General features: G+C 32.9%; 8 protein-coding genes across 8 annotated transcripts in view; 3 read left to right on the top strand and 5 right to left on the bottom strand.

Moving 5' to 3' along the window:
• TRIADDRAFT_57588 (uncharacterized protein) overlaps positions 1-2,721 on the top strand; it is a gene marked incomplete at both ends in the record, with an annotated part of 4,032 nt that extends 1,311 nt beyond the window's left edge. Inside the window, 2 exons of the mRNA XM_002113758.1 lie at positions 1,587-1,632; positions 2,701-2,721. Of these exons, the coding sequence (XP_002113794.1) occupies positions 1,587-1,632; positions 2,701-2,721 (67 nt within the window). The remainder of the gene's footprint in view (positions 1-1,586; positions 1,633-2,700) is intronic.
• A 4,777-nt stretch (positions 2,722-7,498) lies between these two features.
• Positions 7,499-8,629, top strand: TRIADDRAFT_57587 (uncharacterized protein; the record flags this gene model as incomplete). The annotated part of the gene is made up of 1 exon (XM_002113757.1): positions 7,499-8,629. The coding sequence occupies one exon, from the start codon at positions 7,499-7,501 to the stop codon at positions 8,627-8,629; it is 1,131 nt and encodes a 376-aa protein (XP_002113793.1).
• A 4,385-nt stretch (positions 8,630-13,014) lies between these two features.
• TRIADDRAFT_57586 (uncharacterized protein) lies at positions 13,015-13,992 on the top strand (the record flags this gene model as incomplete). The annotated part of the gene is made up of 1 exon (XM_002113756.1): positions 13,015-13,992. One exon carries the CDS (start codon positions 13,015-13,017, stop codon positions 13,990-13,992), a length of 978 nt encoding a protein of 325 aa, XP_002113792.1.
• A 1,094-nt stretch (positions 13,993-15,086) lies between these two features.
• TRIADDRAFT_26381 (uncharacterized protein) lies at positions 15,087-19,027 on the bottom strand (the record flags this gene model as incomplete). Its single annotated transcript, XM_002113395.1, has 7 exons — positions 15,087-15,446; positions 15,599-15,821; positions 15,967-16,091; positions 16,244-16,330; positions 16,509-16,628; positions 16,806-16,868; positions 18,356-19,027. 7 exons carry the CDS (start codon positions 19,025-19,027, stop codon positions 15,087-15,089), a joined length of 1,650 nt encoding a protein of 549 aa, XP_002113431.1.
• Positions 19,028-20,366: 1,339 nt separating this feature from the next.
• TRIADDRAFT_63323 (uncharacterized protein) lies at positions 20,367-34,069 on the bottom strand (the record flags this gene model as incomplete). The annotated part of the gene is made up of 9 exons (XM_002113394.1): positions 20,367-21,412; positions 21,553-21,775; positions 21,921-22,045; positions 22,135-22,221; positions 22,427-22,546; positions 22,663-22,725; positions 24,253-24,347; positions 24,742-24,745; positions 33,395-34,069. The coding sequence occupies 9 exons, from the start codon at positions 34,067-34,069 to the stop codon at positions 20,489-20,491; spliced, it is 2,316 nt and encodes a 771-aa protein (XP_002113430.1). The 3' UTR covers positions 20,367-20,488.
• Positions 34,070-37,980: 3,911 nt separating this feature from the next.
• On the bottom strand, positions 37,981-38,529 carry TRIADDRAFT_27257 (uncharacterized protein; the record flags this gene model as incomplete). Its single annotated transcript, XM_002113393.1, has 2 exons — positions 37,981-38,175; positions 38,263-38,529. 2 exons carry the CDS (start codon positions 38,527-38,529, stop codon positions 37,981-37,983), a joined length of 462 nt encoding a protein of 153 aa, XP_002113429.1.
• A 4,551-nt stretch (positions 38,530-43,080) lies between these two features.
• TRIADDRAFT_26114 (uncharacterized protein) lies at positions 43,081-45,718 on the bottom strand (the record flags this gene model as incomplete). The annotated part of the gene is made up of 3 exons (XM_002113392.1): positions 43,081-43,350; positions 43,439-43,586; positions 45,555-45,718. 3 exons carry the CDS (start codon positions 45,716-45,718, stop codon positions 43,081-43,083), a joined length of 582 nt encoding a protein of 193 aa, XP_002113428.1.
• A 1,804-nt stretch (positions 45,719-47,522) lies between these two features.
• TRIADDRAFT_64023 (uncharacterized protein) lies at positions 47,523-52,425 on the bottom strand (the record flags this gene model as incomplete). Its single annotated transcript, XM_002113391.1, has 7 exons — positions 47,523-47,803; positions 47,930-48,094; positions 48,186-48,481; positions 48,602-48,691; positions 49,146-49,179; positions 49,496-49,559; positions 52,350-52,425. 7 exons carry the CDS (start codon positions 52,423-52,425, stop codon positions 47,689-47,691), a joined length of 840 nt encoding a protein of 279 aa, XP_002113427.1. The 3' UTR covers positions 47,523-47,688.
• Between the last annotated feature and the right edge of the window lie 1,853 nt (positions 52,426-54,278).

The following is a 54,278-nucleotide window of genomic DNA, read 5'->3' as shown; positions in this document are numbered from 1 at the left end:
GAGAAATATTCTCTCATATTTCACTTGTATAAGTGTTGGAAATAATTTTACGATTACCTTTCGAAATTTCTAGTAATATAGTAACTGGATTCAATTTTAGTCGCTTTCTTAGTGCATATTTCATGTCCATAAGTATTGCGGAAACATTATTACCTTGTCGCAGAGCCCCACAAAACACATAGAATTTAATAACACTTATGTGCGAAATTTTAAACTTACGTTGGTAGTTGTGTCCTAAGTGTTTATTTTCCGCGTTCTAAGCTTCTATTTCATATGTAGAAATGTAATCCTATTTTGTTAACATAATATTTGTGAATGATGCTGTTATTTTCAACTTTGTTCAACATATTATCTAAATAAAGCTTTGAAATTTCCTAAACATTTTGGTCTATACTGCTTATTAATCGTCTCAAATTATTAAAATTACTCAGTTTTTAATATTATCTACTTGATCCAATTTATTTTATTCTCTTTTAAGTAACTTAAAAATATTAATATAAATTAGCAATTAATAAACTAATTATACAAGTAATTAATATTCTACTTGTAGCAAACATATTTTTATAAATTTACCCAATTAAATTTATAAATACCTTTTACTTTTAAATAGTATATAGTACAAATAGCAAGAGAGGACAAAATCGTCTAGAATTTAAAAGGTCTATATGTTATATATATACTGTTAGCAATGTGATGCTAATTTCTTTCATAGTCTCGTGTGGAAAAAGATTTTGTATGAAGAGAATCGTCCATCAATTAAATTTAAATCCTAATCTTTCAGATATTCGTATATATGTTATATACTATATAATTTATCCGTTATCACAGCGCATTAATGAAGGAATCTAATCTTAAAAACACGAGCTAATCAATCGATATAATCACATATTAATTAATTAAAAAAATACAATGTTTTTAACAACAATGCTGATACGACAGAACGCAATAATGATTAATCAATTAGCCAATCCTGTCAGATAATTTATGAGATAAAGTATTTTTTCTGTCTGCTATTATCTTATTTCGAGAAAATAACTATAACTGTATAGATACAACTGAATTTAATAAGTATAGCTTTCACATAATTTAGTGATCTGCAAGAAGTTGAAAAATGTGATCAATAATAATTTTGACAGGACATATTCGCACTATGTACTGTAATTTTCAGATTTATGGATATAAAACATGGATATATAGTAGTTAGTTCATAAATATTTCAAAATATCAAAATTATTGCAGCAGCACTTTTATTTAAAGCAATATAATGCTGTCCAATGTATATTGGATATTTTAAAGGCAATTAAGCGTCATACAACATTCATTTACCCTCAGCCTAATAATAACTGTTTAAAATAAATGCATACGCATATTGTGAGTTGTAATGTAACTTAGTATTGTGATTGTAGACTGTTAGCCATGTGTAGTATAATGTACAGTAGATATTTATCCTAAGAGATATTTGGTAGCTGTAACTATAGACTGTAGTGGTAGAGACTCTATGCTAGAGTACAGATGACTATATACAGTAAGCTGTTGAGTTACTAATATGGCTATAGGTAAAAATAGAACTATAAATCATATATTAGGATATGGTTAATTCATTGTACTTTGGCTGGTGTGAATAATGTCTACGTAAGTACTGTAGTCGTATCCATATTGGATTAATGATGGCCCGCAGTAGAATAGTCTTATTAAGAATAATTTAACTATGTGTAAAATAAGGTAAAAGGTTGCCATGCGGATTGTAGCTGCGAATGCTACGGAAAGTATAAAAGCATGCAACTTTAGATTATTCTGTTAGTTCGTTCTAGAAGTCTTTAGAAGTAGTATTCGGCTAGAGTAGAGCTGTGTAGTTAATCTTTGTATAAGATTCAATAAAGCCCTTATTTTTCTAAAATTTGGAATCTCGTGATTGGTATATATCACATGAGTCTAAATAGTAACTACTATTACTAATTGTATTAATACTCTGCAACTCACTTCCTCAAAGGAAGCGGGCAAATCCGTCATATTCAAACTACTACATATCAAAAACCTTCTGTAAATTTAGTCTAAAAACATTAAGTATTATAATACTCTAGCAGACAGTGTAATCCAAATGATTAAATAATAAAATATATTCAATGTTGATCACCATCTGTTAACGGGACAGCTACCCCAGTATATATTAGAAAAGGATTTTTAATCTTACTTTTGATCAAATGCATACAGACCCGTTAGTAAGAATTCGCAGCTTTATACCAAATGTGTGCACAAATTTAAGCGTATATTTCACTTCTTCATCTTCACCTGTGCATGATCGCTTATATATTACATTAACTTTTAACTAGGTAAGTGACACAATTTCAAAATTGATTAGATTAGGAAATACTGATAATTTACTATATGGTATAACCGTACAAGCTAGGAGCCCTGATACAACTATCTGCAAATTTCTATATTACCTTTCCTTTTATCACTAAATAATTCCTTACTGAAAATGATTCCAAAATAGTCCATGTTTAGATAATATAAAATATCACTTGAAAATCAAGCAGACACTTTCCATTTGGTGAACATGTTCATATTTCTAATCATCAATTAATAACGCTCATATAAAAATATGAGTACCCTTTGAATTGTGAATTCAGAAAATTATCCATTTCCTAATATTAATAACTGTCTATAATATAATTATTAATTTTATGCTATTATTAACAGATTGCTTCTAGCATTGAATAATGTTATATTTCATACATCCTGTTATGATCTGCAATAAAATTAACAGTAAATCTTATTAAAAAAGTGTAAATTTAAAATAGATAACTTGATGTTATTGCTAAAAGAATAGTTCAAGCATAATCTAAATTAGCCCGAAGACGGAAACAATATCGTGAGAAGTAAGGTCAAATGTCATCGCTAAGTATCCATTAATAGCCTAGATTCATAGTATGCCAAAGCTATAGGTAGATATTAGAAATTAAAATCTGATTTATCAGTACAATACTAGAATAGTAGTTTTTAATATAATGCAAATAAAATGGCAAATCATACTGTTCGACTATTCTATAAAAACGCTGAAGTAAATATGACTAAAATTATATGATATAATGTTTTATTACTTAATCTAATATTAGCCTGCGAGCGTAATTTTACAATAATTGCAATTAATTTAGTCATTTTGTAGTATAGTAAAACAAATTTTGCTATATTAATCTCAAGTACACCTGGTTTCCAAACAGATTTACGTATAACAGGGGCAAACTATTAAAATCATGCGCTTATGGTATTGATAAAATTATCACTGTAAATACGAATCGTTATCAGGAAATTTAATTTAAAAATAAGGCAGCCCTATCGATGATATCCTATGCAAATAGGAAATGAAATAAGGAGATAATATTGCCATGCACTCACAGTAAAAGAAAATTTGATATTACCAAACGCTACTAAAAACGTCATGATATTCATGCTGGGAATAACACATACATAAAATCAGATATTCAGCCATTGAATATTATATATCGATGTTCTATCGAGCTAGCACTAGCTAGCACACAGTTCTTTTGTAATCTTACAGGAATATTCCCCTGCGTAAACTACTTCATAATTAATGTCTTTGATCTACAAAATGTAAGGTATAAATTTTTGCATGAAATACAGAAAATACTTAGTTATTTTAGTTATTTCAGTAAATTACTCGTATAGTAGTACTCATGATTTGCAAGCGTGATATGAAATAAAATATGATATATCATAGTCGATTGTGCTTAATAAAGTACAGTAATGATAGGTTATGACTGATATGATGCATGGCATTTGTAATACTGCTATTAACTGTATAAAAGGCCGTAACATACGACAGTTATATAAAGTACTATTCTTGACTGTATGGCGATACTATTTCTAATTCTTGCTTAAGGCACTGCAAAATAGTATACGATTGATTGATTTTGTTTTGTATAAGTTATATGAAATTGATATTCCAGAGTTAAAGTCATTTATACGGTGTATCTTAGCCCCTTTCAACTGTGTTCTTATTTTGAGAGAAAGAAAATGGATTCTTTTCCTAAAGACTTAGCCGTTATGAACGTAACTTTCAAAGTTTATTGCAGTATTGATCAGTGTGTATTGCATTTGGAATTTGCTCTATTTTTTTATAGCTCAAATCTTAAATTGATAGATTGCTGAACTTATGGTTAAAATCCAGTGATTGCAGTTATTTATCACATTAAGAAACGAAGCTCGAAATTTCAATTGTATCAGACGAAAATACTGCACCCAATATGTACCCACCCAGTTACATTCCGCATCTGAAGCTCAATTCGCAGCATGAATTATTCAATCGCCCTGAGAATCAGTGCTATTAATAGAAGCATTAATGTATCGGCATCTTCATTTATTCAACCTATGATATACCAATATAGGATGGAAACCTTCTGAATTACTATCTTAATGATTATAGGATATAAAGCAGAAAATACTATCAGAAATAAATCATTTTTATCGGATATATTATAATAAAGTAGGAAAATTTAATCAGAGAACAATAAATAGAATGATTTTATTGAAATATGCTAAAAAATAATAAATTAAAATATATTCTTTATTCCAATTTAGTTACATTTGTGAAGTATTAATAATTTAATAACGTCAAAATATTTTGGTACCATAGAGATATTCTCAAGTTTAAAGTCGATTACAAAATTTGAGGAAAATAGCCGAACTGGTAAAGTTTGTAGAGATAAAAATAAAATTAAGGTATATATAGTATGGAATAGTTGATATATTAGAGCCTCTAGAAAATGCGAATACAAATATTCTAAAAATTTACCTGAAATTAGAATTTAAAGCGGATACCACAATTATAGCATAATACTTTTCACTATTTTTTGTATCAAAGCTACTGTTACATTTTATCAGCAGGAAATTGATCATTAGAAGTACAAACTATATATTCAAAAATTAATCCTACAATGCAAGAATAAGCACCATGAATGTAATAAGCAGTTTTAATATCGCAATGAGAAACAAATACACGATGATAACGAATCAAATCTCTCGATAGTGCTGCACATAAATACTAACTGATCATAAGCATATTAGCAAAAAATGCACTAGCTTGTTAAGAAATATTCCATGATCATGAATAAAACTTGAGAGTTTTATACTTTTAAGGGATTAGTTTTAAAGAAATTGATATAGAAGTAACGTATCTTATTCTACGTTATACAGCCAATAACCAACCTTAGTATAATAAGTGGCTAGAAATAATAATTACAGGTCTAGTAACTTATACATGGCGGCAAACAACTCCTACACTATTAAATCAAATCAATTTTACTCACAGATAACAGCAATCCCTACAAAATGATTATAAATTTATCTAAAATTAATTAATAGCAGGCATGAAATATCATCATTACCTCAGACTTTCATTGAAATCGTTTCACAATGTAGCTCAAAACAATAGGCTATTAAATCAATCTAAAATTTTATGAATTTTCAACATTTTATTCATAAGAATTACGCTATACGTTCTAAGTAATCTTACCTAAATGAAATAATTAATTTTTTTTGTAAGTTTGGTGTAAATCAGTTATTAACATATCATGCTATAAATTCGTAAAATAATCTGAATAGGCTAAACAATTGAAGAATAAGACAGACCTAGATATTATTAATAAACCACTAATAAAAATTCTTTAGCTCTAAATTAAAGTAACTTTAGACTGAAAGGAATAAAACTGTCTGCTTTTCAGCATCAATGTGTAGTTATTATTATCTAGTGTATTTTCATTATTAAAATTATTCGGGAATACTATCATTCTGACCGTAATTGCGATTAACAAGTAGCCTGATCTAACATCCAATAGCATGTCTTACATCAAAATAAAATATTGATCGTACCCTACTCTAGCTTAATTTATTATCAGTTACTTTTACTAGGGCAATCTTGTAAAATTGAATAGGAAAAGCACGCTAGTAACATGTATGCAAGACTGATTTTATGGTGATATGCTCACTATATTTCCCTTAATAAAAGAGCAGTGTGATTTACAACTTTATTAACGGTGATAAAGATGCATTGAGTACACGTATATAATATGCGATACTTAAGATTGAAAGCAAAATGAAAATACAGAACCTTAAATATAAATTTAGTCACCGTTATGTAATGGGAAAATCTTCTATATATAAATTATAAACGCCATATAAAATTATGAATAGACCAACCTGATTGATAATTGACATAAAATGAACTTTTGTATATCATCTAATTAATAATCACTCTTCAAAGTTATCGGATAGTTTTATTTGCACAAGTATAACATTAACAATGAAGATATTACAAACATTATCTTTGATTCCAACTAAATTGAAACTAAATCATCTCATTGAAATATCTATTATTATAATTATAGATCAATAATTCTTTTCATTCGTTATTACACCAATATCACAACTATCCGTAATGCTTGATTTCATTTCTTGTATAAAAATGCTTTTTGGTTACCACCACTATTTAACGACTAATTGACTAGACGAAAATAACTATCTAATTTTTACTACGACAATTGAGAAAATTCTCTGCTTTTTATTATCCTATGAAATTTCGTATTATGCTGAAGTAGAAACAGAAATAATTGAATTTTCTTATTTAAATCAATCCGTTATAAAGGAATGATTATAATCTATAGTGGTTACAATACGAGTAGTATCCAAGCCAGAACAATTTATAATGCTTAATTTGATTCCTTGAATAAAATCCCTTGCTTATCCTCAACTTTTAATGATTGACAGATTTGATAAGCATGCAGGAATATCATATTTATCGTTAAAGGTATATTTTTATTAATACTCGTATTATATTCTGTACGTTGAAATGGAAACATACCTCAATCGATGAAACCGGTAATAAATATCATTTCGATTAGCTCAAATCAAATGATTTACAGTAGTATGCTACACGGATTATAAAAGTTTAGATATTTTAATAAAAATACACTCTCTTACATCTTAGTATCCTTAATCATTACAGTCAAATTTATAACATATTTAGAGTATTGGCATGCATTATAAACTGCTAGAAGATTAAAATTACTTTGCACTAACTGTTATCATTTCATTTTTGGTTTTCTAATATTTTTAATATAGAATAACTTAAAACGAATGTTAGTATATAAAAAATAAGATTAAAACTTAAATGAGAACTGAATGATCTATTTGCTATTCTTGCATAACATTGACAATATTAATATAGTGCATTGACATTGGTTTTTCCTTGATCCAATCTCAGACGTTATTACGACTTATTCAACGTATTGATTAATAATTAAACAGTTGTTCATGAATTGCTCATAATGTATTAGTTCATCTTTAAACAATGGCCTGATGATATCTACAAAAGGAATTGATGGTACTATAAATCAATGCAGTTTACAGATTTTCTTTATACCGATCATTTAGGTAGATCAGATTATCGTTATTACTACCAAAAATTAAATTCCCCAAAAATATGGAAATACAAGCTGCAGCATCGGCATTAACAAATTCAACTAACCCCATACAATTACAACAAATTCAGCAATCTTATGGCCTATTTGCTATTATTACTATGATTTGTGGTATTATTGGAATTATATTTCAAACATGGACTATTGTTACTGTTTGGTATATTAAACGAATGCACGTAGCATCATTTATATTAATAGCTAACTTAGCTGTTGCTGATCTTTTATATAGCCTTTCGTTATTATTTTTCGGTATCTTACAATTTATTTACATTAAAATATCATTACCGATATTAGTTATGTCTGTTAACTGCCATATTTCCTTTTTCTTAATTGGTACAAATTATGGTACCTCCATAGTTACATTAACTTTTATAAGCTATGATCGCTACAAAAGAATTATAACTCCGTTGTCGAATGAAAGAAGTCATAATCGAAGAATTAAATATTACATTATTTTATCATGGCTTCTTGGTACAATTGTTGGAGTATTAATATCGGTGACAACTATCGTAGACCCTTATTTCCCATTTACTTGTGATTTATCATACAAACTAGGTTTAGTCAGTGTTCAAGTTATTTATACCATGATCATAATTATCTTTTATCTCTTACCAATCATTGTGATTTTAATTTTCTACTGCCAAGTCATCAGTAAATTAAAAAATATGACTCGACCTGGAGTAAGTACACAAGAACAACGGCGAGCTTATAAGGAAATGAGAAAATCAGCAATACGTTTAATAATTGGTATTACAGTCATTTTTATCTTAGCAACGTGGCCATATTGGGCTACAACATTAGGTCTCATCTATACTGGTGCCAATTTTATGTCATTAAGAGCAAGTGGTAAAATTTTTGAAGGAACTATTGCAGGATTTTCTACCGTGCCCATCATGTTAACTGCTTTTATCAATCCAATTGTTTATCTTATTTTTAATAAAAGTCTTCGTCAAGACATGATAGCGACATGCTGTCGTCGTCAACATCAAGATGCCATGCACCTATCAATGAGTAACTTGGAAAACAGCAACTTTATCCACACAAATCACATCAGCATCAATATTACTAAAGCAGTGAATGAAAAATCTTTTGATAAAGGGTATAATTACCTTACTTATAATAAACAACACTAAAGCGAATCGATTAGAACAACGAATAGCAGTACCATAACTATACGACTTCGTCCATGTAATCAGGATTAAATAATGTCTGATTTTCTGCGCATTTCGATTAAATTGATCAATACGATTAGATAGTAACCCAATTTATTATGGCAGTGGATGAGAAACCTTTCAATAACAAAGATGAGCAAAACCGCGATAGATTGGAAATTGTTAGGTATTCCTTTTGTATGCCCTACCTACAGTAATGGCTTACGATATGTTAGCGCCATAAATTAAGATACCGTTTAAGGTACAGTAACTGCATTGCTCATTCCTTTTCAATGATAGTTATAGCTACTTAATCCATTAAAAATATGAAAACATGTCACTTAAAGTAGAAAACACTGGCCCATTATGTAGTATAGTATATATGGTCGAATACACGTGCAATTTTTTAGGACAAATAAATAAATGATTGGCTGTCAGAAGACACATATGTAATCGTGACTTACGCCTATTCTATTACCTTTGCTACCTCACTAGTAAAATTTTACCTCGTAGCTTAGAGCGATCGCAAGATTATTCGCTTTACCCGATTAATTATACATTTAAGATTTAATATTGCCTCTTTATCTATCGTAAATAAGTAACCTTTTAACCATATTACGGCTGAAATCTTCAATTATGAATAATCATAATATTGAGATATATTTAGCAGATGTTATCTCTCCCTTTAATTCCATGCTATATTTCACGATTGTTTACTGTCCTGGTTAATTTTTAAAGTATTAGTAAATTCTTATTTTTGAGACTAGTTACCATGCATGCATCGATTTTGTGTCTTTAAAAGTAATCGTTACATCTTTCAATATAGTACAATCTCTCTAAAATATTTCCATCCCTGAATTTCTAGCCCTGGTTAGGTTTGAACACGTTCTAGTTCAACCGTAGCAGTAGCAGACTTATTTGCCCCTGATTATAGGTCTTCAAGGTAAAAATTTAAATTAATATCAAGTTTATAATTTAAGAACATTAAGCGATCTCTACCACTTACCACTTAGAGGATATCTCAGCATTATGAAGACATTATGATTATTTGCTGGTCACTTTTGATTTCTTTTACCATTCTATTTTAATTAAAATGGAAGATGTGCTAAACGAGTGTGATTTCTTAACAAATTATATTATAAAATCATCTGATATCAATTCATGATCTATCAAAATCAGCCTTAACTCATGATATGAATAAAACTATCGGTGTTAATAAAAAGAATAGTGCAAGATAGTGTTACAAAATAAACAAAATGAGATGATACAAGCTTATAATATGCGGTATGTATACGCTTATACGATAATACTAAAGTAGGTGAAAGGGACAATATTAAACAATATCTGGCAATTGATAATTGTGATAAGCACATATATTATTCAAATACAAAAAATTGTAACACATTATGACCTTAACTTATCCATTATGATATCAATGTGGTCATTGGCCATCTGTCACGAGCATCGTGACGGTAATAATGTTATATACGTAGATTGTTAGCATATCCAGAATTGTAAAACTAATTTTTTTTTTTTTTGGGGGGGGGGGGGGGGAAGGCCGAATGTACTAGTTAGATATCTAACGTATAAGAGAGTTCAAAGTCAGACCGTATTCTGATTATATATTTATAGTAAATGTCATGTTGTATGCGTACTCTAATGTAGTTTAAAGTAGACCTTAAATTTATACTAATTTCGACTTAAGAATAGCGATAGCTGACAGTTTTGATCAGTATTTACTTGTGAGTACTTACAGTACGAGTTTTACGAATTAGTTCTGAAACGTTTAAAAATTTTAATACCGTAATTTCATAACTACAATTTGTTATACTGTACGTACGCGAACGTTATATTACGATCAAGATTATTATCCGACATCTAATTGAAATTTTCATTCATCAGTAACGAAAATAAAGCAAGATTTATAATACAATGAATTAGCATAAACGATCAATTGGCCTTACTCCAACAATAAATACCAGTATGCTCGTACTGTATATTCATATACAGCATGAGCTCTACTCGCTAGATAGTTTTTCGATCATTGCTGTTGTTATATAGGTAATATAAGATAGCGACATTATACACCTTCACACGAGTGCAGTAGTATCTAAAGCAAGTAAATTAAATTATTGTGAGGCATAGCTGCTTCATTTAATATTTATTATGGTGTATATGTTTTTCTATACCAGAATATAAATAACTGATCGAGGCTAGTTTCCATTTTTTATTTATTATCAATAGAATTTCATTATTATATTGTGAGCTGATCTATTGTAGGCGTTTCGTATTTGACAAGTAGGACTAGCTATTATAATGCAGCCATTTATTTTTGATTAGTTCTAAGACAGCCTACTATCATTGAAGATTCTGAGATCTGCGTATCCGCCATCAAAGAACGTATGTACGTCTAGTTCGAGTAGCTTACAGTATGGCCGTTTTGTAGTACTCCATCGAGGCAAAAGTAAGAAAAATTATGAATGTCATTAATAGAAATTAGCAATTACTCAACATAATACCACATTTCACTCAGTACTGTACGGTACAGTGCTGCAGTGAACAGTAAGTGCAGGCGCCTATTCGGCAATATGCATCAGTTATTACCACGTGACCCTTACATTGGATAATTTCATTTACGGATCCTATTCTATAATACTGATGGCTTCTTTATATTATTGTAGACCTTCATACTCGTATCTAGAAAGATCCATAATGATCGTATTTTTCATGTTTTTTATTCATAATTTAATTTTTACTACTCAGTCTTGGACTACTAGAAGAATGCCGGGACACTCACTGGACACAGTGGACAGATCACAACCCTCAGACAGACGGACTTTCCTTTCCAAATGAGACGGACACGGAGTGCAGTATCGCACTGTACTGTCTAACTATACTGTACTGTCTACAGTGCAGTATATCTGTTATCGAAAAATGGCAACTTGCTGTGGTATGGATCTTCCATCTCTGTTTTCTAAATCACTAGTACTAATTTAAATAGCGTCTATGATCTTATATAGCTGTTTTTGAATCAATACGTTTTCAAGTAGAACTTTGTAACAGACAATAAGATTCAATCATGACTTAATTAAGTAAGTATCAATCAATTCGAAATCGACCGTTTACATACTAAAAAAGTACTGCAGAGCTATAGCGAGGTGGTTGGTACAATACTTTACAGTACTGACTGTATTTTGACGAGATGAAGGGGGAAATGTCTGTCCATCCCGTAGTGATCAGTCCCGTCCAGGGCTTCTTCTATGAAATTTAGGCATACTTTTGATTGTAGCTAGTTCAAAAAGTTAAGAAAAAAACAGTTTTTTTCTTAGACATGTTTTTTACTTAACTTTATGAGCTAGTTATAGTAGGGACTTCTCGAATTCGAGTAGTCCCTGGTTGTAGCCGCTTTTTACTGGCTTGTACTGTACAAGGCACAACTTAATGTACGATGTGCTTTATTTTTCATTTCAGACTGAGAAAAAGGGAAGAAATATTGGTTCAACTAACGTAAAAATTTTTAATACTTTATACCATTATGCAAGAACAGTCGAAGCACATAGTCATAATTAATTAATTACTATATACTTTGCCATGCAAAAGTTGGGAAACGAAAATCGCCAGAACAGAGATTTCGTATAATACAAACATGAAGGCGAAATGTCTCTTCTGGCGCATTTCTCCGTCAGCAGCTTCAGAACGAAGCTTCACTGAACAGTGTTCACTATTCAGTACAGTATACAGTACAGTACAGTACAGTAGTATACGTACAGTACTACAGTACAGTACAGTACTGTAGAATCATATCAATCAATACTTTATTCTACTGTACTGTACCGTACTGTACTACTGTACAGTATTTTTAGACATCGACAATGACGTTCTACAGTACAGACTAATGAACTGCAACTGGACAATGGAGTGTAACTGTACTGTACAGTACTGTACTGTAATTAGGATCAGTGGCAGAACTAGATCGAACTGTTAAGTCACGACAGTTCAACTGTATCCTACGGTTGAATGGACGAATGTCTAGTGAAGACCTGTCAATACGCCTTATGAATTTAGCTAGGCAAGTAATAGCAAGCTATTTTCTGCTAAGTTTGGACCCTTCTTAGCGACCTATTTGGAAATATTGTTAAGAACGGATTAGTGATGATATAATGTCAGACCATAGCTAACTTGAAATCCGAAATCGTCGGAGTGAAAGTTTGTATCGCGTATAGCCTGGACAAGATTGACATAATATTAAATTAAAGTGATAGACGATCTGTGGGCTATCCAATCCGTACCATTGAAGAGAAGGAGACACCAGTAACTTGATTGTCATACAATTACTCTAGAAACGTAATAACAACTGCTGAACAACCATGTCCAACTATTGTAATCCTTGCCAGATGCAACTCAAATCAGGAGCTTTCTTCCTCTATGTCAATGGACTTGGAAATAGTTTTGCTGATGCTCAAAACTCGGTTGCCAGGATTACTGATTTACTGGGAATGCATTCCAATTCATTCTCTGTTGACTTATTCCATAACAGAACCAATATAGTCAATTATGTTTTTAGCACATTTTTAGATCACCAAGAAGAAATCAATCGTCAAGCCGAATCGGCCAGTCGACTAGCTACGGTACTTCAGAATAAAATGCAAACTCTCTATTCGTCTTGTGATCCCCCAAATGTTATCTACGGTGTTATTTTAGCTCATAGTCATGGTGCAACCTTGACCGATCTTGCACTCAACTTGGTAGAACAACAAAACACTAAGCGTTTAGTAGTAATTTGTTATGGTGGAGCTAAACTCATCCCGAACACAAAATCGACCATGGTTGTAAATCATATCAAAGAGAAAGATCATGTATCTCTTGTTGCGGTCACGTTATCATCCCAAGATAAATCTTTGGCATATGTATTTCGTAGATACAACTCTCTACGTACTATGGGTAAAAACAAGCAAGAAGCGGCTAACATTATGGCTACAGAACGAGCTATTTCTGAAATAGTACTTCAAGTTTTGAAAGATGAAAAGAAACTCACGAATCAATATTCACTTCAAGAATGCCAAGACTACCTATTAGTATTGTTTGAGTCTTATAATGTCGTCGTCCATCCGATACTGAATGGGAATTGTAGTTCCGACAATAAAACACCGTCAGAAAAGGATCGAGATAAAAGTGATGGCACTTTTTGGGGCAATTTTAGAAAGAAAGCAGAAGCCATTGGTCGATCAATTGCTTATGAAGTCGAAACTGCAGTGCATGAACATTCATTTAAATCCTATCTTAGTCAAGTGTCCAATGATATCAATTTCATGATATCTGGTTCGTTCCCCTATCAAGATCATTAAGTAGCAACGCGGTAGATTTGGATCAACGTCGCATTAATCCATTGAATACCGTACAGCTACAGTATGACTACGAATGGAATATATTTATAAAATATTTATACGATGATCACAGCATTTCTTCGCCAGATGTGCAAGTGCAGTATATGTCTCATCAAATAATATTGTACGCTAACTTATGAGGCTTAAATGAAGACATATTTTATTTGCTATTTAAGTAATGTATGATGGACGACAAATATATTTCCTCAGTAATAATAACAATAATAGAGACAAGCGATATTGGAATAAACCGCTCTATTTTACCTAGGTTAGAATTAAGATATGCTTTAGCTATTACTAACTACTCTATTTTTTCTAGGTCGAATAAGATGGATAGGTTAAGATAGAATATAGCAATTACTCGCTTCGAATGAAATCGATACCAAGATATATTAGAAAATTATCCTCATTGTCAATAAATGAGACCTATACTCAATCTTTAAAATTAGTTTTCAGAGCATTAGTTCTTACAAAGTTCTATTCATATCAATAGCCTAATATACATAATAACTTTGATTATAATTAGCAGTATTGGTACATCAAGAATAAATTTTGAATAATATTCAATTTGATCGCGAATACGTGTGTTTTATATTTTCAGCAACGACTACAGGTGCTTGTGCATGCATAAAATTTAGCCACGGCAATAGGCTAATGAATGAATGCTGTCGAATGTTTTTTGCCACAGAATGGCCTCAACATAGTGATCAAATTTCTTTAGATATTCTTCTCTACCTTAAGCAGCAAGGGTATGATTACATACAACGGCTGGTTTTCAATATCACATCGTAGTCCATATGATAAAACTAAAAATAGCAAAGATTATGTACATCACAAGTCATTAACACTAGCAGAGGCTGGTAGTTATTTGGTGATCTTAAAATTAGCTTTTGCAAGCCTTTTCTGTGTATCACTATGTGCATTGATGTTATTGAGCGACTCAATATGGACTGCGAACTAACATCACTATCAATCATTCTATGCGTTGGTACAGAGTCGAACATAATTTTATTGCTATTATCAAACTGATATCATTCTTAAAGTAAAAAAAATATTTAGATCACTATTTCAGGCTCAATTTGATTCCGATTAGCACTATAATAAGCATTTACGGTGGAGGGAGTCATAGACCAACGATTTTTATTGAAAGGTTTACCAAGTTGGTCTAGATTAACTTTCATAGCATAAATCCTTCTGGCAATAACGTTAATGAAATAATAGCTTTCATTAACAGGAAAGTTAGAATAAAATTGTGCTAATTGGGCTTCATTAAGGATAAAATCTGGATAACCAATCTGGTCGTGGATCGCATTGGCCTTTTCAGCAGCGACTTTACGTGTTTGTGCATCCATCCAATTTAACGATGGCAAAGCTTTCAGAAATGCACTTCGAATTCCTTGTACCATAGAATGGGCCTATTATCCATTGATTTGAAAGAAACGCAGAGTTTTAATTTAAGTATGCTTAAAATAACGAGCGTAAAAGTAGCGCCATATCATCTCTGATTGATTTACTATAGTTAAGAGTTAACTAGATGCATTGCTTTGTCATATACACTATCACTTACCGTCGTTCGACTTTGTCCATTAAAAGAATGCCGTACGAACATCGCACCAGAAGCCATACCAAGAGCAGCATTGGCCCGATAAACACAGGTTCTCCATTGCGGAGAAGGAGTTGCTTTGCCATATAGAGCTTCACGATATTTCTGGTAAGCTCTCAACAGTTTCGAATCTGCTGCAGATGTAAAAGTCTTCACAAAATGCCAAATCAAATAGTTATTTAAAGTCCTAGTCAAAAAATAAATTGTATAAATAGACGTTGTAATAGTTTACTAGAACTAGGTAAATCTCTAACTTTAAGCTACTAGTCATTATTACAACACTGATACAATCGTATTTTATAACGTTTGAACATTATAGTTAAATGCCTTACTCTTTAGATGTATTAGAAATAATTGCGCTCATTCTCTTGAAGTAATTCATTGCATAATTAACGACAGGCTGAGTATTAGGAATTGTTCTACCAAACAGTAGGTTTACATATTGATTGAAATCAATCTAATGGGAAAATGATGTCAATAACGCACCGAAGGATAGAATTTCATCGAAATTCATTTAATTTAATCGGAAATTTGTAATTTTATGCGGCCAACACTAAGTGGTCGCCAAGACAAACCTAAGTAAGGACACGTATACTGCTAGAAACTTACCGCTGGACATGCAGCCTTAACTTGGCTAAGCATAACCTTGTTGTATCTGACTGCTTCATTCTCCAAATTCAAGTTGCTTATATATGCCTAAAAGCAATAAATTGACGTGAAATTAGTATCGATAATTTATGAAACAATTCCGTTTTCGATCAATGCCTACTATATGTGAGTTGCTATGATACACAACATCATTTCAAAAGATTTAAACATAAACTGAAATGATCTATAGCAAGGTAACGAAAACAGATACAATCAGGTACCATACCCTAGCCAGACGCTTTTCGAATCGGTAAACTTCGGTCATCTTTTCCATCGTTTTCGTTCTGTTAGTTGCACCAAGTAGCGTTGCTACTTCTGTCATATATTCAATCAGTGCAACTACAGCCTGATGCAGAAATGATCAGCAAATAAGTAAATAAGTTGCCATGATATTGATAAAACTTTTTGTATTGTGCGAATCCTATCGAAATGGCTAGTAAATAACTCTACAATACAAATTTACTGTAATCCAAATAGTTATCCATCTAAAATTCCCTTTCAAGGCAAAACATTATTCACTTACCGAATGAGTCTCGTTGTAAGTATAGAAACGAACACCTGGTAGAGTGATTCCACCTTGTGTCATCTATTGTAAAATGATGAAATAAAAGACACATTGAGACAAGGTTTTTCAGATCCCAACAACTAAAATTAAAGTCTTCATTCGTTTCCATAAAGCATTAAGTTATGAAATTCTTCTAATTATATTTCGACGTCTAACGTGATTTTCAGGCGAAGATCACGTTTAATCTTTAGTAGTTTGACATACGAGTATATGCCTATCATTGATAGATGCGTCACTTAGAATCTAGAATAGTTGTTAACTTATCAATCTCCATACAGCTCTTAGTTAATAAATTTGCTACATATTATGACCTATGCGATTTATAATCCCCGAGATCCGATCAAGCCTATGCAAATCATTCTCACAGATTTATTTTAGCAATTTTTTGGTTCAGTAATACATGCTATTCAGTACAATGACAGTCACTTGATAATAATGGCAACCCACAGATATCTTTCGTTTTTAATGTGTTACCGAGTCAACTAAATTGTTACATTATTTTACAAGCTCATATAATAATAGCTTAAGCTGATGCAAGCCTTAATAGAGTATTATAAATCAATCGATATTACAGTAAACATAAAAATTCTGATTATTTGTGAAATATTTTAATACTAGTACCAGTAGGGGCTCTTTTCAGTGATAGTGAACAAATACTTAGAATGTGAACTGACGATTAAATGGCAACTGTAACAAAAAAGCTTTGTGATAATTTTCTTTTAATTATCTTTCACTCTAAGCTATAGAACTAGAGACGGTCTTCCTAACTAATACGGAGCTTTTTATACCTTCCATTAATAAACAAAATGCAAAAATAAGCATCCCGTACTATACGACTCAATACGGCAAATTTCGAAATTATTAACGAAAGTATTCACCACCCCTTCCTTTTACATTGCATAATATACTGCATAATTTTCTAATTATTATTAATCAATGTTAGAATTGCAATATTTCCGATGCTGAACTATAAACTATAAGTATATATCCGAATCATGGAACCTTTTTCGATTCCGATAAGCTGTAAATTCGACAGATTGGTGTTCACATTTTAAATAAATAAAGTACATGGAAGATTATTTATATCATAAATTACTTTATTATTACAAGCCATCGGATCGAGGAAATTCTATATACGTATTTATAAAGCGATAGATATCGAGTCTAAAACGTTTACTAGCATGATAAATATACAATGCACGTACTACCGCTTCTATTAATATATCTGTACTATGTTTGTATAAGGGTGATGAAATGGGAAAATTTTCATTTCGTTTTCGTTAAATGGCAGATACTGAATTCAAACGCTTACCGACATGATTGAATTAAGCTGTCGCATTCTTAATTAAGCACGCATAAAATCCTTATATAAATCTATCACTCCATAATCTTTTTTTTTTATCTAAATTAGGGTATCATAAATCTCCAATACGTAAAATTTTAGATCGAAAAGTATTTTAGCAGATAAAAAATTAGAAATCAACTAGCCGACAGAAAATCAAATCTACCTCGATGATCGTTGTCTTGGCATCTTTTAAATCAGAAGAAACCCAAATGCTAAAAAAGGGATTAATGTCATACCCAGAAGCAATCTTAGCCAAGGTTTGGTTAAAATTCCAAGTGTTTAGATTAACAATCATAATACTTGGAACCGCACTCCATCCACCTAGCATTCCAATTCTTTTTATTAATTCGAGCCTGCTTGCCTTTTCAGTATAAATATCGTTGAAGCAAGACTGATAATATCCTACAACTTTTTGCTCGCCTACGCCACTCTGTGCTGAAACGTTAGTTGAGAGAAGCTTTCGTAGGATTTTTTCATTCCTTTCGGACACTACGGTAAATGTCATATACCTAGAACGATCATCTGGAATATCATGGTTAGCCATCCAAGTGCCACAAGCGTATTGGAAAAAGTCATCACAAGGATTAACAGAAGTATTGATGGTAGATAAAATCTCCGCTGATGTTGTATAACAATACGATTCAGTGCAGACACTGGAATTGCTTGCGGTGTTACCGCCGGTACTTTTATTTTGGCGCAGTACTACCACTGCTACTACAAGGCCAATCAGCAATAAGACAACTAACAAAGCTAAAACTCCAACTAGGTTGCGATCTTTGAGTCCCTTAATAACACGAACTTTGGAATATTCATATCCCTGAAGGTGTTCCTCCATTCCATCATCGGGGCGAGCCATAATGTCTACAGCAGAATCTGGAAAGCAATGTTAGCTTTTTAAGTAACTTCGATCTGGTTTACTGCCTGTCCAGTAAACTAGCAATGATCGGCAGTACTATAGTCAATTAATGATATCTTTAACCCAACCCAATCCCCATAAGTAAACGCTAATAATTTCCCTCTCCTATAAACTCGATAACAATAGCCACTAGTCCATCAATCTATTATTATACAGCATAACAATAGCAAAGAAGATGATTGGATAATGTTATCTAGTTCATTATAATTATCCAGCATTCAGCAACCTGGTACCGATGATCACTGTTTTAACAATTAAATTAGCTTGAAATCTTGGCTTGAGTTAATAATAAACATACCTAGCCATCATATAGGGTAAATTACAGTAAACTTTATTGACGATTTCTCTATGTTCTAAATTAAGTTAAAACCGATACCATTGGTCTTTATTATTAGTAAGAACTTATGCTGTGATTGCAATATAGTGCTTCAAAAAGCTACGCCCTTTTCTATCGATCATTCCTATTATTACAAGCTGTAGTAGTTTATGGTAGATTTCGACTATCCCGTTTGCATTAATTTATCCCACACTCGTATATCAAAATCTCATGACAGCATTAGCTAGCACTTAGAATCATATCATGTAGTGACTTGCAATACGCAACCTAAATTTGACAGCATAATAATAATCCGTAGTAAACTTTCTGCTTTTTTCAACTGTTCATCAATCCCTTCTGGGTAGAGATAGACATAGCAACTATATTTGCATCAAATACACTGCGTATACGAGTATACTGTGTACTGACTGTACTGATTACTGTTGGTTGTTGCAAGGTTCGACGATCAATTCATCAAATTCATCATTAATACAATAGGACTAAGCATATATTAATATAATAAACAGAATTACTTTCTTCTAAATTGACTATGCAAAAGGTAATCAACAATGCGATCATGCAATAGTCTCATGACCATAACATGAGATTCCGTTTACTTTCGTATTATGTACGTTGAAGGTAGAGTATCAGTACTCATATATTCGGCAACTGAGCCACTTAATCCCTGTAATGTAAACTTTTATTATATTAGCCTTTCGTAGCATCAAACTGGTATTAAACCTATATTTAGTCTAGAAGATGTGACGATTTCTAAAACTTTCCATAGTATAGTACGATGCCGATGCTATTCAAGAGAAGTTGGTATGATGTCGTTTACGATTTAGCAACATATGAAGGATTAGTTTGAACGATAATTATTATTCGAGGCAATTTTATAATAGCATACGTAGCACATGGAAACTTTTACAAATCTGCTAATTTATTTCTTAATTCTCAAAATTACATTTAGTTTATATTTACTAACATTATAACGCAAACAGAGCAAAGCGATGGATTAAAAGCCGATGCAATAGTTGCATGGGTGAATTAATGTAAAATTTAAATTACCAAACACTGCACTTTTGAGCAGGGTTCATAGGAGATCCTACTGGACAATTGAACGCTTTGGAGAAATCTGCGGAATTACGTAATGTTCCTATTACTCTGAATATTTTGGGAGAATGAGAATCTGTCAAAAGAAGACTAAGTCCATAGCGAAAGGTATCTTTTCCACACCAATTACGAGCGAATGAAACGAAAAACAATTGCTCATTGGTCAATGGAACACCAGGTAGACGTGGTTCCGGGCCATTATTTGCAACATAAGTTTGATATGCACGAAAAGCTTGACCCATTCCACCGTTATCGGCAATATTTTCTCCCAAAGTTTGATTGCCATTGACCGGCAAGCCAAAGTACCGAAATTTAGCATACTGATCAATAAAACATTTAGCTCTTGAATTGAAGTTAGCGATGGTACCATTATCCCACCATTGAACTAGTTCACCGTCTTTATTAAAACGACGGCCATTATTATCGAATCCATGAGTAATTTCATGCCCAATGACAGATCCGATTGCACCGTAGTTTAATGCTTTAGGATAATTTTTATTATAGAATGGGGACTGCAAAATACCGGCGGGAAACACAATTTGGTTTTTCGTTGAGCTATAAAATGCATTGACAATAGCAGGCGTAGTTGACCATAGCGATCTATCAAATGGCTTTCCTAACTGAGCTAAGTTAGTAGCTAATGAGTATTTCCTCCTGTTGATAACATTAATAAAGTAATAGCTCTCATTCACAGGAAAGTTAGAATAGAATTGAGCCAACTGAGCTTTATCAAGGATGAAATCTGGATAACCGATCAACTCTAAAATTGCCTTCGCTTTATCGGCAGCAACTTTGCGCGTCGCATCATTCATCCAAGCTATCGTAGGCAGACTTTTAATAAATTCAGAGCGAAGATCTTCAATCATCTTCTTAGCCTATCAATATGATATCACATAGATATTGAACCGTTGATAAACATAAAACAATTTAGGCGATTAGCTATCAATTTAAATCAAATATTAGGGGTAGAGAGGCCCTTCTTAACATAGCGTTATTCTATAAATGTCCTACTAACCGTTATACGACTTTCCCCGGCAAATGCTTGACGTACAAACATAGCTCCAACAGCCATACCAAGAGCAGAATTCGCTCTATAAGCGCATGTTCTCCATAAAGGAGCTGGTGCACTTGCCGTATAAAGAGCATTGCGATACCTTTGGTATGCTGCTTGCAACATGGAATCACCAGCAGATGCGAAAGTATGCACAAATTGCCAAATCAAATAATTGTTCATTGTTCTGAAATTAGTCAATGTAGCATATAGTTCAGTAAAATTTCTACCGTAACTCTGAAACTGATTCTATTTGTTAACACTATCTCCTAAAACACGAGGACTGCAATGCTTAAGACTCTGTCGACTACATAATTTAGTGAAACTCTTACTCGCTCGAGGTATTGGCCACAATTGCGCTCATTCTACCAAAATAAGGCATGGCGTAATTGACGATTGGTTCACTATTTTGAAATGTTTTATTAAAGAGTGTATTCATGTACAAGCTAAAATCAATCTGGCGTATCAAATATCAATGATTAGTTTTGTCCTTATATTTGTTCTTTCTACCTGAAATTATTTATCTACTTTAATAATAAAACTTACTGCAGGGCAAGCAGCTTTCATTCCGGAAATGCTTGATTTAAAATAATCCGCTCTTTCATTTCTCTTATTCAAATTATGAACGAAAGCCTAAATTCGAAAAGGCATATCAATCATGAGTCTCAACCGATAATTTTAACTTGGAAAGAAATATTACAGCACTAAATGGATATCTGATGTATCAAAAAGTATACTTTGATTTAATTAAAATATGATACAAGAAGATATGCATTTTATAGCATTTCATTCTTTGATTTGCTAAAATTGAAATCACCCTTTTTAAGCTTATACTTACTCTGGCGATTTTTTTCTCAAAGCGATAAACATCCACCATTTTAGCTCTGGTTGCAGTTCTATTTGTTGCTCCCATTATCATAGCAATATCAGTCATATACTCAATAAATGCAACGACGGCCTAAGTACATCAAATATTTATCTGTCATTGAACATTATTCGATAGTAGCTGACTTAGTGCAATTTACATTAGTATGGTATCACTACTCAGATGTAGTTGCAATTATTTCTTCTTACAAAATGTGTCTCATTGACTGTATAATATCGGACTCCTGGAAGAGTAAGGCCACCTTGTGTCGTCTATTAAATAAGTAGAATTTAATCAATAACTTCGATAGAGATGCTAACGTTATTTCACTCGAATGCTAGCCAACAAATATCACAGAAACAATTTTGAAAAACATGAAACTAGCTCAATGGCAATTGTTTAGCTTCAGTATTGGTTTTTAAAATTAACTTGAATAATCATGCAAGTTGCATAGGGAATAAATTAATACCTAGTATCGTATTAAAATTTAGAATTATTAGTCTACCTTAAAGACTATTTTTTTTCTTAGAATTAAATGTAATTATTGTTGAATGAATTTATGCCACTCAAATCGAATGCTTTCTGCTTAAAGCATTAAATCTAGAAAAATAGAACAATCTATGTACTGTACATGCAGCTACGTCGGGTTTATACTGGCTTGTATTTAATATACGACATAACTATCATAACCTCATTATCCATTCTGATAACAAGATCGGTTCCAATTTAAATTTTTTGTAGTACAGTAGGATAGTATTTTAAGTAATCTATATTCTAATAGGTATTCTGTATCATGCTTTTAATTTTAGTAATTATAGGAGCTTTAAACTATCCTTCTCGTCGTACTTCTTAACATTAATTCATGATAACGAAATTTTAGACCGTACAAAATTTTCTAGTATTTACAGAACCTAAATATCAAAATTGTAAATAAGAGTCATATTCCTATTAAATCAGCTAATTCTCTACAGAGATTTAATAATCGTTTTCCGCATTAATTTGTAAATAGCACGGGGCAGTATAATTGAGAATGGATTAATACAGTGCAGAAAGAACCCATCTCCTTCCACTATAACCTTTACTCATTCCAATCAATCCATTCTTTTATTATCAATTCTTGTTGTACGGTAGTATTTGTTTATTATCATTAATGTTGAAAATAAGTAAGAAATATCAAAAGTATTTAACATTTATAAGAGATCGAATACCGAAAGTATTACCAATAAATCACTGCTAACATCAATTTCTATAGCCCATTTTTATTCCCTTAAATAAAACATGTTAGCTGCTGACTACTTTGCAGTTTTACTATTGTTGATCTTGTTATCCCAAAGCATCGTAATGGCAAGGCCTAATCTACGGCTTGTGCAAATAAATATGCTAGAAACGCCTTAAACTTCGAACAAAGAGTACGGGCAATCAAAGCTAGCAGGACGAGGACTTTGAGTCACAAAATACCGAATGTAATTTGATATAGGCTATACTATTATCCAACCATTGCGAAGATGCGATACCGTACGTGAATGAAAGTACACTTTAGTAGCATAAAATACAAATATACGAGGAGCAGTTAATTTCAAACAGCCTAGCTAATTTGAATCTAAAAACTACGCAATTCTAATTTTTCCAGCCAAGATTCCCCCCCCCCCTAAGTAGTTAATATCTAATCTAATATTATTCACAAAGACACCACCAGGGATCTTTATTGAAATCACCAATTTAAAAAATCTGATTGCAAGACAGTATTAAAGGTAATATGTTTAACTTTTGAAAGTAATCATCATAAATATTACACTGACCGTAATAACAGTTTTCTTAGAATCTCTTAAGTCTGAACCAACCCAGACATTGAAAAGAGGATTGACATCATATTTGGCTGAGATTTTAGCTAAAACTGGATTATATTGCCAAGTATTTAAATTGACTGGCATGATGCTTGGTACAACACTCCATCCGCCTAGGTCTTTAATCATGTTCATTAAATCAATGCGGCTTCTATTCTCGGTATAAAGATCATTAAAACAGGAATGATAATATTTGATGGCTTTCTGTTCACCTACACCAGATTGATTTTTATAGTTAACATTAAAGACTCTTCTCATGACTTTCTCATTTTTCACCGAAACGGTAGTAAATGTGTTGTAGGTAGATCGATCGTCAGGAATGTCATTTTTAGAAAGCCAGCCACCACAAGCATATTCGTAAAAATTTTCACACGGATTAACGGATGTATTAAGGGTGCCTAAGATTTCAGATGACGTAGCATAACAACTGGAAGTAGTGCAGACATTGCTAGTAGTAGCAGTGTTATTGTAGACATAGATAGTCCTTGTATGACCTTTGATGACAACTATAGCCACAACAAGTCCAATAGCAAGCAATAATACCAAGACGAACAAGAAAATAACTAGTGTACGATCTTGAACACCTTTGACGACTCGAACTTTCGATTGTTGTACTCCTTCAAAATTTTCTCCTAATTCTCGTTTGGAAGACATATCTTTTTCAATAGCGTATTAATATCGCAACAATTAGTGCTAAATGCGAAAACTTCACGGCCCTGGCTACCACGCCGTCGTTAAGAATTAATACTGGAGAAGTGTTAAAAAATCTCGGCAATTCATATTCTACTACTATATAGAAGAAATATATGGTAATTTAAATTTAATCTGAATTTATAAATGATACAATAGAGTCTTAATGATTTAAAATAATTATGCTTACATAAACGCTGTTTACATTAGAGTCTTTCAAAGAAATTAAAGAAAATGATTGGGCTATACGTTTGCTTTTAATATACACGTGGTTAAATACGCCTGGTACGGGTAGCCTCATTTAAAGCAAATAGAAGTTTTCCATGAATTTTGTACTTTAATCGAATAAATTGCTACTTCGCTTTCTAAAACACGGTTCGATTTACGTCATAATTTTTAGTTTATGAATATATTATGGTATTTAACCCTCACTTCCTATTCTTTTGCAAAGTAAATTTAGCCAATATATATTAATAAACTTAATTAATACGTGTAAACATTGCTGCAGCCTTATGCATTTAAGCTTACAACTTCATTATCCTTTAATCAACGCGAAATTGTTTATAAAACCTCATATGCTTCATACCAACGCCTATTAATCTAACATCTAGAGTACTTAAGTTTGATTTTTCAGCATTTTTAGATCATTTATAAAAGAGACAGATGGAAAGATAGAGGAGAAAACTTTTCCTTGATGGTAAAGAATTATCGCGTAATATTTTAATATTGAAATATTCCATGCCATGCCTCCAGTTTCCCTATTATTATCTCTTGATAAGCCACTTTAAGTAATGCCATGGCTGAGTAGATGGAATATTATAAGTGTTTATCTCATGATATCATTGTATGACATGATTTAACAATTACGTAAATAAAACTATATCGCAGTAAATAAGTACTGCAATGTCAAGGTAACAATTGTATCCGCCTCTCCATCTTCAATTTATAAGTATTTGTGGCATTATATCACTGTATATCATGATTCAGCAATTACGTAGAACAAACCATATTGTAGCAAATAAGTACTGCAACGTCAAGGCAACAACAATTATATCCGCCTCTCCATCTTTAATAGCTGTGGATCAGACAGTCTTCAAGTATCTTAGTAATATGTAAGGGCTTCATTTCTTCAAACTTAGAATAACGGATATTTCGATTCTATCTATGAATAGACTAAGCGTAGACCGCATTAATCACTGTAAATTCCCGTATTAAGCGACGCCTTTAATTTTATACTATCTAGGCGATAAATTTTTCGCAGTATCTTACGACGTCCTTGACAAATGTTTTAGTTTTAACATTATCATAAAGATTCCATTTGCTATTATAACCTCTATAATCTAATTTATAATCTATATGATAATGTCTAAGATAAAAGAAGCAGTATATAGTAATTATTCTCCAGTGAAAGATTAATCACTTACAAAATGTTTACTTCAATCATAATATACTTTTTCTGCAGTCATAACTGTTACAATAGAAATCTTTCTTATGCAAAATTATATTGCAAGCTATAAGCTATCGAATTTCATGAAAAGTCATTAGTGAATGTCAATATTAGTTTAGCGGCATAATTACTTTGTTCAAAAAATAATTATAGGAGAAATAGTATAACTTAGATAGGAAGTACCTACAAAAGCCTGCATTTAGTTCTTTATGACCTGTTCTCCATCAAACTATTTTACGAAAGTTATGGAGTGTCCGCACGATAACAGCAATGAAGATTCTGAAGAAATGCAATCAGTATTGATCGAATAATCCTAATCAGAAATATAACTAAGATAATTTATTGAATTACTTAACAATGAAGTAGAAAGCTAAAATGCTATCCGTTTGGAGTCATCAAATCGCACTCTCTCATGCATGAATTTGTATTTATATTTATAAATTCTTCCTAATTTGGTTTAAGGTACACTAAGTCGTACTCTTCTAAGGGAGATCTAAGCTAATATTTCATAAAGTACTCGAATAAGCAATAAATGATCAATTTCAATGTATGAAACGAAACTTGCTATGTAGAACATGGCTTCAAGGCAATAATAAACTGCAAAAATAACGAGCTGAAATTAATTTTCGTATTACTGATATCAATGGAGTTTACTAATTAATCGCATATACATTTTTTCGATGTAAGTTTACTAATGCCATAAAAAATCTATATCTCAAGTGATTCACAATCTCTAAGTGTCAGTCAGTTGTTACATTTCACTAAATCTAGGCTACCAAACAATTTTCGACTTTAGCATCCGAAACAACCGTTACTACAGGATCAATTTTGCGAAAAATTTCTTTAAAATGTAACTTCACTATCACTTAATTAATAAAAGAAATAATTTTAACACTGATACAATTCTAAAATATATTTTAATTCCTCATAAAGTAAAAATTTGGTTGATGCAATTGCTAAATCTCTATTTTAGCAGATCAAATTTATTTCGCAGACTATGATGTAGCATCCTCTTATGATGTAACAATTTTTTTTGTCTTTGTTCATTCTATTTTAAGCCTATAATTATTAATAAACTTAAATAATTGCAACTACAGCAAGATGTTTAACTTCTTATACAGCGTGAATAATGCATTCTCATTTATATCTATGCTGACATAGTGTACTTTTGCCAGTGTTTATTATAATTCCACAGTTTGCAAATATAGGATTGTTCCGATCTAGTAGCAAGTTAACTTAATTAGTAGGCAGTAAATATCGCCGATGCTACTTTTAAGATCAGGTAATGGGGTCAAAATAATATACATAATACAACAATTTTTATAACTGGATCATCCATCTAATCGGAGTTTATGAAGCGACTAATAAACTGCTTTAGTATAGATAAAGCAACGTTTTACATTCCGTATACGTGTTAAATCAGTATTCATTAGTTAAATTAGGACATAATGTATCTTTTAAAATTAAGCAATCTATAATAATACAAATGAAATAACTTAAGTGTATTGAGTATAGAAATATACTGTCTTATTTTACTGTAGATAAAAAAAATTCTATACTTAATGGTATGGTTTTAAATACTGCTCTTATTGGGTTCAATTTAGAAAGTAGATTTATTATCAATAGCAACACAAATGTAAGCATCAGCTCTATAGAATTTACCCGTTATTATCATATAGGAGGTATAATAAGTCTGACTATCAACCCAGTATTTTTATTTTATCCACACTAAAGTTATCTAGGGAAAATCCAACGCAGATCGAGAATGGCTTGCGTTAAGATATCAAACCGTTAAAATTAATAAGAGTAAAAGAGCGTGTCTACCATACTTTACATTTCTTTACGGGATTCATAGGTGATCCAAGGGGACATTTGAAAGCATTCGCAAATTCTACAGAATTACGAAGTGTTCCTAAAACTCGAAATTTCGGTGGTGAGTGGACATTGCTCGAAACATAATGTTTACCATAATATTCCTTATCTGCTGTGCACCAGACGCGAGCAAAAGCAGTAAAGAATAATTGCTCATTTGTCAGTGGAATACCAGGTAGTTGTTTCTCTGGTCCGTATGCTTTAACGTACTTTTGGTAGGCTCGATATGATTGTCCAAGACCGCCATTATCAGCAATATTTTCACTTAAAGTTGCATAACCCCGAAGATTTAAACCAAAGTAGGTGTAATTGGAATATTGATTGACTAGGCATTGAGATTTTTGGTTGAAATTCTTTAATATTTTATCACTCCACCACTGTCTTAAGTTACCATCTTTATCGTAACGGCCGCCTATATTATCGAAGCCATGTGTAAATTCATGGCCTATAGCAGATCCGATTGCACCATAATTTAACACTCGTAGGTAGTCATTACTATAAACTGGCGATTGTAAGATACCACCTGGAATAGTGATACGGTTTCTTGGTGGGCTGTAAAATGCATTCACTGTTGATGGAGTTGCTATCCATGCTTTTTTATCATAAGGTTTGCCAAGACGAGCTATATTAAGCTGTAAAGCATAAGCTCTCCGACGAACAGTATTAATAAAATAATAACTATCATTAACGGAGAAATTAGCGTAGAAATTAGACAATCTGGTGCCATTCAAAATAAATGCCGGATAACCAACTTGTGCTATAACAGCTCTTGCTTTATCTGCTGCTACAGATCGTGTTTGATTATCCATCCAAAATAAGTTGGGAAGCTCCGCAATGAATGTATTCCGAATATCTTCTACCATTTTGATGGCCTAATCATTAAAATACAATTGTTATGATGCGTAAGCTTGTCGTAATTATTAAGTAATATTAAATATTGTTAGTGTGAATTGGCGTTTTATTAATTAATTATCATTTCTTCATGTAACCTGCTTAGTCTTCGATTAATATCATAATGCACTGCTAGTGTTCTTGATAATTGATTACGTTTAATTAATTATATTGTTAAGGTGTTGAATTGTCATTTGTGCTAAGAGCTAAGCTCTTTATTAGTTTACTATTAGTTAATGATAACAGGAATTTTTAATTATCTTATATGAAGTCTTTAATAAACAATATTCATATTAATTTCTATAACTTTAGAACGTCTACACTATCAGTGACGATATAACTATACAATAGTATTCGGTCATAGAAGCTGAACTGTTAAGTGATATAGCTAATCTCGTCTCTTTACGTTAGTAAGAGGCGTTTTTCGTCAGCATTGGCGTGTGTAGACTTACTTTGTCCCTAGTGGTGTGTGACAACAAGTAATTAATGGATATTACAGTTGAACCAGTAACTATACGAATGTTCGTTACTATTTACAATGTGATGTAAACACATCTATATAGATTAATAGTAATAAAATATTTCATATCAGGCAATTATTAAATACCGTTGTGCGACTTTGACCTGGAAAGGAATCTTTTACGAACATAGCACCGACAGCCATGCCTAGGGCAGCATCGGTCCTAGATGAACAAATTAGTCCCTGTGAGCCTGTTGTTTGTCTACCACCAATGGCTAGATTATATCTATTAAAAGCTGCTTGAAGGTATGAGTCTGCAGCTGGTGCAAATGTCTTCACGAAATGCCAAATTAGATAATTATTTAATGTCCTGAGTAGAAATTGATCCAGTAAAAAAGAAATTCTTAGAAAGCGTATTTTAAAATGAAAAACACCACAGGTATACAAGTAATGTTCATAAAATATATGGCGAATTGAATAATACTAGTCGGAGCTAGAGATTGCATATATTGAACTTACTCTTTGGTTGTATTGGTGAGTAAGTCGTTCATTCTTTTAAAATAGTTCATTGCATAATTTATAACAGGTTCGTCGTAAGGAATAACTCGGCCAAACATTAATTTCAAATAGGAATTGAAGTTAATCTACAGAAGTAACAAAATGGAAATATTAAATCACACCGCCAACACCGAAAACCAGCTAGCATCCGCTAAAGTTGTTTACATACACTCGCACGTGAAAATATATATATGAAAAAATTCTTATCATAGATAACCATGATATACAGTTAGTAAACACTGATGACTAATTTAGTAAATTTCAAACTGATGATGAAAATTGAAAATTTGTACATAATTTATCCAGAAGAATTGAAATGGTTCACTTAAGTGATCTAATTATAATTTAACTTTTAACTTGACAATTATTGTATATTATAACTGAAACAGCATCTCAATTTTTATGATCTGAAACAATCTATGTATGTCTTTGATGACATGATAGAAACTAGAATAGTATGATCGTTCGCTAGCTCTATGTTTGGTATAGTGCAATAAATCACAATTTTAAAAATTTCTGCATTATTGCCATGGAATAAATTAAGCCTGATAGTACCCGTATGATACGACTATCATATTAATGAGTTGTATATGCTTTCCATTAAAATTGAGATACTAATATGTGCATATCCTGTTCTATTACCAAAGTATTCTGTTAATCTACTGCAATATTTTAAGCCTATGCTAAACCCTTATGCTACTAAATCGAAGCAAAGTAAATTGAATTTTGAAGGTACTTTGAATTACTAAATGTTAGAATTGACCTCGTTGGTGGCAATTACGAAGAAATAAATTTAAAAGGAATTCCGAAATTTAACCCGTATTGAATGTCGTAACTAGTCTAAATCAAATTTTATCTCTGTTATAAGCTTACCTCCGGGCAGACATTTTCTACAGCGCTTAAATTCACTTTATTATAGAACAATGTTTCGTTTCTTTTATTTAGCTTATGAATATGTGTCTATACAGAAAGAGGGAAAATAGAAAATGTATTTAGAGTCATTTCCTTTCTATTCCAATCACGTTTATGATCATATATAGAAAATTTAATCCTTCTCTTTATCTGGATTACTTGCTATCATATTTCTTACCTTAGCAACGTTTTGCTCGAAGCGATAGACTTCTGTCATTTTCTCTCTGGTTCTATTTCTATCCGTAGCTCCCAAATGCATTGCAATATCAGTCATATACTCTATTAGAGCTTGTACTGCCTATAATTTAGTATAACAGTTAAATGGTATAGGAATAAGTATTCAATTATTCTAGACGTCAAAGATAGAAATTAGAACTACCATAATGCGTCAATTAATACACATTCTTTATTATGTACTGCATCTTAGAGGCATACAGTTTTGAAATTTGTAAGATAGTTCATACCGCTTGCGCGTCCGGTTTGAAGTAGAATTCAATATTTGGCAAGCTTAGTCCAGATTGCGTCATCTAAGAATAAAAGTATACAAGAGTTACGAACGTTCGATGAACTGGTTAAGATTAAAATAAATGTACCAGATACACCGATACTGAATTAATTGTAATAATTTTAATACTGTATTGTTTAATGGCAGCTAAAGGTAAAGTACAATTCATCATTACATCCAATAGCTTAAAAAGCTATATATTTAAATCCGAAATTAACATAGCTGTAAAGAATCTGTAAAGTTTCTTTCACCAAATAAAATAACCGTTGATGCTTTTCCGTACTGTCTTATAGCTATTTAATTTGTGTAAATCATGATAGATAGTATAATTGCAAAAATTCCTGAAAATATAAAGTCATACATGCGATTGCGTAAAAATATTTTACTTCGTGCTTATCATTCATTAAGGTTACTAAATATTAATTGATTATAATTACTATAGTATTAATTTTATAAGTATAAATGCTAAATTTGATTTATGTAGGAGACGTGGTCTGTCTAGCAATAGTAATTAATTTATCTTTACTACCTTTACTGTCTAGTAGCAATTCCGATTTAATAGATTCAGCATATTACATGTTATACTAGTTTTTGTATTATGAATAAAATAGTGAATATTAATAAATTTATATTGACTACAAGCAAATGCCCTAAACATCATATGTCTACATAGAAAGAAGATTTTACATATTTTAAATCCAATTCATTGATTGCTGTACATTTCATTTTTACAGCATATATTTCTTTGTGCTGGTTTATGAATCATACAAATAGAAAAGTGTATTAGTTCAGTATATTTCCCTCCATCTGTACAGTATCGATTTCCATTACATTTTGAATATTGAAAGAATTACGATCCTATTTAACTTAATTAAGGCAACTAATAATAATATTATAATATGAGTAATCATAAACATATGGAGAAATTATTGATATTATGATATCGTCCCAAGCTGTAGACTTAAAAATGCCACTGCGTCATAACGAAAATTTTTGAAGATATAAACAGAATGAATAACGGAAGAAACGGCGTCTATCTGTATCTCAATTAGACAATATAAATAGGTTAGAAATTTACCAGCTTGCTAATAGAAACCGTTATAATGACTTTGAACATATGAATGCATAAATTATATTTAAAAAATTCAATCATATGTCTTTCGTATATACAGTTTTGAGATCCTCCTCTAATCATAAATTCATTAATATATTTATGCCAATCTAATAAACAACATGTAAATGACATGGTTTGGTGAATAAATTTAAATTTCATATTTTGCTTAGATTATCGTGCTATTCAAGCAAGAATTCAAAGGCCTTCACCTGAATTAAATGCATTACAATCGGAGAATTGAGTGGTACTCATTGTTGCTGGACGATAAAACTAAGTGAATGATATTTTTATAGCAGTTGTACGCAAAAAATTTTGATGAGCTCACATTTTTTCGATCCACAATCAGAACAAGTAAGGTACTATTATCAAGCGATCTCATATGATTACCCATAAATGTTCGCTTATTGCTACATTCTATAGTACAATTGATATTTACGACAACTATTAATAATATAGTAATGCTAATACTTTGTAATTGACGAAAACACCCTAATAATCAATCGTACGATTTCAATATAATTGAACATAGAATGATGTTTACTAATTTATGAATATCTCATGGTTAGTCAGTTGCATTTATACCCACTTCATGCTACATTATAGTTTTAGCATAATAATTTATATCATAACAAAAATATTATTCTTTACCTCAATTATAGTAACATTCGAATTTCTTAAGTCCACGCCAACCCAAATAGAAAATAAAGTATCGACGTCATATTTTGCAGAAAGTTGTGCCATAACAGAATTATAATCCCAATTTGTCATATCGGCTGGTTTTAATGTTGGAATAACATTCCAACCGCCCAATCGTCGTATCATTGCAATAAGATCTTTTCTGCTCTCTGTTTGTGTAAAAATGTCTTGCATGCAAGACTTAAAATACATGATTGCTTTTCGTTCTCCATCATTGGCTGCTGCAGCTGTTGTACGCTCGAGAAGTCGTCGCAAAATCATTTCCTTCTTGTCAATAATCTTATATAAAGTTCCATGCCGTGGGCGATCGACAGGGATAGGATTATTTGCTAGCCATCTACCGCAGGCATACGAATAGAAATCATGACAAGGATCAACAGATTCGTTGATATACGCCAATATATCAGAGGTTGCTTGATAGCAATTTTGAGTGGTGCAAACGTCGTTTTGAACATGAGCTTTAGAGTTGAATACCACAAATACTGCTAAACCTGCAACTACTAGTCCAAGTAAAATGACAACAACAAAAAGGCTGTAGATAAGTCTTTTAAGTTTATAATTTGGATTGGCTTCTACTTTGACGTTGTGAATATTGCCTTGCGGCGTCTTTTCGGTAAATTTGTCCATCTCTCAATGGCGGTAGCGTGGTACGTCGATCTCCTTTCAGCTGCTTAGTGTTAACTTAAAAAGAGATTAGATGCTCAGGCTACTAAATACTTGACTAATCAAAACTGATCGGTGCTTCAAATGATAATAATAATACATAAGACAATGCTATCATTATTATTCCAATTTATAACAAACATGCAATTGCCACTGTTACCATGAGGAAAAATTAATTAATGTTAAATCAATATTGCAACATAATATATCTTTCTTCATTATAATATAGGCGAGGTTGAATCAAACTTTATGTTAGTAATCGTAATCAATAACAGCTGACGTCATAAAAAGATTAGCATGATTATGTTATTAAAACAAATGGAGAAATTGCAATTTCAAAGACTTCAATCTAAAAGCCAGACAAATTTTAATATAATTATACTGCAGTGAAGGGGCAGTAATGATATTGGTCTTTTATAATTAGTGAGTTACAGAATAATTAAATCACTAACTAGTATTGCTATTACTTGTTCTTATCCAGAATGACATGGAAATCTCTGTTCTATTCAATTAATGATATGCTTAATTACCAACATTTTTATGTAGTTACTTTCTATATAATGAATCTTAATCTAATTTATAATTTTCGTTTAGCTAGACGTCAGTTATTCGAAGCATATTGCTGATAATATTATTAATCAATCAATCAATCAGCCAGTCAAAAACGTATTTTACTACATTGGATCAATTTAACATTATACGTTTACTACGAATCTTCATCAAGAATGTGCATCAACTAAATGTAATTTCAATATGAAGGGAAATTTACAACCTTCATCTATTAACATACAATTTAAAATAGCCAACATCACATAAATTAAGGTTTTAAATTATCGTATAATAGCTAATATTCACTGAAATTGTTAAAATTACAGTTTAAATTTGGGTCAGGTAAATGACTTGAATGACCTGTTATTTCAATTGCGTTGCAAATTGATTGATTGCTATATGCTACCGCTAAAATTATCTACATCTTACACAAAACTCGGTTATAAGCTCTATCTTGCTGTAGTAGACTTATTTTTAAGTAAATATACGGAACGATGTATTAAAATGTATGTGACCAAATACCAAGATAGTGGTATTACGTTCAGTAGAATGAATCAACAAGTGATTATAATTATCAGCGTTTTATTTTTTTTTAAAAGCTAATTTATCTTGGTTGCATCATAGTGCTTAAAATCAAAGATATATCTTAAAAGTAATCGGTACCCGTACCCAATCAATGAATAATTATAAATAATTAACCAATTAAACGGATTAAATTACCTATTACAGCTACGATAATTTATTATCGTGTTTCCGAATCTTTCTATTAGCTATCCCCGATTGATAACAATCGCTGAAGTAGTAAATCTATTTTTAAGGAGCTTTAGTGAGTAATGTCTGGCAGTAATATAGATAACTCAAGAAGTAGCGTATTAAAACATACGTAATTTATGGTGTCACAGAATGGAGTTTTCGATGCTATTGTAATGGATTGGGTTTTCGTCACGATCAGCTTTCTAGTTATTATAAATAAGCCTGCTATTAATTAGACTTTAACTATAATATATTCATGTGCAGACTTGTTAAAATTTAGTTTTAAGAACGCTGAACTGTTAGCAATATGTGCTTACATTAACGATATCTTCCGCTCTTATTATTAAACATATATTAATATTATAATCATATCTTGTTACATTCCTTTAAAGCAAAGGTGTAAATTTATCTGATGTGATCCATTCCATCCGAATAAATACTGTATAACAGTCTGCGAACTGTACTAGAAAAAAGCAATTAAATATCTTCAATAATAAGAGTGTTTAATTTTGCCTCTAAAGTTTCGTATCTTTCTGAAGTCATAACATAAATTTTATAATATTTTCTGCTACAGCACAACTTCACTGATTTCCCTATCTAAACTTTGCAATCGTTACACTTATATATTCAAATGCTTACATGTAGAACAGCATCAGGCAGCCATTACTAGAACTAATACTTTCACTGAATCGAAAGCGAATTGTAGTGGAATATTACACTATTTTAGGTTTAGCTAATTGAAACGATTTATAGCAATAACATAATGCGGAATAAAATATAATTTTAAATATCAGGGCACTTGAAGATTGTGCACTAATGTTAAACGGTATTTTATTGAGAATTAAATTTTTTTAATAATATAGTATTCCTGATTGAAACATTGTTGTAAAGGCTAAAAAAGGAATACTGTACACATAAACGAGTACTACGACAGACTAAATTTCATTTTTAATCTACGACCGTTGATCTATCTATTTTTAATAATTATAAACGTTCTATTTAAGAAGTCTTGAATTCTATTTTAACCACGATTTTTGAAGGAAGTTTTAAGAATACGATAAGCATAAATATAAGGGTCTATACAGTGAATTAGGTTTGATTCTAAAAATCGCTTTGCACTAGCATGCATACAGTAAACTGAATTTTTGTATAGCCTGTGTAATTAGCTACTATTATAAAGTAGATAACAAAGCATGAGAGTTTAATAAATAATATAATCACGTTAACAACGGTACACGAATAACTGATCCTAGAATTACTACTGTATCAACTTCCAAATTTCGATGTCTACATTCACCGCTCCGAAAGATTCAATATCAAAATAATTAGTTCGCATTTGTGACTGCAGAAGTAATTCTACGAACAGTTTGATAGTGCTGGAGTTCTCACAAAAATGTGCTTCCGTTTTTCATCCCCACACATCACAAAAATGTAAACATGTTTCAGCTTAAGATATATATTTAAATGTGTAAGCTATTATAGTTATATCTTGAAATCAACTTTAACACTATTGCTCGTATGTAATGCGATTGCTTTAATAGATAATATCTTATTCGCTGCATTTACAGAAGTAGCTTGCCTTGGAACTGTTTTTTCCTGGTTACATTAAACAAACAGTAGCTTTTGTTATCATGAAGTTGGGCATTTACAAAAGATAAATTTACGGTAGTTTTTTTAATTAAACAAGAGTCAGGCTCTAATACGCTGAAATTTACTTTATACTTTCTGAATACCAATATAAAGCTATGTGCTGACATTCCTGAATGGACGATAATCGTTAATATTTTACGACAATGACTATACTAGGGAATCTATAGACTTTACACTCTATATCTCCGCTATGCAGCATAAAAATTAACGATGACATTATGATTATATAGCAATCTAAACTTTTTCCCAATAGTTAACAAGAAGAAGCAGATGCACGACCAGACTGAGCCATTACTTAATAAATAGCTGGTCAAAAATCTCTAAGATCTTCCAATGTACGCATATTGTCTGCTAGCTTGTAATAAACCCTCCTAAAATCTTTAGAAAAGGCTTATTTATAGCATTATCTACAAACGTACAAATTTTCCATATCATCCAATCGACGATACTAATAGCATGCCTTACACCTTCGAAAGTATGTACTTCTGCAACAAACCGCATAAGTTATAATGCATGCGGTGAGATAACTTAAATCACCTATTCAATTTTCAAGTAAATACTTCACGCAAGTTCTAATAGACATTTTTATTACAACTCTCTTGCAATCTTAGACAAATTACAGCGGTCTAAGTAGCCGATAGCTGCTCAACTGTTGTTAATTCAGAAATTTGGGTAATAGATAACTGCAGTATTTGCAGCGATAGCATACTCCTCCATTATTAACATATTGCTACAAAGACGATGGTGCCAACGATTACAATTATGCTAAAGGTAAACAGATGATGCTAATCACGTTAAACCAACAAAATTTAAAGTATATCGAATGATAAGAAGATTAGTACCCTACTGTAAATTACATTTGTAGCAAGTTACAGAATCTACCTGTATACTTCATACGCTTACGGTAGTACACATTTAGATATCTATTTAGCCATATTTTTGACAGCAATTGCTGCCTCTTCTCCCATAGCAGATAAAATAGTAACCAGAGATGGTTCATCATTATCATAACGAGTCTGTATATCCTTTCCAAGATCCCCTTCAGGCATGCGTAGATCATCCCGAATTTCTCCACCGTCGTCCATCAAGCTTAAGTAATCTTCGGTAATCCCGATAAGCTGTTTAAATTGTCAAGTAGAAAGCTATGTTTAGAGAAAGCTATATTCATAACTATTTCATTGCTGTACGCGTTTCATGACACTTACTTGGAAGTCTCTTCTCTTCACATTAGGGACGTTCATGTTATGCGTGGAAGGACAGATATCCTCGTATTTCTTCTGATTAAAGATGTCAATACCGACAAGATGCACTTTAGCATGGCCATGTTTGCCAGTTTTGGACGTCGACATTTCAACGATCTTGCAAGGGCGACTTTTCAACACAACGAAGCCATTCTTACGAAGTGACGAACATTGCGCAGGATATGTCGACGATGCACCTGCATCACCTCCTTCGAAATCGTCTTCAAGCATTCTAATCTATTACTATAATTAATTTAATATACGCAAAACTTAGAAAAATTTAAATGGACGTTCTCAAGTAATGGTAAACTTTCATCAATAAATTACCCACAAACTTACTTAAATATAATATCAATTAATATAACGACTATAGGTTTGTTCAAAATCCGTGAAATAATTGCCGTTTTGTATGTTACTACGGTATTCTTAATTAAAGCAATTCCAAGAGATTTTCACCGGCTACGCTAAAGTTGGTAATTAGCTACACTCAACTTTGCCTCACTAGAGTGTTGTAGCCATTTGATATTTAACAAGCTAAGGTTTCGACAGTAATTAAGATGTATACCTTTGTACAGTATTACTATACGGGTATAAGTGAACAGGTGCTAAAATCTCCAATAAAATTCCCTGTTATAATTTGATATGTAAAGACTATAAATATTTTATAAATCGCTCTGCTCTCTCATATAGGCTGCAATAATTTAAATAACTTTGCCAACGTATACTAGCAAGCTACTATCGAATTGTTATTACAGATTTATCTAAATCTTCATCAAGATCAAATCTTACAATAATAAATAGTTGCACATCCGACGAACTTTAGTTGGAGCTATGCTTTACTAACAAAGGAGCATTCATTTGAGTAACGTTTTCAAAATTGAACTATCAACACCTATTTCATGGTTCTTGCATCTAATGATCTCAGTCCTATTCGCAGTTTGCAATCTTTATGTTATTTATCATTTGCAAAGTCAAATTCGCGTAATGTTAAGCTGCAAGTCGAACGCCTTTAAGGATGCAACGCAAGATACGTGCTCGGAAATACTGGCACAGTCATATACCATAATTGTTGTATAATATTAGAACGAAATCGGAATTTAAAACTATCATTATTATTTTAATAACTGTAACAAATTAAGCTAAAATCTCAGTATCCGTTCTGTGGTAATATCTATCTTAATTTAAAGTTTAATAGAGTAATTTCTCTACCGTTCAGTTACTATCCCCTATCGATGAAGAAAAGTTAGAGTGCGCCCAGGCAAAGAATTGACATTTTCAACTATTGAATCACTGTCATATTTTACACCACCAAACCAAAACGCACATTACTAGCAATAATGATAACTTCCAGATTGAAAACATCAGACCCTAAAATTATAATGATGGTATTAAAGGTGGGGGACTTGTGTCTTCACCTGATGCGGATAAAAAATTGAATCCTTCCATCTGAGTATTATAATATAATTATGAACTATAACGCTTTCAATACGATCAAAGGGCAATATCGCACAGTGCGGTTACTGAAAATTGCGCCACATTGATGATAATAACGATAGAATAAGTTCAGTAGTGCTTTAAATGGAGAAAACAATTTGACAACTTCTTGCTGTGAATTAAGTTAACAGTAAATTATTCTAAAAGTACTCATATCACTATAGACTTAGCATACTGCAACCCCGTATTCACAATTATGCTTTGGGTTTTTCAAAGAGATCTTACTATGCATTAGCCAGTACAGTACAATACAGCAGGGACGGCGTACAAGTCTAGTACTAGACAGAGTTGTGTGATCAATGGACGATGGGCAGAAATATATTATTTCGCGGATGGAGTAAGCTTGTACCGTTGTTAGCATCAATAATTATAATTAGTGTAGAATATCTAACCAAGTAGTATTACTGTACTGATATTCATGCTATGTCCAATTTAGATGATTACCCTTTCAAAATATATCAACGATCATCCTTTTAAGGCCTTCACTAATCCCCAAAGATGCCGTAAGTTGTTGTCGAGAGTGGCGCGTAGGCATGGTTTAGAGTATACGAAAAGATAGAATTACTTGTAATCGATTTATGAAATTGGCAGTGATTGCATTAGTTAGCAATGGGAGATATATTTACACTACTACTATTCCCAATTTGCTATCCTAATATAAATTCAAGCAAGTGTTCAAGCTAGAACTCTATACCCTAGTCATACTTTCCATCGTAGAGAATACTATAAGAAAGTAGTAAAAGACAAAAAGTGATCATCCTCTTTGGATAGAGAAATGATAGCTCCTATTTCTGGTCATTCAATCACCCATCGCAATATCATAGTATAATCTGCAACCATCCGTATCCCACATTCAACATTTCCATTGATGGCATTGACTGTTACGATGAGGTGTTCTACAATATTTGCTAGCCACTGGGAGCATGTGAACTCCGATTAGAGTACCCCAATTAACTTGATTTCAAAATCAATCAAATCTCGGAAGAAGTGACAAGTACTTTTACAAAATGATCAATAATCAATATACAGGTAGTCGAAATCATTAGCACAATTTCTTATTCAAAGATGATTCCAAGCTATCATGCTAAGACAGCATAACAAAACTGATTTAAAACTATCTCTCAACTCTTCAACTTACGTGAATCGAAGGAAAAAATGGCCGGTTACGCAGAAGAATCGCTCCCAGTGCTGAAAGATTGTTGCACGTGCGTAATAAGTGAGATGAGGATGTACAGTACTGTACTGGACGTACAGTACAGTACAGTACAGTACAGTACTATTGTACAGTACTGTAGTCACTACAGTACTGTACTGTACAGTACAGTACTGTATAAGGGAATTGGAATTATCGGACTGGTAATCATGGTACGAAAATCAGACCGCAGCGGGCCTGTAAGTTGATTCGTCAGGCAGGTGGTCTCACTCACTGGTCATATGTACTGTACAGTGTACAGTACCAACCACAATGGTAGATGTACTGTACACTGTACAACTACTAATGTAGTACTGTAAGTAGTCCATGGGACTTTACGGCCGTACAAGACAACACATTACCGTACTCCGTACAGTACTGTACTGTAGTCTGGCCTTGATTTAACTTATGCAGTACAGTTACAGAGCGCATAATTCAAGATACTGTATACTGTAGAATGTACAATATGTTGCTATAGACTGAAAAAAATTGTTTCTTACCACTACTATGATAATGGACTAAAGTTTGAGGCATGCCTCTACTTCTGCTGGTATACCATAGTAACCATACTGACACAAGCTGAGGAATTTTACTTTTTCTTCGCCCGAAACCGCATGCGCAGATGGTGCTTCAACTGAAGTGAATCATGCCCAGCCAGATCCTGGAACGGGTATCCTCAATTTTTGAAGAACGGCAACACAGTAAGCATAGTCGACCAGATAACTAAAATCTGTATACGGAACCTTTTCTACAAGGTATTCGGCTGATTGCCAGGATCAAATTTCCCAAGTTAATACTCAATTACTTATTAATTTCTTTTATTTTAATTGGACGATAGTATGCAGTTAGGACTTGGGGTAAGAGTCAACCAACGACCGCATGAACTGTACATAAAGACTACCGAGTATCTCCACCGAGCAGTTTACTAAGTTTATACATAGTGACAATGCACAGCTGGGTGTGCGTGAGTCAGTTAATGTAATGCACGTTAAATATTAAGGCCATGTTTAACAGTACTACTAGTGCAGTATACTGCATCAGAATGCAAGTACCTGAACTGGTTAATTAACCGAAATACGTCAATAACATGCTACTACTACTGGTAGTATTTAGGTTTTGGGTATTCAATATTAACAATCGGTGTGCTCTTCCAAAATTTGAAGCTGTTTCTTAAATCATTATACGTTTCCTAATGCAAATTTCTCTATCACATAGTTATCAATTTAAGATGCAATTTACGGACTAGGAATGTATTTACGGTGTCTATAAGGCAACTATATAGAAATATTGGATAGATTCGGGTGTGCTAAAGAATAAATCAAGGATCAATAACCAAAATCGGAAAAGCAGCGCTTTTAATCAGTCACTGCAAATACGTATGTTACTTAAACATCATATCAATGAATTATTCGGTAACATTTACGATTACACAGAAAAAATTGAAATTACTATTTCAAGATAATTTAAAGAAAATCATCAGTATCGAAATCTGTTGGCAAGCTATTGAATGATCATTAATATTGATAAATCGGTAAAATATACTATTGCACTAACAGCCAATGTATAATGGCATACCATAACTTTCTGGCTATCATTGAATATAATATATAAGCCAAAGAGAAATTTTAAGGCTTATATGTCAACAGACAAAAATACAGACTACAGAATACTATAGTATAGTACCATAAGCACCATCTAACACCTCGTAGCATTTTTGCTGTGGTGATTGATGGTGTACTGTAACTATTTCAATCTGAAATATTACGCATACTTGCATCTGTCTATGATAGCAGGACTAGGACTACTTCACGTGCTAAAAGACAAATCAAAGTCAAAGAAATTAGCAATTGAAAGAATATTAACGCTCATTTCGAATAAACATTACTTGGTGATTATCTCACGCATGAAAAAATTTATATTAATAAATCAGTAAAATTAGAATAGCGACAATTTCATGATTTATTTCGATCAAAGGACTATTTTTAAATAATTTATTAACTGTAAAATAAAAAAATGATAACTGCTGCATTACTACTAATGCGTATTAGAATTAGGCTAGGTGCCTTGTACGTTAAGCTATGCTGAAAGTAACAAAGTTACTTAAACACGGACATCTTTTCATTAAAATTTTTACGACGTTCAGCAGCTTCCATTGAAGATTTCTTTTTTTCTTCCTGTTCAGCCTTAATTTCTTCCTCTCTTTTCTTGCCAATGCTTAATTTATCGATTTTTGCTTCGAAAAAGCTCTTTGCATTTTTTACTCCAGCAGTGCCTACATCTATTTCGGCTAAATTGGCTAAAGCCGTCATAGCGTCCGAATCTGTAGTTAAATCTCCAGCAGCAACATGGCGAAATAGCAGAAGAAACTGAAAATAAAAGGAAAATTAGACTACAAATTTTAATAAAGCCAGAGCCACTAACTGTTGTAGTTTCAAACAGAGCTGCCAAGTGTACCTCTCGAAAGTTGATCATATTGTCTTTATCTTCATCCACAGTTAACAGTATATTTTTTAACGAAGAATGGGTTTGTGGATTTCCAAGCTTTTCCATCATTAGCTTTAGCTCTTGCATGTCAATGAAACCATTCTTATCAATGTCGTGTCTATTATCAATTTTTGAACATAATGATAACGAACAAGATAATTTAAGCTTAATTACGTTCATGATATAACGCACTGACAAGAAGTAACAACAGAGCCATCTAGGCCTAAGACTTTTGTCTTCAATTGCGGTAAAACATTCTTCTTTGGCTGCAATTAGCGTACGCACGCCAAATACTCTTATTATAATCTTTCACTTACATGCAGGTACTTGCGATTAATATTGTACATAAATTATACTTACTGTTGATCAAAATGTAAACATCCCATACAATATACGTTAATAAATGTGACAGGTATATACCGCACCGCAGAAATAACGCGATAATTCGATCAACTATAACGTAAAAAATCAAAAAATTGCGCATGCAGTAGGCTGATAATTGGAGGGATTACGTTAATAAACAGTCAAATAGTATTTCAACCATTCAAGTCTGAAAATTTAGCTCAATAATCCCACTTCAAAAGATTACTGCTTCACTATTAGATTTATACTATTGATCAACAATGTTGGGTTTAAATATTCTTATAGCAATCAGTAATTAGCCAAAGGTAATTGTTTTCTAATCTCGAAAAAACTTTAATACGAGCTAAGATAATCAACAACCAGTTGCTCGTCTATACAGTGTCTGCTTTCCTTATCAGTGTGCACTGCATGCAAGACGGCAGCGCTCAACGAGTATCTTGACTTGGACCTGAGTATTGATGTTAGACTTGATCCGACAACTGAACTCATTGATAATAATGCTATCAATTAGAATAGTAACAATTTCAAAGCAGTGATTGCCATAGAGCTATCAATTTAATTTACGACGTGTATAAACTATTTTATATGCATCAACATTGATTATACAGTATACAGTACTGTATATAACATAAAATACGATATATTAATTAATCATTCTGCGCGTATTCCAAGTACTGTATTGAGCATCGGCGTCACGGAGATTTACATCCGCCACTGGTGACTACTGTCAGTACCAGGGATTGGTTTACTATCTCTTAATTCATAGCAAAAGCTTCGAGAATAGACAAACTCAAGGTATACATTAACAATTTTCAATCTACCGTGGTATTGCCCAATGTCCATCCTTGGTCAGTACTGTACTGTACACTGTAGTGTGGTCACACTGCTACTTTTAATTCATCGAATACCTACCTATTGGACTACGGCACATACTGTATAAAGCTACAGAATTATACGGCTAAAGTAAAATTTAAATTCTTAACTTAAGCAATTCAGGGATTCACTACCTAATAACTACCCAGGTAGTCATTTACTGTCTATGCATCTAATTATTACTATAATATCCAAGAATAAACTACTACAAATTACAGTTTGATTGAAATTTATGTTGATATCATCAGTTCATTACTGTACTGCAGCAAGGACTAAATTCTCTCTAGACCAATCATTATTTAATATAGTTGAAGTCGTATCATAAAATACTAACTTAACTAAAATTATTTTTTCACTTCTACAGTAATCATTTAGTTAATTAATTGATAATAAATAAAAATATATAGCTGATCAAGTCGAAACTGCCCGCAACAGGTGATCGAAGTCTATTCTAAAGCTAACAAAAAATACGCCGCCGTTCCATGACTACAGTACTGTAAGTATCCGCGTGCACCGTGCATTCACTGTGCAGTACAGCACACTTATGCTGTACTGCAGAGTACACGTACAGTAACAGAAGTGTACTGAACAGTGCATTAACACCGGATAAATGTTTAAAAAAAAAATTGTTGCAAGTTTTATGTCTTGGTACAGTTTACTCTATGCTGCCACGCACATAATTATCTAATTGTCTTTTTCATTGCGTATTGTAGCCTGCTTTTAAAGCGTATTATTCATTCGCGAACATGTGCAGTCCAGTGTGTACAAAGCTGACAAAGATTACAATAACAGAGCAAACTCACAGATGTTGCTGTATACTTGTATGTACAGTACGCTTACAAATACTTACTGTGCAAACATTCCTTCAAATTCCTTGATTTGCTTGCGAGAAAACTCTTTAAATTCAGTATATGGATTGAAAACGTTTGCCTCCGACAAAGCTTCGGGTTCGCGAACACCTTCATTAATTTCTTGCCGCCTAGCTAATTTAGCTGATAATTCAGAATCGCACATCTTCTTAATGTTTGCTTCAACGCTTAGTATTGGACCACTTACGATAAATTGAAACGATCAAAATTCCCTATTATGAAAGTGTTTTACAGTTGAAATTTAATAGCTCATCGATTGACTAGATAAGATATAAATAATGTGTCTACTTTGTATAACTATGATGTAGCAGTGCAGCACAATAAGAAGCCTACCACATCGAAGCACTTACCGTTAAGGGAGAGGTAGCAAATTAGCTTTTTAGGAAGTGAAGTACAATGTTATGAGTCTTATATGCTTTACATTACAGTATGAAAGGAAAATTTAATTTAAATACAGTTTCAGTACAGTACCTGTACAGTGTGTAGCAACTACCGTACTGTACTGTGCACTGTAACTGTAAATACTGTACTGTAGTGTACTATACTGTACTGTACAGTACAGTACTGTACAGTGTACACTGTACAGTATAGTACAGTATGTTAAGTTGTTAACCAATAGAAAGTACTGTACAGTACAGCATTACAGTACAAGTATACAGTACGGTACTGTACTGTCTGTACAGTACTGTACAATGCACTACTGTTACTAAAGTCGTCCATGGTTACTATTAATAGTACAGTACTGTAATCTGTACTAAAACTAAGTAAAAGATAATCTATTGTAACACTATGAGTAACAATACTGTACTTCTATTAGCTCTATCATTTAGCCATCCTATTGTTGTTACGGTCTCATTACAATGGTCTACCTTGCATCATAGTAATAACCGTAAACAGATGTAGTTGTGGCGGTATACTGCAAACAGCAGGGCACATACAAAATTCGACGACTTTGGATCCTAAAGTTAGAGATAAAGGAAAAGGCATTTTTACCTCTACGTGCACTTGTGCTGTTACGGTCACAATCAGCTCAAACTACAGTGAAGCACAGAGCATCGACCACGCTGTTAATTTTTCAGAAACTGCTTAAGCTCATTTATTTCTTGTTTTGTATCATTAATTACTGTACTGTAAGTTCTTTCTTTTTCATTTAGTAGCCCCTGAGATGAAGAAATCGGCAGACTTTTTATAGTGCAACGATTAAGATCGTTCTCCCTTGTTCAAGCAAAGTTGCTGTTCCGTAGCTCGAGTTCAAAGTTTACACAGCACTCATTGACTATTTCATTATACAGTTTAACAACAGAGTATATTCCGGATAAGCAACAGGGGACTGAGATAAGACTTCAACTCTATGAGACTGTCCTGTACTCAATTTTTTTTTATCTTTGCAATGATCTATGACACTTGCACCAGCTCAATGTTAGTGTATATTGTACTGTGCTGTATACATGCAAGTGTACGTACAGTAAACGGTAGTGCTACGCAAATAGTAAACGAAATCATCTCTTAAACTAGCTTAGAATCTGATCACTTCCAAGATTCTGGCAACGACATTTAATATATACGATGTTGAACTGGTCTGTCACGAACTATTAATTAAGTGTGCATATAAAAACCCCGCTATACAGTATGATTGCCTTAACATTTAATGTTCTGCAATCACTGTAGCTACCGCGATGGTAGGTTAAATCATCCAATCATGAAAGCTATAAAGTCGTTAACTAATTAATAATATAATCAATATTAACTACTGGTATTTTAACGTCATAATGGCTATATCTGTATCCTGTGAAACCAGTACAGTCCGCTTATAGCCTTACTCATTTAATATGCGTATTTCAAATAAGTAGATTACCATAAGGCTAATGATCTACCACTGTTCTATTATCCGCTATCAATATTGATCATAACACTAGACACATGAACTATAACAACTATATGAGATACATAAGAAATGGCAGCTTTATTACGCTGAAGCAGATGATATCACAACGCATTGTTTGATTTAATCCTACACTTTCATGCAATACAAGGTGTCACTGGTCACACGCTACAGTACATATGATTTATGAAGTTATCTTAACAGATGCCAAAACAGTATTATTACCGAGTCGATTACGGATTGACCGGCAGAAACAAATTAATCTTATCTTTGCGCTGTGGTGCTAGCTTCAACATTAGGCAAATCCTGATCTTACTGCCAGTATGTAAATGAGTGACGGAAAAGGCACTAGAAATGTCATGGCAGTAGCTGTATTAATTGGCATGCAAGTCTTAATTTTCTTCGGCATCACCTAGGCCATCATTTCTGTTTCGTCGTCGCCTATCGTCTGAAGGTCTTGGATTACCTCTATACCTTCCTCTACCTCGGCCACCACTACCATTTTGATTATTGATTTCTTCGCCAACTGGTCTAGGTCTAAAACCACCTCGACCACGTCCACGTCCACGGAATCGACCTCGGCCCCTACCACGGCCTCTACCACGGCCTCCTCTGGGTCCATAACCACCCCTTTGGCCTCTGAAGTGAAGAAAAAATCTTTCAGTAATCTTAACACCTTAGTGGTTACATTTGAGTACCATAAATAAATTTTTGTAAACATAATAATGACCTTCTATAATAAGGCTCAGGCGCAGCATCCATCGTATCAATGTTTTCTTGAGCGCTAACATCATTTTCATACTGCTGGTCATAATCTCGTCGCGATCTTTCTCCTCCTCTACCATAACCTCTACGAAATCGTCTGCGGGGACGTCCGATATCACCACCATCATCAGCATTTTCGTACTCTTCATCGGTATAGCGACGCCCGTAACCTCCACGAAATCTACGGCGTCGGAAGCGAGCATACTTCGAGCCCTTAACTGCAGTACCATTTGGACCGGTTACATTCGCAGCTTCAAGACCCTAAAACAACATAGACACGTTGATCATAAAATACCTGCCTAAGTGCTTATCTTTTACCAGTAAAAAGTAATATAATAGCTATCTGTATAACTAAACGTAGATCGACAAAACGACCAATACCTTCGGCCCAGAAAGTACATCGAATTCAACAACTTCTTCATCGCCAACGCTCCTTAAATATTTTTTGGGATTATTAGCTTGTATTGCAGTCTAATATAATTAATAAGCATACTAATTAACTTCGAAGCCAAAGCCATGCGCATCATTGTTTACGTCCGTACCCTAAGTTTGCCAAATATGCTACTACTTAAAAAAACCTTATCCCAGATGACTATGTAACTTTAACAAATTCGCCATCAATCTAAGGCACGCACGCCCCTAACTAAAATACGTTCAATAGTGTGCAAACACTAGGGATTATCCAAAATGAACAAAAACGTAACTCCGTATGAAGAAAGTAGTATGCACTAACAATCTCTAACATGCAGCGATTCTTATACTGAATCAAGTATCGCATTAACTATAACTAATACTTATGCTCTGGCGCGGGTACTACAATATACCAGGATAGCAACAGTTTACATGTAGTAAAAATAACAATTACCAGAATAAGTAAATATAAATATTATAGTTACTAAAAATCGTAAGTGTATCGGCTTTTAACCTGGTGCACAAATACGTCTTCACCGGTATCATCTCTACAATAGAAAATATTAATAAAAATTAGATATATACATTCAAGATACTTCAAATGAGCTTCTACAACACTGTAACAAAATCCTCACGATGTATTAATTAATTGACAATTTAACATTATAACAGTAGTATCGTACAGAAATTACTGTACTTGTAAATCCAATTAAATGTATAAAAAATGGTAGGGGTAAAATGATTGCCAAATACTACAAACTTAGACTACTATATCTATGTCAAATATTGTATATTTAGCGTACCTCTCGTATGCTTCTAAAGCATAAGATCTAACTTATGACAAGAATTAGCGTAGTACTTTACCTGTGTATGAATCCATATCCGCGCTTTACGTTAAACCATTTAACTTTGCCGCTTACTTTGTTCGCTATAGTCAATTTAAAAAATAATACATACTTCAATCAGTAAAATAATTTATCGTTAAAATAAAGTAAGTCTAACGAAACATAAATTAATGAATTTTTTACTCATTGTGATACTTCAAGAAAGGCAATGGAATTGAAAGAGAATGCGTAGTAGTATATCAAGAATAATACCGTGTGGACAAGTATAAAGCCTGGTACATATATATATACTGTATATATATACACTAATAAATTACAATACATAGATAGATTCTCAAACTTCATAGCGCTTCATGATGCACGCCCAATTGTAATCAAACTTCAATTACTTATTGTTCACGTTCAAACCTTTTTGATAAAATTTTTATTATATTATTAATCTCTCGATAATTCAGACATTGCAGTAGCTGATAGATTCGGTATTAAAGTACTGAATAATACGTTCAACAAGATTGCGTTTATTTTCAAAATTAAAATTGTAGCGATTGTGAAAGGGATTAATTCTCTCATCATTTCTCCATCTCTCAATCTGCGATAATTATAATCCTGAGCTTGACTGTAATAGGCCAGGAACTTCTAAGAGGGAATTCGAATTTCCTCTCAGAAGCCGCTGATTTGGCAATGTAATCGTACAATCGACTAGCAGTCCACGACCACACAATAATAAAGAAAATTTGAAAATATAACATGCACTTGTTCTATAAGAAAATGATTTGAAGTGGGTACAGTATATTACGTAATTTCAATCCCGCGACTAAAAAGAATTCTATTCTGTAAGCTCTTACTAATTATTTTTGACTAGATCATTGCTGCCAGTAAATATGGAGTAGTAACAATGAAGTATCGAGCTACATGTACCTAGTCCTACTGTATAAATGACAGTTCCTTCCTATCAATCTTCGGTATAAAAGGTCGAATCAGCATGCAATACGGCATACAGTAGAGTACAAACAGTTTACTCTAGTGGCCTGCGCCGTCACCGCGTGCTTATAATGCAGTAGTGCACTGATAGCAAATATAGTACAGTTACTGTACACACATGTGCCACTTTATCACTCCAGGCCGTATTTTACTGCGCAACAGCACAACAGTGCAGTGTGCAGTAATGGGACATTCGGACATTTGGACAAATACCAAAATTGTCAATCGTTCCTGTCCGCGTGTACCAAGAACGTATGGTAGGTAATTCACGCCGCCGCTAGTACAATCCATGAGGATTAGATTCATAAGTTTATACTGAATAATCATCATGTAGCACAACTCTATCATTTACTATTCGAGGAAATGAAAAACAAATATATTCGGTACACTTGATCTTGTCTTCTACAATATACTAGAATATATGAAAAAGTATTAAAGTATTAAGCAAAAAGCACCAATAAACGAATCATCAGGAGTCGACGGAATAAGTTTAGTACATCTCCGTGGAATACTGTACAGTACTTCTACTGATGTATTCATGTCAATGGTTAAAAATTCGAAAGGCGTAGCGCATTGCTGTACTATGTCATAGACTAACTACTACATGTAATTTAGTAGTTCATGCCTATGTACATAAACAGTATCAAAAATTTCAGAGACCTATACCTAATTAGGTATGCTACCTAATACAGCCTGCTAAATGGAATATTGTACCGGAAGATAAAGCGAGATTTATTCATCGAGATTACCTCGATGAATTTATTACAGAACTATAGTGTCGGTGATTGTAGGTAGTAGTAGATGGCATTATAAATTGAATACCTACAGATTAGATCATTTATTATACAATATTGTAATCTTTACTTTATTAACTACAAATTAGAGCAGGAACTTTAGAAGTCGGTGATTAGAGCCAATGACCGTAGCACTAAAATACAGTTTCAACTTGGCCGTCTTTGAAGTTGATCCATGCCCTTGATAGTCCCTCAGCGACTCCGCAGTTACAGCAATTATTGTACTGTAGCTGGCGTAGCTTAAATGAGTTTAATAACTTGCTGGACTCATTGACTTAGTCAAGCATTTTGTACAGAACAGTATAGTAGAGTATCTGTCCAGACCATACGGGACTAGCGCATACCAGTAAGAAAGAACACTATCGTTTTTCTTAGCATGCTGCGATTGATATAAATAAATATATATGCAGTACTCGTATAATTATAATCGATGATAAGATTTAGCCTTGGACAACTCCGGAAAGCATCGTACAACATGTCATCCTAATAAACAGCTATTAGTCAGTATACCGTAATATAAATAGCGTGGATGTGTATTAACGCATAAATATAATTATGTATATGTTAATAATCAAGAAAGGATCGCAGTTCATGTTTTTAAGACATGACAATCGTCGTAATTTGATCATAATTTTTTAAAAATAAAATATATAATCGTATATATCCATGCGGTACTGTACAGTACTTTCAAATCGGCAAGGAACATAGTAAAATCAATCAAATGTACAGTACAGTACCTAGTGTACAGTACTGGACAGTAAATACATAACTGCATCCTACGTTACACCGATACAGTGACAGTTTAGTATCATACTATTTAGTCACTTGCATTCATCGCGGTCGTTAGATTACTCATAAAAAGAACCCCGAATTTTGAAGTTTAAAATTCGACAGCAGAGTATCAATGAATAAAGTTAACTTAACAAGCGTATCTCCTAACACAGTTCTGTATATTAGTACACAGTTTGTAATCAGTTTTGATCCACAATCCTACTGTATAGTAATTCTTCTGCAAACTCCGATGTTAGTGTGCTGTATTATAATGATAATCCGTGCGTGGCACAGTACTGTACTGTAGTGTATTGTAATGTAACATACCGACAAGTTCTTTGCCTTCGTTGGAATCGTTCCCATTACCAGCGTCGATGTTCTGTTCTGTTGCTGTATTAGCCATTATAATTGTATTTTTTACTCTGTTATAACCAGAAAACTGATTCCCCGGACCTCGCCACGTGTCGGCCTGAACCTTCTGATGCTCTGTATTGATGTTCTTTCACCTTGATGGCGTTTGGCGTTTGGCGTTTGGTGTTTGGCGTTCGGCGTTATTGGTCTTCACCTCTGCTGTCGCCGTTCCTCCTTATTCCAGAAGTACTGTACTGTATGAAGGATAAATTTGGAGGATTCTTATGAGTGCGAGCAGGAAATGCATGACGGGATTAATCAGTGACAAGCGTATCTAACAACGATTGGCTGTAAGAAATTCAGCCAACCATTCGCAAGCAAGAGCCTACGCGTGCGTACTTACAGTCGATAACTGGCTGTATAAGAACATCAACATGATAACATAACGTGGTGTACAGTACACTGTACTGTATGAACGAAATAATGGTGAAATAGAGTACAGTAATTGCCCTAGGCTAAAAATAAGTCAAACGCAATCTTTTCTACTGTATTACTGTACTGTATTTTAACCAAACCTTCGACAGGTATTTTTATGGTACCGTCACCGCGCGTACTGCCACTGGTCTATCAAGGGCTTATACTGTAATTGCTATTTTTATGAAAACGTAGTCCACGCTTCAGAGAAGCTTACTGTACTGTATATTTCTTAATGGAACCGAACTGAACCGTGAGTAGGTCTAAGCGGTACTGCTTTACTATTTATCTAGTACCATACAGTACAGTAGTATCACCCGGTACAGTACTGTACAAACGTGAAACTGCGACTTAGCAATGAGTGAATACTGTACAGTACAGTACCGTACTATACAGTACATTATACTGTACTGTACTGCATGTGCACTCATTGTGCAGTACGATAGTCCGAATAGACCCAGATCCACTGTACAGTACAGTACTGTACACTAGAGAGTCGAGACCCTTAGTGTACACGTGTCAATTGTACTGAATTCGTAGTAAATAGACTTTGCCTTCAAGTAGTCAACCTAATCACCCTTGGACGGACAGATCAGTTCGGACTAATTTCAGCAAAATATCGTTTCAAACACTTCGTTATGGCAGTACTTTAGTACTTTATACTATACAGACGGTCGATTTAATTCAATGGGCTGATTTTTTTGAATTAAGAAATAGTATTACGTTAAATCTTATTATCCGTTGCTAAGTTCTGGTTGGAAAAAGTTATATAAGATCGTCGATGTTATTTAAATTAGTATCAGTGATTTAGAAAACAGGCACGGAAGATCCATACTACTGTAAGTAAGCATTTTGGATATTGAAGGCCTCGTTCGGTAAGAAAAGTCCGTCTGTCCGATGAAGTGATTATATAGTCCAAATTTGGTCTTCTTCTAGTAATCCACGACTGTTCTGTAAGCACGACAGTACAGTATCTGATTGATATTTTGTAGCGACTACGAAGTGACTTTAGGCACTAACTTACCAGCAGGCACCGGTGCAGTAATTTTACCGCATCTTGTAGCAAAGTAATACATACGTATATTGATCTCGAACTACAAACATCCTCGTAAATGTTAGCAAATGAACCTCAAATTACACATGTCAAGCTTTACGCGTTCTACTATAATGTGTTCAGCTAATGCTCAATCAAATTGGTTGATAAATAAATAAATTAATTACATACGGTATTGTGCAATCTCGCAGTATAGCATTCGGAGAATAGAAGAAGAAGAATTAACGTACAAGTATGGTTGAGACCAGTGCCTTCACAATAGATTACGACAATTCACAGTCAATAATATCGCATAAAGTATTGCAGCATTTTATATTAAACAGGCTTTATCCGAAAATTTTCCTAAATCGTCACTCTTTCTTAACGCGCACTACTAT

Source organism: Trichoplax adhaerens, genomic scaffold (genome assembly GCF_000150275.1).
Source record: "Trichoplax adhaerens TRIADscaffold_6 genomic scaffold, whole genome shotgun sequence".
NCBI lineage: Eukaryota > Metazoa > Placozoa > Uniplacotomia > Trichoplacea > Trichoplacidae > Trichoplax > Trichoplax adhaerens.
The sequence above is the reverse complement of the archived record's forward strand: the minus strand, read 5'-3'. Positions and strand labels throughout refer to the sequence as shown.